Source organism: Quercus suber, unplaced genomic scaffold (genome assembly GCF_002906115.3).
Source record: "Quercus suber isolate HL8 unplaced genomic scaffold, Cork oak 2.0 scaffold_7, whole genome shotgun sequence".
Taxonomy (NCBI): Eukaryota; Viridiplantae; Streptophyta; class Magnoliopsida; order Fagales; family Fagaceae; genus Quercus; species Quercus suber.
The window spans coordinates 139,966-200,579 of record NW_027069473.1 but is presented as its reverse complement, the minus strand read 5'-3'; the positions used below and the strand labels follow the sequence as shown (position 1 = coordinate 200,579).

The 60,614-nt window shown below is 32.2% G+C and overlaps 3 protein-coding genes across 3 annotated transcripts; all 3 read left to right on the top strand.

The window, feature by feature from the left end:
- The first annotated feature begins 3,634 nt into the window (after window positions 1–3,634).
- LOC111999068 (probable disease resistance protein At4g27220) lies at window positions 3,635–13,162 on the top strand. The gene is made up of 4 exons (XM_065774741.1): window positions 3,635–3,869; window positions 9,428–12,369; window positions 12,712–13,074; window positions 13,157–13,162. Exons 2-4 carry the CDS (start codon window positions 9,433–9,435, stop codon window positions 13,160–13,162), a joined length of 3,306 nt encoding a protein of 1,101 aa, XP_065630813.1. The 5' UTR covers window positions 3,635–3,869; window positions 9,428–9,432.
- Window positions 13,163–18,534: 5,372 nt separating this feature from the next.
- LOC112012295 (disease resistance protein At4g27190) lies at window positions 18,535–26,485 on the top strand. The gene is made up of 5 exons (XM_024044678.2): window positions 18,535–21,433; window positions 21,770–22,474; window positions 25,630–25,844; window positions 25,947–26,239; window positions 26,379–26,485. Exons 1-3 carry the CDS (start codon window positions 18,647–18,649, stop codon window positions 25,639–25,641), a joined length of 3,504 nt encoding a protein of 1,167 aa, XP_023900446.2. The 5' UTR covers window positions 18,535–18,646; the 3' UTR covers window positions 25,642–25,844; window positions 25,947–26,239; window positions 26,379–26,485.
- A 14,402-nt stretch (window positions 26,486–40,887) lies between these two features.
- LOC112026960 (probable disease resistance protein At4g27220) lies at window positions 40,888–54,441 on the top strand. Its single transcript, XM_065774080.1, has 4 exons — window positions 40,888–41,071; window positions 41,215–41,276; window positions 49,795–49,907; window positions 49,989–54,441. The coding sequence occupies exon 4, from the start codon at window positions 49,994–49,996 to the stop codon at window positions 53,738–53,740; it is 3,747 nt and encodes a 1,248-aa protein (XP_065630152.1). The 5' UTR covers window positions 40,888–41,071; window positions 41,215–41,276; window positions 49,795–49,907; window positions 49,989–49,993; the 3' UTR covers window positions 53,741–54,441.
- The last annotated feature ends 6,173 nt before the right edge of the window (window positions 54,442–60,614 follow it).

Below are 60,614 nucleotides of genomic sequence, written 5' to 3'. Positions count from 1 at the left end.
ACTTGGTTTAGACTCGAAAAATTAAATTGAAAAATTGCACATAGGAGATTTAATGTCAATGCCACAAATATATTACTCACAAAGAAATTTTCTGTTGGAGATTTATTTTTTTGGGACTAATCCTTTCATCGTTATTGTTAATTTTTCCATTTTTGTCAATGCTTGATTTAGAATACAAAATTTAAATTAAAAAAAATAGAGAAGATTGAATGTTAGGGAGTGATAATATTGAGAGAGAGAGAGAGAGATTTTATTAAAAAAATACAATAAAATAATGGCAAATTTTTTTGGGTACAAATATATTGAAAAATATGTAATTTTTTTTCATTAAAGTTTATAAAGATGATAAGTTATCTTTGAATATATATATATATATATATTATGAAAAATATTTCTACAAGGCAAAAAGACTAGCATGTCAAAACGTCTAACATGTTCTGGTTGTTTGACCTTGATAGACTCGTCCAACAAGGTAAGTCAAATGAACAACTAATTAAATAGTAAAATATCAAATAGTTCTATCCCAACTCAGTATGGAAACAAAATAGAACAACCACAACTTTACAACTATTTGCTACCTTTTGCCATCTTCTGAAAATTTTAAGTAGTAGCTCCACCATCACAAAATTCTAAGTAGCTAGGTAAAGAGTGAAGTGAGAGCCTGTGAGTTGTAATGAGAAAATAGGTTAGGATTTATGTTTTTATATTAGGGAGAGGGATAAAAGAGTAATCAATAAAACACATATAATATATATTTAAAATATAGGTAGGTTGGTTGGCTTAGGCGGATTTGTGAATCTCCTGATCCAAACTCAACCCAATTAACTTGTAGCAATTTTTTTTTTTTCTCTGGCTACCTAAACCAACCCATCAACCTTTTAACAATCGACCCAAATTGGCAAGTTGGGTAAGTTTTAGCAGATTGGTGGGTAATTAGCTACACACCCCTAAATCTTGCCTTGTTGACTTAAGCATTGAAGATTCTCTCATTGAACCAAACTGACAATACTCTAGTGCTATTTCTTGCTCATTATTGGTCTTCATGGATTAAGATTTGCTAATGTGATCAACTACATCAACAATTATTGTTTTCATTATTATTGTAAATAAGTTATGCTATTTTCTACATCTTCTATAATCTTGAATTTCACATGCATGCTGCTATTTCTTAACATTCTGTCTAGAAGGGGGGAAATGAATGGAATGAGAGGAATTGTTTTAAAATATTCTTTTCATTCTCTTGTTTGGGTGTTTTAATGGAAGGAATGAAAAATTTTAAAATAGGGGCCTAATAATAATATTCCAAACAAGGCTACTTTTAAATCAATTCCATTCATTTACAAACTCCCAAACCTCAAATTTTCACTTTTCAAAAAATTGGGAGGAATCGGAGGGAATGTAATTAAATTTAATAAATTTTTTAAAGAAACTACCAAAAACCCCTAAATTTTGTCATAAAATGATCAAAAAATGTTACTTTAAATCAATTCCATTCATTTATGATATTTCTTATACATTACTTAAATTATTCATTTATGAACTCTCAAATATGCAATATTTTCATGAACCATTCGAATAGTGACTCAACAATTATTGTTTTCATTATTATCGTAAATAAGTTATGCTATTTTCTACATCTTCTATAATCTTGATTTTCATGTGTATGGACCCAAAATGAACTCCTAGCCCAAAAGGAGTATGGGCTTAAGCCCAAATAGGCCAAAACAATAAATTTGTAAAGAGCGGGCTGAAGAACTAGACTTTAGTGAATTAGACAACAAGCTAATAGATTTTAGCGATGAAGAAAAAAGAATAATAGACTTTTACTGAAGAAAATGCATCCCCGGCCAAATCATAGGAGACTGATTCTAGTATATTGCTTCCGAGATTTGATTACAAGTTTGGTTCTAGACTACTACTGTGCTTCCCTCTTTATTTTTCGATCCCCTTTCCTTCAAGGGTCTCTCACATTATATATCTCATTCCTGGTGATCTTGGCCCTCCATTTGTCAACCGTCCAAGCCACTACTTGAGTACCCGTCCCATCAGACACCCCTTCTAGCTCTCTGTGAGTTGCGATGACCAAGGAAGTACTGTTCAGGGGTCTTCTTCACATAAATGCGGTTAGAAAAGTAGTTGCAGTGCATTTATTGTGGAGGTAGCACCTTTTCCTTAGATATTTTTGAGTTCACTTCCTTCTCGTGTGTTTATGAAACATGCCTATGATACTGGTGCCTTTATTGAGGTCATTTTCGTTGCTGGAATATGCATTGGAGCAATGTTTGTCGTGGCCGAGGAGATATTCCTCCTCGGACAGCTTTCTATTCATTTCTTAGTCATGAGGCACTAAGCTAGAATCTCTCAACTATTTATCTCTTCTTGAACATTCCACGGTCTTGGATAAGGCCCAAGGCCTACTATACAGTTTTGGGCCTTGTCCCTACAATATGCATTCTGCTATTTCTTAACATTATGTCTAGAAAGGGGAAAATAAATGAAATAGAATGGAATGAGAGAAATTGTTTTAGAATATTATTTTCATTATCTTGTTTGGGCGTTTTAATGGAGAGTTAATGGAGAGTGAAAAATTTTAAAATATGGGCCTAATAATAATATTCTCAAACCTCAAATTTTCAAATTTCAAAAAATTGAAAGGAATGTAATTAAATTTAATAAATTTTTTAAAGAAACTATCAAAACCCCCTAAATTTTGTCATAAAATGATCAAACAAGGTTACTTTAAATCAATCCCATTCATTTATGATATTTCTTTTCCATTATTTTAAGCATTCATTTATGAACTATCAAATATGAGATATTTTCATTAACCGTTCGAACCAGTGACCTCCCCCTCCCTTTCAAGCTTATGTCCAACACTTTGACCACTACACTTGCTCACCATCTTGTGTCTCTTATCGATTTATTTGCGTTGAATTCATAATACATTTGTTTTACTTTTACATGATTAATAGTTTTCCATTTTATTACATCATTTCTCTCCAATAAATTATTATTTGCTAAATTTATTTGCGTTCAAGAATTATTTTATTTTACATTTGAATACAAATTTATAAATTTATAAATTATGAAAACTCGTTTAAAATGCTTTTTATTTGAAATATTACTAAATACGAAATTTTTTTAATACTTGTTTATTCTTTATTATTTTTTTATTGACTTTATAAAAATTATGAAAACTCATTTAAAATTTGATTAAATTGCTTTAAATATTTTTGTAGTAGAATTTTACAAATTTAATATATTTATTTGTATTTTAATTAATTATCAAATTAATTATGATACAGTTCATAATCCTAGTGGAATTTCGTTCCTACCCCTAAAAACTTTAAACTTTTTTATTTTTGGGGGATGTTCACAGGTTTGATTTTAAACCATACTTTTAAAAAATGACCGATAAGATGATTACCACTAGTTGGAGAAAGTGACTGATAATAAGATGAGCATAATTTCCCAAAAAAAAAAAAAAAAAAAAAAAAAGATAATAAGATGAGTACCTGTACCACTAGTTTCTCCAAAAAAACATAAAAAAAGAATGATAACCACTTCCACTAATGAGCTAGCTTTTGCAAGATCCTGAATGTGGAGACTGCGGTCTGCGAGAGTATTTTTCAGGATCATTGACTACACTTGAATGTCTTGGGTGGCTTTTTTTACTTTTCTATTTTCAGTGGCTGTTGCTGGCTGGAAAAGCTTGCATAAACTACATGCAAGTAAGCTAAACTCTCTTTGAGTTCTTTGCTTAAGCAGTTCTGATTGCAAAAATAGTAGAGATCCCCACTTCCTTGAAAACCATACGTCTCCGTCTTTCAACAACTGACTGGAGACTTTGCAGATTCCCATAACAAAAGGTATGCGAAAAGCTGCTCTACGATCTTCATTTCCACTAATTCTGGCACAGTTGTTGCTTTACGATCTTTGATCATGCTACTTAATTACTCTGCAGATTTTGTCTTGGTTTATTTCTTTTCGTTTTTTATTTTTATTTTTAATCATTCTAATATTCTATGGGAAATAAAGAAAGAAAGAAAGAAACAATTACTAGTCAAAGATGAGAAATGGAGTTTGAAGATCAAATAGTTACAAGTTCAACTGTATATCCGTATCATATTGTATATTACACCTACATATATTTTTAATTTTTGGAAAACATTTCTTGCCTCTATATTTTGACTCTGTTTTTCGAATTTGATTATCAAGTTGTCACTGCTTCCATTTGATCTTTATATTTTTAAATTTAATTATTTTGTACCTTTCATCATCTCACTTACTGTAAATTTAATATTACACCTATAGTACTAGTTTAAACTGCACTCCTAGTTTAAAAATGGTATTTTTGTAAACAGGACGGAGCTATTCTTTGGCTTAGGAGGGCAATGCCCCCAAATTTTGGGAAAACAATTAGTAGTGTATATATATATATATATAGAGTAACTGATTTTAGCAATTTTGCTAAATAAAATTACACTTGCCCTCTTAACAAAATAATTAGCCCTCTTAAACAAAAAGAAGAAGACCAAATATATATATATATATATATACTGATCTAGAATCTTAAAATACAAAGTAGCAAGTTCAAAACAATTAGCCCAACCACAAAATGACTAAGAGAAGCTAAAGAAAATTTAGCCTAATCAACCAATTTTAGACCCGGCCCTTGAAAAATTTAAACAAAACCAATCTGAACTCAATACCACAACAGATTCCCAAAACCATTCCATCAAATTCCAAAAAGAAAAGAAAAGAAAAAAAGAGAGCAAAAACCTAATCAGAGATGCTTGNAAAAGCTGCTCTACGATCTTCATTTTCTACTAATTCTGGCACAGTTGTTGCTTTACGATCTTTGATCATGCTACTTAATTACTCTGCAGATTTTGTCTTGGTTTATTTCTTTTCGTTTTTTATTTTTATTTTTAATCATTCTAATATTCTATGGGAAAAAAAGAAAGAAAGAAAGAACAATTACTAGTCAAAGATGAAGAAATGGAGTTGAAGATCAAAATAGTACAGATTAAGCTAGTAAAATATCCTATCATATTGTATATTACACCTACATATATTTTTAATTTTTGGAAAACATTTTGGCCTCCATATTTTGACTTATTTTCATTTGATTATCAAGTTGTCACTGCTTCCATTTGATCTTTATATTTTTAAATTTAATTATTTTGTTACCTTTCATCATCTCACTTACTGTAAATTTAATATTACACCTATAGTACTAGTTTAAACTGCACTCCTAGTTTAAAAATGGTATTTTTGTAAACAGGACGGAGCTATTCTTTGGCTTAGGAGGGCAATGCCCCCAAATTTTGGGAAAACAATTAGTAGTGTATATATATATATATATAGAGTAACTGATTTTAGCAATTTTGCTAAATAAAATTACACTTGCCCTCTTAACAAAATAATTAGCCCTCTTAAACAAAAAGAAGAAGACCAATATATATATATATATATATATACTGATCTAGAATCTTAAAATACAAAGTAGCAAGTTCAAAACAATTAGCCCAACCACAAAATGACTAAGAGAAGCTAAAGAAAATTTAGCCTAATCAACCAATTTTAGACCCGGCCCTTGAAAAATTTAAACAAAACCAATCTGAACTCAATACCACAACAGATTCCCAAAACCATTCCATCAAATTCCAAAAAGAAAAGAAAAGAAAAAAAGAGAGCAAAAACCTAATCAGAGATGCTTGTGAAGGCCGAGGCATGACTGTGTGTGAATAGGCAAAGTGAAAACACCAGGAACTGGTTAGAGAAAGGCAAAGTGGGTGACCATTTCAATGGTATGTTGCAACTTGTGAGCTTGCATCTCTCTCTGGTGTCTCTATTGTTGTTTTTTTACCTAAACTTTTCTTCCTCTTTTTGAAATTTGATAGCTTTTCTTACATGGGTAATGAGTGGTGGGGCTTTAAGGACTAGAGGGACTCTCAGAGTGTGTCAGTGAATATGTAGTGTTAGTGTGTGTGGTGTGTTATGGCATGTGTGTGGTGTGCGTGTGGCGTGTTACAGCGTGTGGGGTTATTTTATTTTAAGATTTTATTAACGTGTGCTCTCAGACCCACATTAATTTTTATTTTTAATTTTTTTTTTGAGAATTGAAAAAGTAATAACAATTTTTTTAATTCCTAAGAAAATATTTTCAAAAATAAAAAGTTTAACGTGTCCATTAACCAGATCCTTTATTTTATTTATTTTGTGGTAGTTATTAAAAGTAATAAATGTTAGTGAACTTTGTGTTTGGCAGAGTCCACTTGGGTTATTCGTTTTTATTTTTAACTTAATTAGTTGGTTGATTAGTTAAGAAACTTTTTGAATTGTAATGGGATCAAGTTGAAGAATGATCGACATAATTACTCAATTAGAATGTGATTTTTAATGGACTCTTTGATAATGTATATTGAAAGGGAAAGAGAGATGCAATTTTTAGTACAAAATAAATTATATCCTAGGCATGAGGATAAATTGCTTAGCCTATCAAGGGTGAAAAGTCCTGATTATCCAATAATTAGTTTTGGTGGGTGGGATCAGTTGCCCGTAGGAGTTTAATTAACAGTGATGATTGTTGTATAGTATGCTCTGCGATGTGCAACTAATTTAAGTGAAATTCTCCTATGTCATTAAAATAAAAAAATAAATGTCAAGGTCCATCATGAAGTAGATGACATAGATTGAAAACTTGTTATTTTGTATTTTCTCTTTTATTGATACTTTTTTTGGGAGTAAATTATTGATATTTCTTTATTATTGAATGGTAGCTTGGATTGTCATGAAAAAATATCTGTTAATGTTCCCCCCCCCCCCCCACCCCTATTTGTAAGTGAGATGACAACCAAAATAATTAAAAGTTGTGGAAATTTCAGGACTAAATTGAAAATAAGGCCAAATACAAGGAGCAAAAAGTTATGTTTGACTGTTGAATCATTTACTATGCATTTTATACATAAAGTTGTGTTTGACTTTTGAATCATTTACTACGTATTTGATACATATATTTTCATAGCAAAAAGTTATGAAAATAGATATATACTAGTTATCAACTCATGCGATACACGAGATAGTTAGATAAAATTTATACACATTTACTTTTATTGGTACACTCATTTGAAAATAATTCTAACTAATACCCAAATGTAAGATATGCATTGACTTACTATTTAGAGTAGCCTAATGAAAAACATGATTGACTATACAAATCTCATTGTTGTCATTATATTTGACTTTTGAATCATTTACTACACATTTGATACATATATTTTCATAGCAAAAAGTTACGAAAATATACATATATTATGATCCATAAAATTTTTTCTATGCATAATTTTTTACTACAAAAACTTATAATTTAATTAATTTATTAATCACATAGCTATTGATCTTTAATTTTTTAGAAATTTTGTAAGCATAAAAGATATAAATATACATATATTATGATCCATAAACTTTTTTCTATGCATAATTTTAGACTACAAAAACTTATAATTTAAATAATTTATTGATGACATAGCTATTGATTTTTAATTTTTTAGAAATTTTGTAAGCATGGAAGATATAAGAAGGAAATGTAATCCAATGGTGTTTGTCAAAATTCACACCCAATAAAAATATATCAAGTGAAATCGTAGCCTTAAGCTACAGCCAATTTCATAGTCAAACTTTTTTCTTATACTTATATACTTCCACTTTATGTGACTTTGATACTTTTATTTACAATCTATTTTTTTTTTTTAATTATGTCATTATATACAACAGCAAAATTATCAAAATCAATATTATTAATTCCATGTTTTACTGTATGTATTAAATATCAACATTTATATTCTTATTATACTTTTGAGTTTTTTTATCTATTAAGATTTTCCATAATTTAAATGATTAGATCTTGATTATCATAATAATATTTAGTTTTTTATCTTATGATTTTCTATAATTTGAATGATTATATCTTGATTAATATAATATATAATATGTTAAGGTAGAAAAATGAAATAATTTTAAATTATAATAATATAGGACAATATATACTTTTATTTTTATTATTATTATGTTTGGCTAAGTAAATGAGTGAAAGAATATAGATTAAATTACATGTATGGTCCTTAAAGTTCAATGTTTTAAAAAATTTATTTGTCCTTTCATGTTGGATTTAGTTTTTAGTTTGGCACTTTCAGGTTTAATTTTGTTTTCATGAAAACCCTTAACGTTTTAAAATTTTCATTTTGACCATTTATATTTGATTTATTTTTATATTTACCCATTAATGAAAATGAAAATTTTGAAATGTAAATGGCCAATTAACTAAAAACTTAATCAAACGTGAATGACTAAAATATAAACTTTTGAAATGTAAAGAGCCAATATGAAATCAACTCAAATTTAAGGGCCAAAAGTATACTTTAGTGAAAATAATATTATAATTTAGGATTAATTATTATGTAATTATTTCCCTACTCTATTGTGTATACACACATTTTTATGAAGAAAAATAAATTATTGCAAAATAATTTGAGTTTCTATATATATTTTTTATAACTTGTGAAATATAACATAATGTTCTTTTATGTTTTTTATTCGATTAAAATTCTTACTTCTTTATATTTTTTTCTATTATATTGTATTTTTATAGGTTCTAAAATAGTTGACATTGATAAATATTGGCGAAAACATTATTTTAGTCCTTACATTTTGGAGTCACAGTCAATTTAGTTCTTACATTTTAGTAGCAATTAATTTGATCATTGTTATTTTCAACATGTAGTCAATTTAGTCATACCATTAACTCATTGAGCATTTTCTATTAGTGAGTTAACGGTAAGGACTAAATTGACTACAAGTTTAAAATAGTAAGGACCAAATTGATTGCTACAAAAATATAAGGACCAAATTGACTATGATTCCAAAATGTAGGGAACAAAATGGTATTTCTATCTAAAATTTTTATTTATAATTGTGTGAATGAAATTTGATATATAACAGATATAATAGTACATATTAATTAATCAATAAGAAAACTTTATGAAAAAGAAAATGTAAGAAAAGTAATTCTCTCTTTTTCCTTGCAGTAGAAGGGCAAGCGTTGAGTTGACACATTTCCAAGCACAAAATGCTTAAGGATTTAGAAGAGAAATAGTTCAAGCTGAAAGGATTACAGAATATTAGCATATTATAACTATCTCATTAAATAAAATAAAAAAAGGCAAGCAAAATTAAAGGCAGCGTACTCCGTTCCCTGAATACTCTTCATTGTGCCATCCGTAGCAATTGTTTTGCTTATCGTTCAACTTGCATACTCTGAAGTGTGTTAGCTCGTAAACAAGGTACACTTCTGATTTCAAATTCGTCGCTTCTCCTTTCGTTCTTGTCTATCTTTAAACTTGTATAATTTATCTTTTATTTTCAGATTAGATGGAATCTGCCACCTCCATTTTATTTGAGATTGGAAAGTACACTGTAAAGCCGATAAAACGTCAAGTTAGCTATTTGTTTCATCTCAACACGATCTTCAATGATCTTAGGAAAGCAAAAGAAGAACTGGTATCGATACAAGCAATAGTGCAAGAACGAGTTGAGAGAGCCAGAATGAATACTGAAGTTACAGAAATAATTGTACAACAGTGGCTCACAAATGTGAACCAAGTAGTGGCAGACGTGCATACTTTAGAAAATAAAATAGAAGAAAACAAGAAATCCAGCAATTGTCGGTTTCCTAAATGGATTGGGCGATACAAATTAAGCAAGGAAGCCACCCAGAAGACAACGACTATAAGAAAACTCCATCTTGAGGGCAATTTTACTCAGGTTGCCCACCGTGCTCCAACTCCTGGTATAGAAATCTTTATGTCTAGTGATTTTGAAATGTTTGAATCAAGAAAAATGACTTTTCAACGAATTATGGAGGCATTATGTGACAATAATAGTTACAGTATTGGAGTATGTGGTATGGGAGGGGTTGGGAAGACAACCTTGGTGAAGGAAGTACATAAGAGAGCCAAAGAATCAAATCTTTTTAATGACATTGTGATGACTACTGTGTCCTTGACTCCAGACATTAGAAGAATTCAAGGGGAGATTGCGGACCAATTAAATCTAAAACTTGATGAGGAGAGCAGTTCAGCAAGAGCAAATCGAATATGCTTAAGAATAAAGAGTGTAGAAAAGATTCTCATAATCTTGGATGATGTCTGGAAAGATGTTGAGTTGGAAGTTATTGGAATTCCATTTCATGATGATCACAAGGGTTGCAAGATTCTTCTAACTACAAGGAATGACCATGTGTGCAATTTAATGGATTGTGGAAGGAAGATTCCCTTGAACTTCTTATCAGATAAGGAATCATTGGCTTTAATAAAGAAAATTGCATGTATAATTGATGACTATCCTCCTTTGAATGATGTGGTGATGAAAGTTGTTAAAGAGTGCAAAGGTTTGCCTATTGCAATTGTTACAGTGGGAAAGGCTCTAGCAAGAAAACCTCTCAATGATTGGAAGGTAGCCCTCAAACAACTAGAAGAGTCTAGACTTATGGATATAGAAGGTGTTGATGATGAAAAAAATGTTTATGTATGTCTTAAGTGGAGTTACGATCATTTAAAGCGCAAAACCAAGTTTTGCTTTTTGTTGTGTTCTTTATTTCCAGAAGATTATGACATTTCTATTGAAGAATTAGCTAGATATGTGATGGGGCTAGATGAATTTGGAACCATTACTTGTCTTGAAGAAGTGAGGAACGAAGTGCGTGTGATAATTAATAACCTCAAAGATTCTTATTTGCTGTTAGAAAGTAATCAAGAAACACATGTGAAAATGCATGACATGGTTCGTGATGTTGCCTTGTGGATAGTATCCAAAGGAGAAAATGAATTCATGCTAAGAGTCTGCACTTGTTTAGAGAAGAACGAAAACTTTGATAGTATGACAGCAATATCCTTGATGACTTCAAACCCTGAACATCTTCCCAATAAAATAGCATGTCCAAGACTCAAAATTTTGTTATTGGGACGAAATGAATTAGGCTTCAGTGAAGTTTCTGACACGTTGTTTGCAGAGCTGAATGTTCTCAAAGTTTTAAGTCTACGACTAAAAGTCTTGTCATCACAATCTCTTGACTTGTTTTCAAACCTTCGAAGCCTATATTTGGCACGCTGCAATTTTACCAACATCTATTCCTTGGGAAAGCTTAAAAGACTTGAGGTTTTGAGCTTTTACCATTGTCGTATGGATGCATTGCCAAATGACTTGGGTGAACTGAAGAATTTAAGACTGTTAGATTTGATGAGATGTGACCTACAAAACCAGATTCAGCCAGGTCTATTACAAAGATTATCCTTACTAGAGGAACTATACATTGTTAAGGACAGGTTCAAAGATTGGGATGATGAAGAAAGACAAGCAACAAGATGCAATGTTAAATTATCAGAGTTGAGTTCACTATCTCGCTTGATTGTGCTCTCTTTACACTTGAGATTTACCCGTGTTCCTGAAGGCTTTGTTTTTCCAAACCTGCAAAGATATGACATATCTATTAACAGTTTCTATGGGTATCACACATTTACTGGCCCTCAAATTCCAGAATATCCATACTCCAGAATCTTAAGAATCATCAATTTGGATGCTTCCTCACCTAATGCATTCAAGCTATTGTTCCGTAATGTGGAATATCTTTTAATTGATTCTTGTGGGATGGAATACCTCATTGATATAACTAGAGAAAATCATGCTGTTATGTTCTCTAATTTGGTCAAACTATCGCTTCAAAATTTGAGCTGTCTGAGAACAATATGCCAGGGACCTGACCATCAGTTAACTTTCAGCAATCTCACAGTATTAGAATTGAATTATTGCAGCTTGTTGACCAAGCTACTCTCACCCGTCGTTGCTCAAAGTCTTGGAAAGTTGGAAAATCTAAAACTCTCAAACTGCAATGCATTGAAGCAAATAATTTCCAAGGAAGACAGAATGCTATTGCATAGTCAAAATCAACATATATGCCTCCCGAAATTAAGATTTCTTGAAATAGTTGGATGCAATCAACTAGAATATATCTTTCCAATGACAGTTGCTCGAGGCTTTCCACAACTAGAAACGCTTAGAATGAGCAAACTCCCTCAATTAAAGCAAGTAATTGGCCATGAAGATGAAGGAGAAGTTGTGGATGGGAATGATGTCATACTATCGAAGTTGAGATGGTTAATCCTTGAGGACTTGCCAAATTTTGGCACTTTATATCGAGGAACTTGTTCTTCAATGTGGCCATCTTTGGAGGTGCTAAAAGTGGTGAACTGCCCTGAGATGAAGTCATCATTTGCTGCTGATCTGGAAGCTAATATGCAAGCTCTAGGAAAGGTATTTTTTCATTTACAATAAATTTACACCCACATGTCAGATTCACATAGGGTGCATGAGCCCTGTGCAAGAGATAACTTCTTCCTTTTCTCTTTCTTAGCAATCCATATTTTCAAGGGCCCTCTTCAAAATTTCCTTGAGTAGTGGCTAGCAATCACCATTGCTTGTGCAGAAATTTATTGTTATCAAACACATGTACCATATAGTTTCACTTTCGAATATCTTTAAAAAAAAAAACTCTTGCTTCACATAAATGTCATCAAACACATATCTTGTCCTTCACATAAATTAATGTACGTTTAAGTCTATTGGATTAATTAAATTTGTATGTGTATTTTTCAGAAATTAAAAGTATTGCATGTGGAAGGCAGACTGTGTGACATAGTTCTACTTCTCTTGACTCAAGGTTTGTTAAATCTGGAAGATTTGGGAATTAATAACTGTGAAGAATTAGAAGAGATGTTTAAGCCTGAAGGATTTCTTTCCCAAGGAAATCATCAAGAACAATTGTTGCTCTCAAGGTTAACAGTGTCCAGGTGTAAGCGATTAAGAAAGCTCTTCACACTAACCATTGCTCAAAGTCTACAGAAATTGAGATTTCTTAATATAGATAGGTGTGATGAATTAGAGTATTTAATTACTCAGGATGATCAGATCTTACCACAGGCTCATCTCCAGGAAACATGCTTTCCACAACTAGTTGAAGTCAGTGTCAATGAGTGCAACAAAATGACGTGTCTCTTCCCTGTGACCATTGCTGATGGTCTTCTACGGCTACGACGTGTAGAAATAAAAGGAGCCTCTCAATTTGTGGAAGTATTCGCCCAAAAGGATGGAAGAGATGGCCAAATTCGAAAAGATGTCATACTCCCTAAACTGAAGTACTTAAGATTCACACAACTACCATGCCTTGTCAACCTTTGCCCAAGGAACTACCATTTTACACTGCCATCTTTATATCGCTTAGAGTTAGACGTGCTAACTTGTCCAGACATCACTGGCTGTTTTACCCGAACTTTAGACGATGTCGTGCATGTAAATGGAGAGGTAAGTACAATTCCTGCAGTTGGTTTTGTTTCGTTTTTTTTTAAGTGCTTTCTATTTGATCCTACATAGCATAATAATAATCATCCCTAATATCCACTTTTCTCTACTTCAAAAAATATTTATATTTAAACTCAAGTACTTCTTGTAAACTAAAAATTGTTATATATGCATTTTTCTTTTATAATTAAAGAAAAAGAAAAAAGAAAGAAAGAAGCAAAGCCTCTAAACACGGCATGGTGTTTGTGATGGTAATAATAATATAGTAGCCCATCCAATAGTCCATATTCTTAATATTAATAAATCCTAATACTTCGTAACCATTTGAAAAAAATCCCTAACTTATAATGCATATACTAGGGTAATTATTAGTTTCATTTTTTATTTTTATGTTGGATGTATTTAGTTAGTTTAAGAAAATAAAAATTTTAATGAGATCTGCAATGTGTTTGGAACTTTGGAGGGAGAGAAATGATTACCCCTTCCTCTTGTTTGGATATTTTAAAATTTAAGTAGGAGAAGGGGAATAACTATCACTTCCCTTTATTTGGATACTATGAAAATTAATATGGGAGAGTGGCGGGGATGATTATATAAAATAAAAATTGACAATTATGATCATCTTTTGCTGATTTTAAAGAAATAGATATAAATGAAAATCACGAGGAAAAAAAAATTGATCATTTTATATAATAATTGGAACCTCCATCTTCTGCCCTCCAAAGTTTCCCAATTTGGGAAACTAAAAATTAGGGGTTTGGAGAGAAGGCAAGAGACAAACAATTGAGGCAAATCTAGCTCTCAGATGAGCTAGGACATGACTGGAGGCTCTTAATATGATTTCGTAACTAGTTTGTTTTGGTGATTATGCTGATTAGATAGAATCAAATGTAATCAAGTGTAATTGAATTCTAATGCAACGACAAACCAATTTCAATAAAAGTAGAGAAATAAAGTAGGATGGAAAAGATATAGAATCAATAAAAGAAGATGAGTAGAAAAACTTATTAGATATCATACCCTTGATACCCTTCAACTTATTCGATTACAAAAGACTTTATGAGTGGAGCTAATTGAAGCCTACTTGTGATGAGTTTGAATTCTATATATTGTATAAAAAAATCATATATATATTGCCTATAAAAGAATGTCATTAACGTAAACTTCGCCCATCATATCATGGAAAGACCCTGCAATATATATAAACGTAGATTTGGCCATAAACAGGACTTGCCTATTTGGCTAGTAAGGGCTAAAATATCATCGGGCTTTTGTTTTCCACTTTCTTCTTGACTTGCCCGACTTTAATCAAATTTGTGATCTTTCTCATGTTTCAATTACTAGTGCAGTCCTCCAGATAGATGAGAAAGAAGAGCTAGCCTGCAAGGCTCACAATGATTCACACAGCAAGACCCTGAACAACGACAATGCAAGTTTATAATAATTGGCCACTGCAGGCTACATCTGTTCAGGAATAACGACTGGAGTAAATTGTTATCTAATGATCTCAAGAGTCAATAACAATGCTCATAATCTAGAGGGCATGTGATGCAAGCATTCCGGGTACGTAGCTTGCTGCAGTTTTCTATTAATTAATGTTGGTTTCTCCTGAACTTGTTCTGGTTTGATTTCATATATAACAGTGACATTTATCTTCTTTGTACCCTAGGTGGTCAATGCTTGTGGTGGGATTACAAAGGTGCTACTTGTTTTCAGCTATCGCTGACGGCCTTTGTTTTGTTGTGGTGTGCCTCGTATTTTCTGTTTACTTAGAAGAATAATAAGTTCAGTTACATGTTTGAAACTATGTTGGGTTTATTAGTTATACGAGAAGAGAGAGGAAAAAAAAAAAAAAATACAAACAAAAACAAAAAGAAAACAGAGAGAGAGAGAGAGAGAGATCTAAGGGCCTCCCCCCACCATCCAGCCTCCCTCCACCATCAAACTACCAAAACTACTACTGGTAATTTTTTTTTTAAATTTTAATTTGGCCGTTAAATATGATTTAGGTTTGAGTATTTTGGCTAGATTGGTTTTGATTAAGGTATATGAGTTCCAATTTGTTTTGTTTTTAATATTTATGTTTGACTTGGTTTTGTAAGGGAAAGATTCAGAGCCAAAAAAAAACCCCTAAATCTTTGTTCATGGATGAAGAACCAGGAGATGTCACGCTTGATGAATTCATAGAAAGAGGAGGACAAGAAGCCCAATGATCAATCGTCTAATATAAAGTTTAATGTGTGAAATTAATGTTATCTTTGTGTTTCTATATGTCCGATTTTGGTAATGTATTAATTTATTTGATTTGGGGTTAGAAATGACCAAAAAAAAAAAAATTGTGAATATATCCTGTAGTACTTACAGTAACCAGTTCTCCTGCAATTTTATGTAAATTGACTTCTCCAATTTTCAACTGCTTCAGTAACAGTCATGATATCCAAGATGTGTCCTGCTTCACAGCCTCTTCTTTTTTAACTTTGAAAGCAGCACTTCCCCATTGGGAATTACCATGGCAATGTTCATAGAGTCTGAATCATTTACAGACTCAATTATATGCATCTGATTGTCTCCAAATTAATTTCATTGATGAGTGTTGTACCATAAGAAGACAAAAAAGCAAATGCAACTCTCTAAAATTTATGCCAAATTTTTCAGAAACAAAATTACATTGATTAGCATTGACTGGAAAAAACAGTATGTGGAGTAATTTATAACTTCAATGTGCTTTGCATACAACCCAGTTGTTTTAACAATAGCCATAAGCAAGTTTTTGTGAACGCCAACCATGTATTCTCTACTGCAATTGCAATTGAAACATTGAACTTGATTCCTCTATTGATGATACATAGTAGAGAAGGATTCACTTTGGCGTATTTTTGTAGTTTGGTTGGCAGGAGACCATTAACCTTGTCAGGAATGGTGCTTTTCGTAGCCTCTCATGTCATGGATTTCGTATTCTTGATTACTGGCTCTTTTCGTTGTCCATTTTGTATAACCAATTTACAAATTATCCAAAATTTGTGAAAATTTGATCAGTTGATAAAATTTTGTTAGGATGTTAGTGTGTCGGCTACGTTCGCGTCAATCCATGTAATTAAAACTTTCAATTTCGTTTGATAGCCACCTTTCAACATCTGGATAGATGTGTACTGCATTCCTTCTTGAAACCTCAACCCATTGCTTTACCTTGAGGTTTATAGCCTCTAGTTTTTCCACTTGCTTGGTAAGATTCTCAACATTGTCATTGAAATTACTGAGAGAACCAAACTGCTTATGGATACGAGCCATCGCCAGTCTTATTGAATTAAATAAATACGGATCAAGTAAGAAAAATAATTCAAGCTTTTGTTTGCTAAGAACGCTGCAGGGAAGTGATACTAGGAAGAATTAAGGGTTGTGGGAATAGGTTAATTCCTTTTTATACAATACATAAGTTGTTAATTCTTTAGGATATAGGAATAGATTATTTATTAGTTAAGTCTACTAAAACTTCCTCAAAAAAAAAAAGCTTAAGTCTACTAAAAAAATCAAAAAATCAAAATCAGGTTGTTCTCTCCAGGTCCGAGGTGGGTCGGGTCAAATTCAAATGTTTATATGTTCTTTGGATTCTAACGATACCAGAAGAATAGAGTCCTGGGTTGGGTCGAAAATCCAAACCACACACTCCCTAGCTCGCAACTTTTATTACTTAGATTTGATCCATATTTCCCAACTCAGGCCTCTCATTGGATCCCATTTAGAGTCCGTCTGAAATTTGCTTATTTTGCTAAAAGTAAAATCTTTTTGCTGAAAGTGCTGTAAATAAAGATAAACATTAGTTGAAATAGTATAGTGAGATCCATAAATAGTACCAAAAAATGTAGTGAGACTTATGAATAGTAACAAAAATAAACTAAATAGTAATAATTTTTGCCAAATGGACACTTAGGATTTGTTTGGGATCAGCTTATTTTGCTGAAACTGAAATTTTTTTGCTGAAAGTATTGTAGATAAAGATAAAAGTTAGTTAAAATAATATAGTAAAACCCCATGAATAGTGCCAAAAGGTGCAATGAGGCATATGAATATTAGCAAAAATAAGCTAAATAGTAAAATAAACTGACTTTTTAAATTTTGCTAAACACACACTTAGTCTATCTCTAACACAACCCAACTCTTGTTTAGTTCGTTTCCACGTATTGTTCTTCTTTCATACTCTTTTGGAGCAATGCCACACAAACACAAAATTCTTCATAACAAATTTGACAATGATTGAGTTGTCAAGTTGTTATTGATCTTTATCTGGACTTACCATTAATATTACTTTATTATCTAACGATTACCATTGGTGACTTACCACCTTGAAAAAAAATTCGTGAATTTAAAGTCTAAATTTATTGTGCTTTTTGGATGCCACCTTTTGTGTTCTTTTCCTAAGGGCGAAAAAGAATAAAGCTCCCATAATGGTAAAGGAAACAAACTCTCTTAGTTCTTATAAACCATCTTGAAAAACTTTCTACAATTAAAGAGATTTTGTAAATTTATCCAAGATGCCTATCGGTGGGAACTAGCTTAGGTTCAGTGCTCCTGTATATTGAACCTGTTAAGATGCTAACACGTGTCAAATATTTGTCATATGTGAACATTCGAATGGATCTAGTACCCAATCCTTACCTTGTTCAATTGAATGGTGCTTTTATGGCTCATGTGGAACAATATTTTCCATTTGGCAACTGTTCGTCTAAGTACTGAAAATTCTTGAAGGGAAATAACTTGTACCTGCTATTTTCTCCGCACAAAAAAAAAAAAATTGAAGCCAGGTCCTTCAGCTCCGGAAATCACGGCTTATAATCTGGAGTTAGTTCTTAGTTAGTTAAGAGCAGTTGATACTCTCTCTCTCTCTCTCTCTCTCTCTCTGGAATGATCAAGTCTATAATGCACTTAATCTATAAATAGTGTAGGTACTGTGTATTTTATTTTAAGCTTGACAGAATTGAAATAGCTTTCTCTGGTTTTCTCTTTCTGTTTCAATTTCTCTTTCACCTTTCCTTTGTCTCTGTTACATTGCTCATCCGCCATTGTTGAACAATTCTTTAAGCTTCAAATTTCATTAGAATCTGCCACCTCCATTTTATTTGAGATTGGAAAGTACACTGTAAAGCCGATAAAACGTCAAGTTAGCTATTTGTTTCATCTCAACACTATCTTGAATGATCTTAGGAAAGCGAAAGAAGAACTGGTATTGATACAAGCAATGGTGCAAGAACGAGTCGAGAGAGCCAGAATGAATACCGAAGTTACAGAGAAAAATGTACAAGAGTGGCTGACAAATGTGAACCAAGTAGTAGCAGACATGCATACTTTAGAAAATAAAATAGAAGAAAACAAGAAATCCTGCAATGACCAGTTTCCTAATTGGATTGGGAAATACAAATTAAGCAAGGAAGCCACCCAGGTGACAATGACTATGAGAAAGCTCCATCTTGAGGGCAATTTTACCCAGGTTGCCCACCGTGCTCCAACTCCTGGTATCGAAATCTTTTTGTCTAGTGATTTTGACATGTTTGAATCAAGAAAACTGGCTTTTCAACAAATTATGGAGGCATTATGCGACAATAATAGTTACAGGATTGGAGTGTATGGAATGGGAGGGCTTGGGAAGACAACCTTGGTGAAGGAAGTATTTAAGAAAGCTAAAGAATCAAATCTTTTTAATGACATTGTGATGGCTACTGTGTCCCTGACTCCAGACATTGGAAGAATTCAAGGTGAAATTGCAGACCAATTAAATCTGAAACTTGATGAGGAAAGCAGTTCTGCAAGAGCAAATCGAATATGCTTAAGAATAAAGAGTGTAGAAAAGATTCTCATAATCTTGGATGATGTATGGAAAGATGTTGAGTTGGAAGTTATTGGAATTCCATATCGTGATGATCACAAGGGTTGCAAGATTCTTCTAACTACAAGGAGTGACCATGTGTGCAATTTAATGGATTGTGGAAGGAAGATTCCCTTGAACTTCTTATCAGAGAAAGAATCTTTGGGTTTAATAAAAAAATTTGCATGTATAGTTGATGACTATCCTCCCTTGAATGATGTGGTGTTGAAGGTTGTTAAAGAATGCAAAGGTTTGCCTATTGCAATTGTTACTGTGGGAAAGGCTCTAGCAAGAAAACCTCTCAATGAATGGAAGGTAGCCCTCAAGCAACTAAAAGAGTCTAGACTTATGGATATAGAAGGTGTTGATGAAGAAAAAAATGTTTACGTTTGTCTTAAGTGGAGTTACAATCGTTTAAAGCGCAAAACCAGATTTTGTTTTTTGTTGTGTTCTTTATTTCCAGAAGATTATGACATTTCTATTGAAGAGTTAACTAGATATGTGATGGGGCTGGATGAATTTGGAACCATTAACTGTCTTGAAGAAGTGAGGAATGAAGTGCGCGTGACAATTAATAAGCTTATAGATTCTTGTCTGTTGTTAGAAAGTAAGCGAGAAACACATGTGAAAATGCATGACATGGTTCGTGATGTTGCCTTGTGGATAGCATCTGGAGGGGACAATGAGTTCAAGCTAAGAGTCTGCACTCGTTTAGAGAAGAATGAAAACTTTGATAATATGACAGCAATCTCCTTGATGACTTCAAACACTGAAAAACTTACCAGTAAATTGTCATGTCCAAGACTCAAAATTTTGTTATTGGGACGGAATGAATTAGGCCTCGGCGGAGTTTCTGAGACATTGTTTGCAGAGATGAATGTACTCAAAGTTTTAAGTCTACGACTAAAAGACTTGTCGCCAGAATCTTTTGACTTGTTTACAAATCTTCGAAGCCTATATTTGTCACATTGCATTTTTACTAACATCTATTCCTTGGGAAAGCTTAAAAGACTTGAGATTTTGAGCTTGTACCATTGCCGTATGGATGCATTGCCAAATGAATTGGGGGAATTGCAGAATTTAAGACTGCTAGATTTGATGAGGTGTGAGTGTGACCAACAAAAAATGATTCCGCCAGGTCTATTACAAAGATTATCCTTACTAGAACAACTATACATTGTTAAAGACAACTTCAAAGATTGGGATGATGCAAATAGATGCGAAGTTAACCTATCAGAGTTGAGTTCACTATCTCGCTTGATTGTGCTCTCTTTACACTTGAGCATGAAACGTCTTCCCGAAGGCTTTGTTTTTCCAGACTTGCAAAGATATGACATATCTATTAACAGCTTCTATGGGTATCACATATTTACTGGTCGTCAAATTCCAGAATATCCAAACTCTAGAATCTTAAGAATCATCAAATTGGATGCCTCCTCACCTAATGCGTTCAAGCTATTGTTCAGTAATGTGGAATATCTTTTAATTGATTCTTGTGGTATGGAATACCTCATTGATATAACTGGAGGAAATCATGCTGTTATGTTTTCTAATTTGGTCAAATTATCTCTTCAAAATTTGAGCTGTCTGAGAACAATATGCCAGGGACCCGACATTCAGTTAACTTTCAGCAATCTCACAGTATTAGAATTGAATTATTGCAGGTTATTGACCAAGCTACTCTCACCCGTCGTTGCTCAAAGTCTAGGAAAGTTGGAAAATCTAAAACTCTCAAACTGCAATGCATTGAAGCAAATAATATCCAAGGAGGGCAGAATGCTATTGCATAGTCAAAATCAACATATATCCCTCCCGAAATTAAGATTTCTTGAAATAGTTGGATGCAATCAACTAGAATATATCTTTCCAATCACAGTAGCTCAAAGCGTTCCACTACTAGAAACGCTTATAATGAGGAAACTTCCTAAATTAAAGCAAGTATTTGGCCATGAAGATGAAGGAGAAGTTGGGGATGGGAATGACGTCATACTATCTCAGTTGAGATGGTTAATCCTTGAGGACTTGCCAGATTTTGGCAGTTTATATCGAGGAACTTGTTCTTCAATGTGGCCATCTTTGGAGGCGCTAAAAGTGGTGAACTGCCCTGAGATGAAGTCATCATTTGCCGCTGTTCTGGAAGCTAATATGCGAGCTCTAGGAAAGGTATTTTTTTCAATAAACTTACACCCACATGTCAATCTCACATAGAGTGCATGAGCCCAGCACAGGAGATAACTTCCTTGTCTTGGTCTTAGCAATCCATATTTTTAAGGGTCTTCTTCAAAAATTTCTTTGAGTTGTGGCTAGCAATCACCATTACTTGTGCAGAAATTTAGTGTTATCAAACACATTACATATAGTTTCACTTTCAAATATCTTTTTTAAAAAACTCTTGCTTCACATAAATGTCATAAAACACATATCTTGTCCTTCTTTCCATAAATAAATATATGTTTGAGTCTGTTGGTTTAATTAAATTTGTAAATGTGTATTTTTCAGAAATTAAAAGTATTGCACGTGGAAAGCAGACTGTGTGACATAGTTCTACTTCTTTTGACTCAAGGTTTGTTAAATCTGGAAGATTTGGGAATTAATAACTGTGAAGAATTAGAAGAGATGTTTAAGCCTGAGGGATTTTTTTCCCAAGGAAATCATCAAGAACAATTGTTGCTCTCGAGGTTAACAGTGTCCAGGTGTAAGCGATTAAGACAGCTCTTCACACTAACCATTGCTAAAAGTCTACAGAAATTGACATTTCTTAATATAGATAGGTGTGATGAATTAGAGCATTTAATTACTCAGGATGATCAGATCTTACCACAGGCTCATCTCCAGCACACATGCTTTCCACAACTAGTTGAAGTCAGTGTCAATGAGTGCAACAAAATGACGTGTCTCTTCCCTGTGACCATTGCTTATGGTCTTCTACGGCTACGACGTGTAGAAATAAAAGGAGCCTCTCAATTTGTGGAAGTGTTCGCCCAAAAAGATGGAAGAGATGGCCAAATTCGAAAAGATGTCATACTCCCTAAACTGAAGTACTTAAGATTCACACAACTACCATGCCTTGTCAACCTTTGCCCAAGGAACTACCATTTTACACTGCCATCTTTATATCGCTTAGAGTTAGACGTGCTAACTTGTCCAGACATCACTGGCTGTTTTACCCGAACTTTAGACGATGTCGTGCATGTAAATGGAGAGGTAAGTACAATTCCTGCAGTTGGTTTTGTTTCGTTTTTTTTAAAGTGCTTTCTATTTGATACTACATAGCATAATAATAATCATCCCTAATATCCACTTTTCTCTACTTCAAAAAATATTTATATTTAAACTCAAGTACTTCTTGTAAACTAAAAATTGTTATATATGCATTTTTCTTTTATAATTAAAGAAAAAGAAAAAAGAAAGAAAGAAGCAAAGCCTCTAAACACGGCATGGTGTTTGTGATGGTAATAATAATATAGTAGCCCATCCAATAGTCCATATTCTTAATATTAATAAATCCTAATACTTGTAACCATTTGAAAAAAATCCCTAACTTATAATGCATATACTAGGGTAATTATTAGTTTCAATTTTTATTTTTATGTTGGATGTATTTAGTTAGTTTAAGAAAATAAAATTTTTAATGAGATCTGCAATGTGTTTGGAACTTTGGAGGGAGAGAAATGATTACCCCTTCCTCTTGTTTGGATATTTTAAAATTTAAGTAGGAGAAGGGGAATAACTATCACTTCCCTTTATTTGGATACTTTGAAAATTAATATGGGAGAGGGGTGGGGATGATCATATAAAATAAAAATTGACAATTATGATCATCTTTTGCTGATTTTAAAGAAATAGATATAAATGAACATCACGAGGAAAAAAAAAATTGATCATTTTATTTAATAATTGGAACCTCCATCTTCTGCCCTCCAAAGTTTCCCAATTTGGGAAACTAAAAATTAGGGGTTTGGAGAGAAGGCAAGAGACAAACAATTGAGGCAATATATTAGAATTGCAATATATAGAATTCAAACTCATCACAAGTAGGCTTCAATTAGCTCCACTCATAAAGTCTTTTGTGGTCGAATAAGTTGAAGGGGTATCAAGGGTATGATATCTAATAAGTTTTTCTACTCATCTTCTTTTATTGATTCTATATCTTTTCCATCCTACTTTATTTCTCTACTTTTATTGAAACTAGCCGCGAACTCGCGCGTTGCGCGTGATAATTATTTTTATGGTGATTTTATTATTATTATTATTATTTTTACAATTTAAACTAATCTAATAATGAGTAATTTATTTCATAATTATATTTTTATTTATTATAGGAACAATCATAAATGTAATATAGAAACAATCCAAACACCAAAAAAACTTAAACTTAAAAAAATTAATAAAACTTAAAAATGATTAATTGAACCAATATTAGGATAAAATTTTGTTTTTGATAATCTATTAAGGTTATTTTCTTTGTAGAAATTATAATTTTGGCCACCCAAAACATATTATCAAATAAACAATTATTAGCAAAATCTAAGAATTAAATTTCTATACATGCATTGTTATAAAAATAATAATTAAAATAAAATTGCAAAAGTTAAAATTTGTCACCTATTCAATTATTTTTGTTTGGCTAACATTTGCTTTTCTTTAAATAAATGGCATTATAGAGTACTTTGCCCACCACAAAGGATTAGAAAATAAACAAAAATTAGTAAAGTCTCATAGTTTAACATCTAAATTGAGCACTATAAAAAATCATGCTATGTAACAGAATAAATAGCAAATTATCCAAATCATGCTATGTAATAAAATAATATTATATTTTTATATGCTATATTTAATTCTTTAGAACACAATAAGATAACATTTAACAATAAAAGAGAATAAATAAATTAAAAAAATAAATAAATAAATCGCACTAACCCAAAATAGAGTTTTAAAGAATATAAAAAATTATCAACCTAAAGTAGAGATGCAAGAAAATAAAAAAAAAAATCCACCAAAAATTTAGAAAGAGAGAGAGAGAGGGCGAGAGAGGGAACCTTTTTTTTTTTTGGTGAGGGAAAACTATGCATAGAATAGAAGAGATAGTGACAAATTTATAGTAAGAGGGTGTGAATAAGAAGAGACAAAAATAAAAGAAGATGAAGGGAAAGATGAATAATGATATTAATGTAAAGGGTAGTAGGGAGATGAAAAGGTAAGGGAGGGAGAAAGACTGAAGAAGTAGTGGGTAGATGAAATCGTAAGGGAGAGAGAAAAGTTGGAGAAGTGTAATATTAAAAAAATAAATGTTAAAAAAAATTCTAAAAAATTGGAAAAAAAAATCCTAAAGCTTGAAAGGTTTCAACGTTTGTTTGTTTGGTTTTTTTTTTTTTTTTTTAAGCTAAAAATGCTCACACAAAACTTTAAAACTGAACTGAAAAGACTTTGGGTTGGGTTTGATAGTGGAACTAAATAAATAAAAGATGGTCTGGATTAATTATACAGATTTATTATAGGGTGATAGTGGAAGTAAATAAGTAAGTAGTGGGCTGGATTTATTATAGGGTGATAGTGGAAGATTTATTATAGAGTGATAGTAGAAGTAAATAAATAAGTAGTAGGCTACATTTATAAGGCTGAAAATTGTAAAAATCATTTTAAAATTGAAAGACAAATTATATTATAAAATAATAAAAAATGACGTGGCAGTTGATGTGGCGCAACGTGAGAGCAGCAGTATTAAACGCTACGCTTCAGCTTTTAGTAATATATAGATATAGATTGGTTTGTCGTTGCATTAGAATTCAATTACACTTGATTACATTTGATTCTATCCAATCGGCATAATCACCAAAACAAACTAGTTACGAAATCATATTAAGAGCCTCCAGTCATGTCCTAGCTCATCTGAGAGCTAGATTNTTTTTTTATACAATATATAGAATTCAAACTCATCACAAGTAGGCTTCAATTAGCTCCACTCATAAAGTCTTTTGTGGTCGAATAAGTTGAAGGGGTATCAAGGGTATGATATCTAATAAGTTTTTCTACTCATCTTCTTTTATTGATTCTATATCTTTTCCATCCTACTTTATTTCTCTACTTTTATTTGAATTCTATATATTGTATAAAAAAATCATATATATATATATATATATATATTGCCTATAAAATAATGTCATTAACGTAAACTTCGCCCATCATATCATGGAAAGACCCTGCAATATATATAAACGTAGATTTGGCCATAAACAGGACTTGCCTATTTGGCTAGTAAGGGCTAAAATATCATTGGGCTTTTGTTTTCCACTTTCTTCTTGACTTGCCTGACTTTAATCAAATTTGTGATCTTTCTCATGTTTCAATTACTAGTGCAGTCCTCCAGATAGATGAGAAAGAAGAGCTAGCCTGCAAGGCTCACAATGATTCACACAGCAAGACCCTGAACAACGACAATGCAAGTTTATAATAATTGGCCACTGCAGGCTACATCTGTTCAGGGAACAACGACTGGAGTAAATTGTTATCTAATGATCTCAAGAGTCAATAACAATGCTCATAATCTAGAGGGCATGTGATGCAAGCATACCGGGTACGTAGCTTGCTGCAGTTTTCTATTAATGTTGGTTTCTCCTGAACTTGTTCTGGTTTGATTTCATATATAACTGTGACATTTATCTTCTTTGTAGCCTAGGTGGTCAATGCTTGTGGTGGGATTACAAAGGTGCTACTTGTTTTCAGCTATCACTGACGGCCTTTGTTTTTGTTGTGATGTGCCTTGTATTTTCTGTTTACTTAGAAGAATAATAAGTTTAGTTACATGTTTGAAACTATGTTGGGTTTATTAGTTATACGAGAAGAGAGAGGAAAAAAAAAAAAAAAAATACAAACAAAAACAAAAACAAAACAGAGAGAGAGAGAGAGATCTAAGGGCCTCCCCCCACCATCCAGCCTCCCTCCACCATCAAACTACCAAAACTACTACTGGTAAATTTTTTTTTAAATTTTAATTTGGCCGTTAAATATGATTTAGGTTTGAGTATTTTGGCTAGATTGGTTTTGATTAAGGTATATGAGTTCCAATTTGTTTTGTTTCTAATATTTATGTTTGACTTGGTTTTGTAAGGGAAAGATTCAGAGCCAAAAAAAAACCCCTAAATCTTTGTTCATGGATGGAGAACCAGGAGATGTCACGCTTGATGAATTCATAGAAAGAGGAGGACAAGAAGCCCAATGATCAACCGTCTAATATAAAGTTTAATGTGTGAAATTAATGTTATCTTTGTGTTTCTATATGTCCGATTTTGGTAATGTATTAATTTATTTGATTTGGGGTTCGAAATGACCAAAAAAAAAAATTGTGAATATATCCTGTAGTACTTACAGTAACCAGTTCTCTGCAATTTTATGTAAATTGACTTCTCCAATTTTCAACTGCTTCAGTAACAGTCATGATATCCAAGATGTGCCCTGCTTCACAGCCTGTTCTTTTTTAACTTTGAAAGCAGCACTTCCCCATTGGGAATTACCATGGCAATGTTCATAGAGTCTGAATCATTTACAGACTCAATTATATGCATCTGATTGTCTCCAAATTAATTTCATTGATGAGTGTTGTACCATAAGAAGACAAAAAAGCAAATGCAACTCTCTAAAATTATGCCAAATTTTTCAGAAACAAAATTACATTGATTAGCATTGACTGGAAAAAACAGTATGTGGAGTAATTTATAACTTCGATATGCCATGCATACAACCCAGTTGTTTTAACAATAGCCATAAGCAAGTTTTTGTGAACACCAACCATGTATTCTCTACTGCAATTGCAATTGAAACATTGAACTTGATTCTTCTATTGATGATACATAGTAGAGAAGGATTCGCTTTGGCGTATTTTTGTAGTTTGGTTGGCAGGAGACCATTAACCTTGTCAGGAATAGTGCTTTTCGTAGCCTCTCATGTCATGGATTTCGTATTCTTGATTACTGGCTCTTTTCATTGTCCATTTTGTATAACTAATTTACAAATTATCCAAAATTTGTGAAAATTTGATCAGTTGATAAAATTTTGTTAGGATGTTAGTGTGTCGGCTACATTCGCGTCAATCCATGTAATTAAAACTTTCAATTTCGTTTGATAGCCACCTTTCAACATCTGGATAGATGTGTACTGCATTCCTTCTTGAAACCTCAACCCATTGCTTACTAGTGTAATCAAGCAATTCTGGTGGGGACAGACTAGTAATGAGAAGAAAATGGCATGGTTGAATTGGGACATGATGTGCTTGCCAAAAAACAGGGGTGACCTTGGCTTTAGAGACTTGAGAAGCTTCAATTTGGCTTAAGGGTCATCAAATAGCCCATATCCCACGGGCCGACCCAAAAACTCGGCAGCCCATCGGGCTAACGGGCAGCCTAGCCCGTTGTTATTAAGGCCCATGGGTAGCCTACTAGCCTAGTGGGTTAGGCTGTGGGCTAGTTTTTATGCCCATGGGCACCCAGTGGGCTAGCCCAGTAGCCCAGCCCGTTGGCCCAACCCGTTGCCCAGTCTAATAACTTAAAATTTTTAACAAAAATATATAGGAAGTGTATGAAGAATTGATCTTGAGATATTGTAATAGAATTTCTTAAGAAAACTTTCCCAACCACTAAGATACTTAAAGTAATTGTGCTAAACTTAGTTTACTAAATATATATTTTTCTAGTAATCTAGCAAATTTGAATTAACCATTTGATTTTTTTTTTTTTATTAAAGATAAAAATAAAAAACTATTTGAAGCCTTATATAAAAAAAAATTAAATAGATTTGACAATAAAAAAAATTATAATTAGTATTAAAGTCTTTGATCATTTCCTTTTAAAAAAACTAGATTGATTATTTCCTTATTAAAAATTGATTATTTATTTTTAAAAATAATAAAATAATATGCTAACACAATCTTATGGGTAGTCCATTAGACCCAACTTAGTAACGTAGCCCATTAAAGACAAAATAGGTATTGCCCATGGGCAGGGTCATGGGCTGAGGTTTTCTCTTTCGGCCCAGCCCGACCCGACCTGTTAACTAGTTAATAGCCCATTATGCTCAGCCCATTGTGCCCTTGGGCCAAGTAAAATGGGCCGGGCCAGCCCGACCCGGCCCATTGACGACCCTTAATGGCTCTTCTAGCCAAACAAGGCTGGCGGCTTCTAACCAATTCCAACTCTCTGTTTAGTCGTGTTTACAAAGCAAAATATTTCCCTCATTGCAGCTTCACGGTGGCGACGTTGGGCCCGAATTCATCATATGCGTGGAGAAGCTTAATGGCGGCTCAAAGAATTGTTCAAAGAGGCACACGATGGCAAGTGGGAAATGGTAACAAGATAAGGGTATGGAATGATAAATGGATACCCAGACCGTGCACGTACAAGCTGATTACAAAGGAGAAGCCAAATTCCACTAATACTCTGGTTTGTGAGCTAATAAACAGAGCAACAGGTGAATGGGATGTTGACAAGCTCAACTCGTGGTTTCTCCCTGAAGACAGAGATGCGATTTTGGCTATCCCTCTGAGTTCAAGCAACACTCAAGACAGGCTGATATGGGCTGAAAATAAGAGTGGGAAGTTTACAGTTAAGAGTGCTTACGCACTAGCGGTGGAAGAGAAGACACAAGCCAATATGGCCGACTGTTCAGACGAGTCAACTAGGAGGAAAGTTTGGAAGTCAATATGGTTCTTGAAAGTCCCACAAAAAATAAAACATTTTGCATGGAAGGCTGGGCGGGGTATATTAGCCACGAAATCCAATTTGGAGAAGAGGAAGATCACACCGGATGGAATATGTGAGCTTTGTGGTCAAGGGGAGGAAACTATCTGTCACATGCTATGGAGTTATGAACATGCCAAAGAAGTATGGAACAGCAGCAAATTCTCTTTGCCGTTTGAAATTTTGCCGCAATGGAATTTCTTGGATGTGATTGAGAACCTACAGAGGTGTGACCTTCGGCCTGGGCAAATGGAGCAATTTGTTTTTGTCTGTTGGGGCATTTGGAAGAATAGGAATGATCTACGGATGGGAGGAAAAGGAAAATCGGGTAGAACAGTGATCCGGAAGGCCTTGCATTTGGTGGAAGAATTTCGGTTTGCGAATGAAATAAAAACAGAGCACCAAGCTGAAGCTGAGTCTATGGTCTCTTGGCAACCCCCACCTCAAGGATACTATAAAGTGAATATCGACGGTGCGGTTTTCTCGGACAGAAAGCAAGCAGGAGCTGGGATTTTAATCAGGGACGGTACCGGAGAAGTGGTCGCTGCGTTAAGCAAGAAATGGAAATGGCCGTTGGGTGCAATAGAGGCTGAAGCAAAAGCTTTTGAAGTTGGTGTTGCTTTTGCAAAAGACGTTGGTATCAGAGAGGCTGTGTTTGAAAGTGACTCCTTGCTAGTGTGCAACGCCTTACAAGGTTTGAGCTCGCCCCCTGCTTCAGTAGTCACGGTGCTTGCTGGAATAATGGACCAAGTTTCACACTTTAGATGGTGGAGTTTTACTCACACAAAACGGCAGGGAAATGTCCCTGCCCATATGCTCGCTCAACACGCTAAATATGTTGAGGATTACGCTGCATGGCTAGAGGAAGTTCCTCCACTGATAGCCCATGCTTGTCTACATGACAAAATGTAACCTGTCTTCTTATTTTAATAAAGTTGAAGTATTTTCCATCAAAAAAAAAAAAAAGAAACCTCAACCCATTGCTTTACCTTGAGGTTCATAGCCTCTAGTTTTTCCACTTGCTTGGTAAGATTCTCAACATTGTCATTGAAGTTACTGAGAGAACCAAACTGCTTATGGATACAAGCCATCGCTAGTCTTACTGAATTAAATAAATACGGATCAAGTAAGGAAAATAATTCAAGCTTTTGTTTGCTAAGAACGCTGCAGGGAAGTGATACTAGGAAGAATTAAGGGTTGTGGGAATAGGTTAATTCCTTTTTATACAATACATAAGTTGTTAATTCTTTAGGATATAGGAATAGATTATTTATTAGTTAAGTCTACTAAAACTTCCTCAAAAAAAAAAAAAAGAAGGTTAAGTCTACTAAAAAATCAAAAAATCAAAATCAGGTTGTTCTCTCTAGGTCCGAGGTGGGTCGGGTCAAATTCAAATGTTTATATGTTCTTTGGATTCTAACGATACCAGAAGAATAGAGTCCTGGGTTGGGTCGAAAATCCAAACCACACACTCCCTAGCTCGCAACTTTTATTACTTAGATTTGATCCATATTTCCCAACTCAGGCCTCTCATTGGATCCCATTTAGTGTTCGTCTGAAATTCGCTTATTTTGCTAAAAGTAAAATCTTTTTGCTGAAAGTACTATAAATAAAGGTAAACATTAGTTGAAATAGTATAGTGAGATCCATAAATAGTACCAAAAAATGTAGTGGGACTTATAAATAGTAACAAAAATAAACTAAATAGTAATAATCTTTGCCAAATAGACACTTAGGGTTTGTTTGGGATTAGCTTATTTTGCTGAAACTGAAAATTTTTTGCTGAAAGTATTGTAGATAAAGATAAAAGTTAGCTAAAATAATATAGTAAGACCCATGAATAGTGCCAAAAGGTGCAATGAGGCATATGAATATTAGCAAAAATAAGTTAAATAGTAAAATAAACTGACTTTTTAAATTTTGCTAAACACACACTTAGTCTATCTCTAACACAACCCAACTCTTGTTTAGTTCGTTTCCACGTATTATTCTTCTTTCATACTCTTTTGGAGCAATGCCACACAAACACAAAATTCTTCATAACAAATTTGACAATGATTGAGTTGTCAAGTTGTTATTGATCTTTATCTGGACCCACCATTAATACTACTTTATTATCTAACGATTACCATTGGTGACTTACCGCCTTGAAAAAAATTTTGTGAATTTAAAGTCTAAATTTATTGTGCTTTTTGGATGCCACCTTTTGTGTTCTTTTCCTAAGGGCGAAAAAGAATAAAGCTCCCATAATGGTAAAGGAAACAAACTCTCTTAGTTCTTATAAACCATCTTGAAAAACTTTCCACAATTAAAGAAATTTTGTAAATTTATCCAAAATGCCTGTCGGTGGGAACTAGCTTAGGTTTAGTGCTCCTGTATATTGAACCTGTTAAGATGCTGACACGTGTCAAATATTTGTCATATGTGAACATTCGAATGGATCTAGTACCCAATCCTTACCTTGTTCAATTGAATGGTGCTTTTATGGCTCATGTGGAACAATATTTTCCATTTGGCAAGTGTTCGTCTAATAGTAAGTACTGAAAATTCTTGAAGGGAAATAACTTGTACCTGCTATTTTCTCCGCACAAAAAAAAAAAAAAAAATGGTGGACAAACGGCAAGTAAAAATTTACCTACTTTGACTATGTATAATGCACTTTGTAGGGGATTTTTTTCAAGTCCCCCACCCCCTCTGTGTTCCACATAAGCCTATTCTACTTTTCCATCAGATTATTTGTTTATTCATTATTGTTTCCGAGACAAAGATTTCGCAATATGTTCTCTCTTGCGAAGGTTCCAGGTGGTTTCACACTTTCACTCGGCATCTTCAACATTTTACATTGGTGGCAAAAGAATCTATAAAAGGGGCGAAAATGGCCCACTACCACTATTTAGCAAAAAAAATTAGCAATTTACTACTGTTTTAGAAATATGTAGTGATTTACCGCTTTTTTGAAATTCGAGTTTGTGAAACTCGAGTTTACCATGAAACTCAAGTTCTAAAAACTCGAATTCTTTAAAAAAATATACTTCAAATTTGCTGGAACTCGAGTACCATAAAAATTTTTTAAAATTTTTCCATGGTACTTAAGTTCTATAAACTTGAGTACTATAGAAAGCTCGATTTTGCCAAACTTGATTACCTAAAAAGTGGTAGATCTCTATATATTTTCGAAACAATGATAGATTGATATATATTTCGATAAGCGGTGCTATTGTGCCATTTTGGCCCTATAAAAGGTATGGTTCAATAATGGAATCGTGTGGGGGTACGATGTGTGGAAAGTTGGAAAAGAAAGTGGAAAATGATGTCACCATTTCCTCAAAATATTATCAGGACCCTAACATTTCAATTCAAACCCTACAATACTAATTATTATTAGGGGCAAGACTTAGGTACAGTATTTAAGTGTTGTTCCTTAGGTTCCCCTCTTAAAATTTAGTCATATGGATTTTTTCTCATGTGATGAAAGTGTATTTTTTAGTCAAGTTGCCACATGATTGAATCTTAAGAGGAGAACCTAAATAACAACACTTAAGGTACTGTACCTAAATTTTGTCTTTATTATTATTGTTGATGTAAAAAAGTCAACTTTTCTACATCTTCTCTAAATTTTGTTTATTTATTTACTGGAATGGATGGGAGAAATTAAAGAAATCATAGAACTAATAATCTTTCACTGAAGATTAGTTTATCATGTATAGGCCATAAAGAAGAATATATTTGATGGATTAATAAGCTCAGTTTCAACTTAATTATTGTAAAAAGTCAAAGAACTCTTTCTCTCTCTCTAAATAAACTCAATTCTGTTATTGATGATGAAAGAGTACAATTGATTGAGTATAGATACAAGGCTAAGGCTGTTTATATAGAGTCTAAGAAGAAGAAAAAAGGAAAACCTAATCTGAAACTAATTCCCAATTAAGCAGGAAAGTTTGTTACACTAACTACCTATAAGAAGAAGAACATATGCTAATTACAGTTAATTGTAAATACTGTAAACATGTGTTTTCACAATACGTTTTAAACTACATATTTCACATCATTTTAAATAATGATGTTAGAAATCTCCCATCAAACGGCCTAAATGATAGCTTGTCGTTTCCATAAAACAGTTGCTATATATATATATTGCAAGGTATTGATCAGATTCATTAACTCCTTGTTTAAGTCATACGATTGCGTTTCACTCTCAGTATAAATGACCGCGTTTCATGCTCTAGCTCTTCTTTGTCTTCAACAATTATATATTTTGTATTTGCATCGTTTTTTGCTTTGTTTTTTAAATTTCTATATTAATTAATGACAACATATGTAAGAGTTCCTTTTATAGATAACCGACAAGACGAGCTCCACCATGTGGCTGGCAATGGAAAAGTTTAGTACCATATAATTTTTCACAAATTCTTGTCACAATTGTGACGTAGCAGAGTGTGATTGGTAAAAACAAAATAGTGGGTCTATATATAAGAGATAGTTAATCACTCATAATATATCACGTCAGAGTTGTGGCAAAAAATTGTAGAATAATTTGTGGTCCTAGAACTACTAGGCTGACAATACACTATGAAGAATGAGGCCATCAATCCCAAAGATTAATACCATATTATTATTATTATTATTATTGATGAACCAAAAATTTATAGTCATTATACAAAGGTTGTCATTCACCCCGAGAAGATGTTATGCATTTATTACGATCATTGATGACAAAACCTAACTGACGGACCAATGGTCACAGAATGAGCTGTGGCCTCCAGGCAAAGATTTTGTAACGCACTAGCCGTTGAGCATAAATACAACACATCATTGCCAATTAATGAGGCATACAACTATAAAAGAAAAGATAACAAAAGCCAAAGGTACACACAAATACTCTATGAAAGCATTCTCTACTCATTTTTCTCTCTAGAATCTTTCTCCCTTACTGACTTAAGTATCGGAGGCAGTTTGGCTGATGCCACACCGGCATATTACTCTTCCACCCAATTCATTTTGCAGGTTTCTCATCTACAAAGACGACCCCATTCACAGAGTTGTCCATTTGGTATGACGAGGAGCTCAACTGTTGATTTTTTGCATCATCAATTATTATTATTATTATTATTATTATTATTATTATGGAATACTATATATTATTGATAAAGCATCATTTCGCTTTTGCTTTAGGAAAATAGGCTATATAAAAAGATTAATTTATTGGAAAATTCCGAAAGTAGAAGATAAAGGTATTCCTTAAGCTTTTCTTTTTCAAAAAATTTTATTTACAAAATTGAATGTACTCTTAAGCTACAATCTTACCCTATCTTTTTATTGGAGTTGAATTTTGACAAATTTCCTATTAGATTACATTTTCTTTTTATATCCTTCATGCTTGCTGTGAGGAGGAGGATCCCGAGTTTGATTTAAATGGGTGGCCAAGGTTATTTCCGAGGATACACCTTGGACCTCGGGGATGAGCACTAACTATGTAAGGTGCATGAAGTTAAAACATCTAAAAGGAAAGAAGGTAGACTTGGCATAGAATATGAGAAGGATGAAGGAAGAAGGGTGTAGAAGTCATCCCCTTTGCATTAAATACAAGACAATCACTCCCCTGTCCGCATTAATGAGGAAATGATTATGAGCAGTGGTGGTATAGCTAAGATTGTGATATGAAGTGTAATTAGGAGAATTGTACTAATTGTAATTAGAGGATGAGTAGTGACAGTTAGTTAGTTGCTGTGTTAGTTACTGTGTGTTGTCAATTGCTGTTGTGTTGATGTCATGGTAGTTAGTTAGCTGAGCTGGGAGTTAGTTAAACTACAATAGTATAAAAGGAGAGGAACAGAAGGACTGTACTCAGTTTTGGAATGCATAATCAGAATTACATTCTCATTTCTATCTTCTCTATCTCATCTTTAATTCTCATCTATCTCTACTATCTTCTCCACTTCCCTCCTCTAATATTCTAATTCTCTTCTCTGTTACTCTATTCAATTCATTCTAAGATCTTATCAGATTGTAGGTTAAAAGCTTACTAGTATGTTCCAGATGATACAGAGGTCTTAGGAATGTAATCTCAGCCCTCAAAGTGTAAGGTTAAGATGATTTGTGTTTAAATATAAAAGGAAAATTAAGATCCATATATGGGGCATCGGAGAAAAGAAAGAGAGGATGACTTTGTAACCAGGAACTGAGATATTTGTATAAGCGAGAAAGACACACATATATAAAATAGACATTCCTCGGGCCTGATTGGGGAGACTTTTTTGTTCATAATTTGTTGCCTTAGTCATTTCGTTTGCTTCTTATCTCATTGTGGTTAACCTTTAACTTATTGAGTGTTCAATATCCAACCCACTCTCTAACAAATCTATTGTGGTTGGCTTATTGGGCCATTGTCTGAGTCATTTTTGGGCCATGGATCAAATTGAGCCCTTACACTTGCAAAATTTCTGGAAAATTAAAGATCAATAGTTATGTCATCAATAAATTGTTTTAATTACAAATTTTTGTAGTTTAAAGTTATGCATAAAATATAAGTTTATAGATCATATTGTAAATAATATCCGATTGAAACAAAATTTGACATGTGTATTAAGAGTATAAAGAACATGTAATCTAACAATTAGATTTTTAAAATATGTAGTAATATTTATTTTATTAAGTAAGGTTGTAGCCTTAAATTACAACTAATTTTGTAACTAAATTTTGTCCTTTCTTTTTTAGCAATGCCACAAACACAAGATTTTTCTTAGCAAATTTAATAACGGTTGAGTTGCCAAGTTGTTATTGATTCTCATCTAAATCCATCACTACCATCACTTAATTGTCTATCATTTACAACTCACCAACTTAAAAAAAAAAAAAAAAATTCCACTTCCCTCCTCTAATATTCTAATTCTCTTCTCTGTTACTCTATTCAATTCATTCTAAGATCTTATCAGATTGTAGGTTAAAAGCTTACTAGTATGTTCCAGATGATACAGAGGTCTTAGGAATGTAATCTCAGCCCTCAAAGTGTAAGGTTAAGATGATTTGTGTTTAAATATAAAAGGAAAATTAAGATCCATATATGGGGCATCGGAGAAAAGAAAGAGAGGATGACTTTGTAACCAGGAACTGAGATATTTGTATAAGCGAGAAAGACACACATATATAAAATAGACATTCCTCGGGCCTGATTGGGGAGACTTTTTTGTTCATAATTTGTTGCCTTAGTCATTTCGTTTGCTTCTTATCTCATTGTGGTTAACCTTTAACTTATTGAGTGTTCAATATCCAACCCACTCTCTAACAAATCTATTGTGGTTGGCTTATTGGGCCATTGTCTGAGTCATTTTTGGGCCATGGATCAAATTGAGCCCTTACACTTGCAAAATTTCTGGAAAATTAAAGATCAATAGTTATGTCATCAATAAATTGTTTTAATTACAAATTTTTGTAGTTTAAAGTTATGCATAAAATATAAGTTTATAGATCATATTGTAAATAATATCCGATTGAAACAAAATTTGACATGTGTATTAAGAGTATAAAGAACATGTAATCTAACAATTAGATTTTTAAAATATGTAGTAATATTTATTTTATTAAGTAAGGTTGTAGCCTTAAATTACAACTAATTTTGTAACTAAATTTTGTCCTTTCTTTTTTAGCAATGCCACAAACACAAGATTTTTCTTAGCAAATTTAATAACGGTTGAGTTGCCAAGTTGTTATTGATTCTCATCTAAATCCATCACTACCATCACTTAATTGTCTATCATTTACAACTCACCAACTTAAAAAAAAAAAAAAAAATTGTGCTCTAAACTTATTCAGTGTTATTTGGATGCCACCTTTGGAGAGGAAGGGAACACAAAAGGTAGCAAGCAAAAAACACTGAATAAGTTTTTCAAGTCCTAAATGTATAGGAAACAATCCTATCTTATAACTATATAAAGAAACTTTCCACTATCAAAGAGATCTTGAAATTTTTCCAACGTAAAGTCACTGGAATGCCACATATTGCCATGCTTTCTAAGACCTAGCTATTTTTAATATTCTTTGCAGAATTGGGCTATGGTGATATTTAATTTGGAAAAAATTGACTTTTACCCTTTTTTTTTAAAAACAATCCAACATTTTTCCCTCTTTCTCAAACTAATTAGGAAAATACCCATCTTTTGAAACTCGATTTATGATAAATCGAGTTATTAAAAAAAAAAAATTCTGGAGCCCTATAGCGGTGTTTTTAAGGACTTATAGTAACATTTTAAGGACCTATAGTGGCGTTTTATAACCCGACCTCCATGAAATCGAGTTATAGGCAATTTTTATTTATTTATTTATTTTACCTATAACTCGATTTCATATAGGTCAAGTTACAAAATGTCACTATAGGTCCTGAAAACGTTATTATAGGCTCTTTAAAAATGCCGCTATAGGGCCTAACTCGATTTATCACAAGTCAAGTTTCAAAACATGGGCATTTTCCTAATTCGTTTGAAAAAATGGGCAAAAAGCTGTCATTTTTGCCCAAAAAGGGCAGTTGGCAATTTTTTCCTATTTAATTTACCATTCACTTTTAGTCCCATGTTGAATAGTGTTTTTATGGCCATGTCGAACAATACTCACCATACAACAAGCAGTGTTAATTAGATTAAAATCTTGTTTAGAAAACACAGTGGCAGCTCTAGAATTGTTTTGTAGGGGCGTCATTAAAAAACTTAAATTAATAATAATTTAGTAAAAAGAGAATTTAAAATTTTCAAATTATCAACCGAAAAAAATGCAACTACTTGAAGTTATTTTTTTTTATAGAAGAAATATATATATAAAGTTTTACAATTTTCTTTTAAGAGTTTTCATATTATGAAATAGTTACATGATAATTCATTATTAATTGTCATTATATATTATCAATGTGGATAGGTGTGGCTATTTTATTTTATTAAATTTGTATAACATTTTTATTTTTATTCAGTGTTCCTATTTGTCATTGTTTTTATAAAAAATATTTCATTGTTTTTATAAAATAAATATTTTAAACTAAATGACTAAAATAAACCCCTTGGAATTGTGTTAATTATTGACCCATATAGGCACATTCATTTATACATAAATAATATACTAAGTGTCTACTTAACCAATTAAATACTTGAAACATCATTTACTTTTTTTAACAATATACACACATATAAAAAAACTCTTTGTATTTTCTAATTATTAAATTATATAAAGTTATATTATATTTATAATATACATATACACATTCACACACATCATAATTCACACAAATAATATTATGAAAAAATAAATAAATAACACGCATACAGTCAGTATCACACACATGCATAATATAAATTTATAATAAAGAGAGATACTGATTTAGATAGTTTAAAAAAAAAAAAAAAAGATGAGATGAGATTCATAAGATTGAGATTAGAAATCAAATCAAAGAGAGATAATGAGAGTATTCTGTGCTGTTTTTGGTTTTGAGATTGGTTGATCTGTGTTGTTATTTGGTTTTAGATTGGGTTGTGATTAGGGAGTGCAAAAATACTTTTAAGTGTAAATCAAACTAATAAAAAAAATTATATATATATATATAATAATATTTTTTAATTTCCAAGTTTGGGGATTCATTTGAACCCCCTGAAGAGTGAAGATAACGTACATCGGCCATTGAGAAAACATGAATTCAATCATGTTTTATTTTATAATTTTAAATAAAACTGTGTTTTTCAAAACATGATCCAGAGGGAGTATATACAAAGTATACAATAATGGATGTGTAATAGAATTTTCCCACAACATAAGTCATTTTTATTTTTTTGTTAAGATTATTTGTTTATTCATTATTGTTTCGAGGGCGAAGATTTTGTAACATGTTCTCTTTTAGAGCATTCTCATCTTATTTTGCACAATAAATTTATATAACTTAAAAGTCACTTTATTTATTTTAAATCATCGCTTTAACAATATAACTTACACCCCATTCATTATTTTACAACTCAACCTATTAAAATAAACTTACTTTATCAAAATCAATAAATAAATAAATAATGCCTAAAAGAACCCACACCATACTCACTAGACCAAAGGAGAGAGAATAAAATAGTCTAAGTTTAATTTTGCATTATGCTATAGTAACATAAAAATAGATATTATTGAGCTAGTACTCAAAATATATATATATATATATAGATATATATATTACTATAGTATTACTTATTGCTTTCAACTGGATAAAATATTATTTTGATCTCTAACTTTATTTAAAATTTATTTTTCACCCTAAACCTTTAAAAATATTATTTAAAATATTTATTTGTTCTTAAACTTCACCAAAAGTTTTGATTTTTTGTCCCTAAATTATTAAAAAAAGTTTTTTTTTTTTTCATTTCTATTTTTTCCTCTAAACTATTAAAAAACCTTGTTACAAAGTTTAAGGATTAAAAAAGAACTTTTTAAAACTTGGAAACTAAAAACAAACTTTAATAATTTTAGAGACCAAAATAGTATTTTATCATTTTTCAAACACATGGATGAAGTTGCATTTTTTGTGTTTTTTAGTGGCAGGGTATTTTGCATTTTCCAATGGAGTATTCACATCAATTTGTGCAAAAATTTATGTCAATTTTAGCATAAAAACTTACTTTTTCTATTGTTTGGTAAATTGTTCTCTTTTTTCATACACAGCAACATAATCCACTCTCTTCTTTCATCATCGTAAAGAAATAATAAAAAACTAAATGCAAAATAAATAGTGTCAATGCAAATCTATACGATTATTGTAGCAAACTTATAAATTTATACAATTATACACTAACTGATGTAGGTAATATTTAGACAAAACCATGTAAATTTTATACATTTTTCTATTATACATCCACTAATACGAGCGGTGTCATTATCGATTCTAGGAAGGTGCTAGGTAGTTTTGCTGGGCCACTTGGCAAAAGAATCCTATAAAGTAGTGTTGAATAATGGAACCATGTGCAGTGTGGCGTAGCTATTAAGGGACTGAGGGGGGCCTCTACCCCCCCACCCCCCCCCCCCCCAAAAAAAGGAAAAAATTAAAAAAAAATAAAATATCTTATTAAATAACCTTATCATTTTGCCCCCATACCTAATAATATATAAACATTTTCTATTCTTAAAAAAAGATTTGTGACCACCCTAAGTTTTTTTATGTCCAATAAGATTAAACTTTGGTCCATAATTTGGTCCACTTAACAATATATTAGGGCATTTCAAGCAAAAAGAAAAAGCCAAAAAAAAAAAAAATTTGCACTTCTATATTTACATTTCATACAAAAAAAAAAAAAAAAACATATGTATGGCCCTCCCTAAGATAAATTTCTGGCTCCGCCACTGACTGTGTGAGATAATAAGGTTTCAAAAGTTGGAAAAGAAAGTGGAAAATAATGTCACCATTTCCTCAAGTGTCTTGCTTATTATTGTCAGGACCCTAACATTAATTTCCTGGTTGTTAATTTTAAAAAATGCAACTCTTCTACATCTTATCTAAAATTTATTTATTTTTGGAATGGATAGGAGAAATTATAGAAATCATAAGCTAGTAATATTTCACTAAAGATTAGTTTATCATGTATAGGCCAGAAAGAAGAATACTTATTTGATGGATTTATAAGTTTAGCTTCAACTTAATTATATATTTTGTATTTGCATCGTTTTGCTTTGTTTTATAAATTCTATATTAATTAATGACAACATATGTAAGAGTTCTTTTTGTAGATAACCGACAAGACGAGCCCACAGCGTGGGCTGGCAATCCACTATGAAGAGTCGGGGCCACCAATTTTTGCTTTTGCTTTAGAAAAAATAGGCTTACACAAAAATAAAGGCATTCCCTAAAAGCCTTTTGTTTGCTGAATATTTCCTAAAGCATTAATCCACCTGGCATTTTGGTTTCTTTCCTGAGAAGTTTGAAGGCTGAAGTAGTGAAAAGTTTTCTTCTTCCGCTTGTGTAAGTATTTTTAGTTGAACAATTGTCGCTGTGACTGAGTTTACTGCTAGTATATCCATCTTTCAAAGTGGTTGGAGAATATGCAAGATTCTGAATAGGTAAAAGGCTAAGGTATGCTAAATATCAACTAATTTTGACACAGTTATTCTACTTTCTTTAATCATGTTACTTAATTTCTCTGGTGCCATGGCCCTGAATTAACTCGATCGTATGTTGTACTCCACACTCATTTCATTTTATTTTTGTCTATACAGAAAGAAAAAGAAAAACAAATTACGAGTAAAACAAGAGAAGGGGACATTGAAGATCAAATAAGGTAATTATTGGAATTATATTCATCCAATTTATTTATTTTTTGACGTAAAGAAAAGGTAAGACATATTCAGCCATGTTAACATCACAGAAAGTAGAATGAAAGTAACAGATCTAAGCCATCTCGTTGCTCTTGGGAAAACGATAATAATATGCCTTCTCTAAGTTATTATACTTGTCAATTTAATTTAATTCAAGAAGGCGCATCAAATTATTTATTTATTCTCGTGAAACAATAAATTTTGATTATGCGTAGTTAGAGATATCCTATCCAGACTTGGACCCGGCCGAATCGTTCATCTTGGTGGAATTTGAATTGAAGTTGTTCGATCCGATCACTTGGTCTATCGTGAATAAATGTTGGGTTTCTCATCTGAAATCCAACTTCAATTTTGACTCCAACTCCAACTTGCCAAAATAGTGCCATTCTTAGCATATATGTGAGAACTTTTTGCCAAATTGGTGAGATCATAGCCAATTTAGCAAATCTTAGCCCAATCTAGCAGAGTCTCCATCAAATATGGCAGATTTGCCATGATTAGTCCATGCCACCAAGTTTGAACCAATTTGAACGGATCAATTGTCAGAACACATAAGTTGTAACAGTTGATGACTCATATACTTGCCGTTAACACCAACTGGATAAATCTAAACTTGCCATGAATGGGTCAATTGTTTGGTTGACCCTAAAACCAACTTCAATTGACCCATGGAGAGCCCTATGCATAATAAAGTCATACACTCAACCCTATATTGGAGTTTAGTTTGTGAAAGATTTTATCCATGGAATCACATCCTAAGTGTATAAGAATATGAGATTATCACATTTGGTTTGTTACTCATATTGGCAATGCTTGGGTCTAGTGCATTGGGTTACTAGACTCAAACCATGTCCTACTCATATGATGTTGGAATCTTTGACAAAAATATCTATAAACCATTAAATTGACCAAAATAACCATGTGACCACAAAACTGATCAAAACAACTCGATCTCCAAAATGATAATAAATCCTCTTAAAATCTTTAAATGACACAAATACTCCAAAACTTCCAAATTGAACAAAATATCTATGAAATTTCCTAAATGATCAAAATTCTCCCCCTTAACTACCTCCCAAATCTGCAAAATAACAAAAACCCTTGCGAAATAACCATAATATTCATGAAGTATCCAAATAGCCAAAATATCCCCTAAATACCAAAATCTCTAAAATGACTTAAATATCCCCTAAGATCTCCAAAAATACTCCCACAAACCTTTAAAATTACCAAAATATCTTCAAACCTCCAAGATACCCCTAAAACCACTAAAATGATAAAAATAACTCTGAGATACCCAAAATACCTCTCCTCAAAAGATTCAAAATGCCAAAAGTACCCCTAAAATTTTTTAAATAACCAAATTTTATATAAATACACCTTATACAAAAACAACAAATGCTTTAAACATTTATAAATTATTTTTATTCTCTAACAATATAGGATATATGTACAAGATACATTTTAGATCTATAAATTGCCATGTGTGAAGCTCATAAAAACCAAAAAAAAAATAAAAACTGCCATGTGAGGTCAAAGATTCCAACTTCTTAAAGCCCTTCATTTAGTTTTCTAGGATTCTTTACTTCATAAAAAATGTATTAGGGTGAAGGTGATGGTGCATTTGGAACTATTGATAACTTGAGAGAACTTGGATTCTCTCAACACAATACACACACACACACACACATACACACACGCTAGCCTCATCACACACACTTTACGTGTGCGATGAGTTTTTTTTTTTTTTGGTCTTGTGTTATAATTTTCCCTTAAAAAAAAGGATAAATTTTTTTTGAAGACATGGATTAGTAGGAGAGTATCCTATTTTATAGGCATTTTAAGTGGAGTTGGGGATATATTTTTACCAGGTTGTCCTCAAGTTTTTTTTTTTTTTCCTGTTAAACGTAAGGTTTGAGAGTATTTTTGAACCACATAAAAGTTCAGTTCAAAGAGGGGAATCCTCTTATATATAGTATAGATTCAACTTCTATGATGGATTCCCTATTTGGGTTTCAACATTTTGCGTACTAAAATAACATGATTCCCTATTTGGGTGTCAACATTTATACTATTAACAATAAGATTATCTGTTTGAATTTCAATATTTTGCGTACTAAAATAATAGGATTTATAATGTTGAAGCCCTTCATTTATTTATACTATTAATAACAGGATTCCCTGTTTAGGTTTTAACATTTTGCGTACTAAAATACCCTTACACAAATTCTTTAACTCTCTAAAATATCCCCTATCATTTAATTAAATAATTTTAAATTAAAAAACATAAACTGGTTAAAAGAGTAATTTAGTGTTCCTAAAGTTTAGGCTTTTTACTTTATTTTCTTCATTCAGTCTAAAACTTAGGATATTATCTCTATCTCATTAAATTAAAAAACACAAAAGCAAAAAAATAAAAAAGAGCATTGTTGCATGCGCAAAGTGCATGTGACAAGTCTAGTGTGTGTGTGTGTGTAACACACACACACACTAGCCTCTAAGCATGTGCGTTGCAAGTGCTCAGAGGCTCTTATATATATATATATATATATATTTGGGTAAAAGTTAATAATTTGCATCTATTATAATTTAGAAAAATATATATTTTTTTTTCAATCAAATAAAAATGATAAGCTTTAGAGATAAGAAAAAATAAGATGAATGTAAGGGGAAAGAAAGCTAAATTTTAGTAGTTCTCTTAATTTTTTATTTTCTTTATTTTTTATATTGAGGTTTTTTACTTTTATTTGGATGAAAAAGGAATAAAAATGCTAAATTTTAGGGAATAAAAAGATGAACATGAAGGGAAAAAAACATCATAAATTTTAGGAGTTTCCTTTTTAAATTCAAAATGAAATTTGTTATTTGACATTTATGACCCTATTTTTAAAAGAGAAGTTACCATTTATTAATGAAGGTATTTTTAAACTATATAAAAGTCTAGTTCAAAGAAGAGAATCCTCTTATATATAGTATAGATATATTCAACTTCTACGATAGTCACTAGCCTCTAAGCATGTGCGTTGCAAGTGCTCAGAGGCTCTTATATATATATATATATATATATTTGGGTAAAAGTTAATAATTTGCATCTATTATAATTTAGAAAAATATTTTTTTTTTTTTCAATCAAATAAAAATGATAAGCTTTAGAGATAAGAAAAAATAAGATGAATGTAAGGGGAAAGAAAGCTAAATTTTAGTAGTTCTCTTAATTTTTTATTTTCTTTATTTTTTATATTGAGGTTTTTTACTTTTATTTGGATGAAAAAGGAATAAAAATGCTAAATTTTAGGGAATAAAAAGATGAACATGAAGGGAAAAAAACATCATAATTTTTAGGAGTTTGCTTTTTAAATTCAAAATGAAATTTGTTATTTGACATTTATGACCCTATTTTTAAAAGAGAAGTTACCATTTATTAATGAATGTATTTTTGAACTATATAAAAGTCTAGTTCAAAGAAGAGAATCCTCTTATATATAGTATAGATATATTCAACTTCTACGATAGAGAATGGATAATTTGAGGCATTGTTCTATTGAAGCATTAAATAACTTCTCTTTATTTACAAGACCACAATTCTTATCTTGCACTGCTAAGCAAGGTCATTTTAATCCGGAAAGGTACAACCATTTTGTAACCAAAAGCAAAATATGAAGGAAATGGGGCATGTTGGTCCCTAATTGAAAACTATTTACACCGAATGTTCTGATCCACCATGTTTTAATCCTGGTTTTGATCCACCATGCTTTGCTACATATAAAAGTATAAAACCAATAAATAGGCATCAAACATGTTTTGCCTGTTGATGCCTGATGGTCTACATATATTTATAGACCTCTTAACTTTAGGGCTCTGCTTGTGGATGTAGTTGCCTTCTGTATATTTGCACATAAGTCGTTATTGGCATTATCATTTTTCCTTGGTATATAGAGTATAGCCTAGAGTAGAAAATTAAGGGAAATAACACCAATCTCTATAAAAACATTATGGCATTAATCTCAAAATTTTAGGAAATGAGAGTCTCACCCGGCCCCTAAACTCTGTGATAAGTATTATTAACATATTTGATCAAAACAGTGGGGGCTCCACTTGTATGTGAGGGTAGTCCCAGGACCACCCTCACTTGCCAAATTTGTTTTTTATACTTAGCATAAAAAAAATTATATAAATAATTAGTTCAAACTAATCTGTTCTGTGACCACCCTGACTTGAAAAAAATATACACACACACTTACAAAAAAAATATTATACACTAAATTAACCTATTTTGAGTAACCTAATAAAAATGTTAAACACCCTGATCTGAGAATCATAAGAATTTGAGTTCAACAAAAATAAGAGTAATGCTACATCTATAATATTTTCACAATAAATATTATGTGGTAAGCTGTTACTAATTATTTTAATTTGGGCTCAACATTGACATGTTTTACCTACCAATAATAGTTTGTTGCATAAGATTTGTTGTGAAAATATTGTGATTATTTTATTGTTCTCATTTCAGCATTTTCAATTTTCAATTTCCACTTTATTTCTTATTAGTCTTTTTTTTTTCTTTAACTTTGTTAGTACAAATTTTTTTTAATATTTCATGTATTTGTGTGGTTTTTTTTTTGTGATGTTGATATATTCAAGTTATCTCTTTATTAGATTTTGTATAATTTAAATTTCTTAGTGACACCCTAAAAAAAATTCCTAGAGCCGCCACTGGATCAAAATCTATGATTTGTCTTTGGCTTATCCTATTTTTGTTGACTACTTTTTCTTTGTTAATTAATAATGTTTTTAATTTGTCTTTGACTTATTGACAAAATAATTATTCATCCCTAGGTTACTTGATTTTTCCAAAAAATTAGAAAGAGTTGATTCAAATAGGATAATCCAAGGGTGAAAAAGAGATTTTATAATATACGTTATATTTATTATAGAGCTCAAGGAGATAATTTGAGGATCGATATTTCTTTTTACCTCAAGAGAGGGAGAAATTTGCCATTTAGAATTATTTTGGCAACTATTTTGTTAGTTGGCATGTTTTTGAAACATTTTAGCAAACTAGTATCTTGAGCCTTAGGTGCTCAGATTCCTCGAAGGAATTCGAGTTTTTAAGACTTGAGTTCTAAGTGTGGCAAAACTGAGGTGAACATAAAAATCCATGTGTACTGCTTTCTTCTTCCTCCAACTTTCTTCTTTCTTCTTTCTCCCAATCTCTTCTTCTCCTTCTTCAATATGCTTTCTTTTTTCTCCAGTTCTTCTTCTTCTCCTTTCTCAAACATCCAAACCCATTTCTCAAACACCCAAACCCTAAAATTAGAGAAATACTCATTTCTATAGATCCAAATCAAAACATAACCCCATGGTATGGAACGACAGACCTCTTTTTGAGGTTTCAATCTCGGCACTAGAGCGGTGGCAAGCAACGTTGATGTAGGTAGCTTGGGTTTGTTTTTGGTCCGACTCTTTTCTCTTTCTCTTAGCTTGGACTTGTTTTTGGTTTTACAGTTTAGGATGAAATGCAGTGTTGTGCTTTAGGAAACTCAAGTTTCATGTGGATAATTTTCCACATCATCTCTTACTAGCACATGGAACTTGAGCCTTAAAGGCTCGAGTTTGATAAGCAATCTCAAGTTCCACAAATTCGAGATTCTAGTTTACAAATATGTTTCATAAACATGCTAACTAACGAAATTATTCCAAAAATCATGTTAAATAGCAAAAAAATTCCTCTAGAGAGATTGATGAAATTTTCTTAAGAGGGATTTTTTTGTTGAAGAGTAGCATTTATTGTTGTTACATTTCTATTGAACCACATTAGCAGTCACATTATCCACTTATTTTCAACCTCTTCTTTTCTCTTTTTAAACTTTTCTTCTCCCTGTTTAAAAAAAAAATCTATCTTTTTCTTGTTAGTCCACACCTACTATTAGACTTCCTTCAATATTTCTTCTCCATCTTTGTCTCTTTATCTCCCAACTACTTTCTACTTTACCATTACACTTCATCATATTCTTTTTTTTTTTTTTTTTGAACACTTCATCATATTCTCTTTCTTATATTTTAACACTCCTTCTCCCCATTTTATTTTGTATAAATTTGATTCAAATTTTTCCCGCACAAAACTGTGAGTACCCCCCTCTCTCTCTCTCTCTCTCTCTCTCTCTCTCTCTCGCGGCAGATTTTTGTTCTTTCTTATAACTCTAATTAAGTTTGATAGTTTTTTTTATTTTTATTTTATAAATATGTGTTTTGGTATTGTGTTTTTAAAATTTTCCATCTCAAAATCTTTTCTCTCCGTTTTATAGTTTTGGTTGAATTTTGTTTTGGGTTAATACTTAGTATTTTTTTGGAAATAAAAATTTGAGCTTATATCAAAACACAATCTATATGGCTATGAAATTGAATATACCTACCAATTGTTTGAGCAATAAATTATTATGAAGTCTATCTTTTATTTCTTTGGTTTCATTTTTAATTTTGGTTAAAATAATACTGTAATTTTGTGATGAGTTTTGACTATTATGATAATTTCCTCATTCCTTAAGAAATGATAAATTTGAAAAATATAAAATTTAGTTGTATATTAGGCAAATATAATACACTACAACAGAAATGAGAAGAATACGGTTCACCTTAAAAACCATTTAACCAAACAAACAAAAAGTAATAGAATGATATATTTGTAAAGATAGAAAATACTTCTAGAAATCTTTTTTTTTTTTTTTTAAATAAACAATAATTGAAGTAATTGTTCATTTAATATTGAAAGTTCAAAATGGGTATGAAACACCCTTGAACGTTTAGACCCCAAATTACAAATTATCAATTTAAGCTTATAATCAAACAATTAATGTGCGGAACATGAACATAAGCCAACCATAGAATTGATATCTAATCTAAGCCAAATATAAACACATCCACAGCAGTAAATATTAGGCAAATATAAAGGGAAGGAAGATGCAAACACACGAACAACACAAGCAGAAACTGAAGTCCTCGGCGTAAAACCTCTCCGCCGCTCTCCAAGCGGTGAAATAATCCACTAAAGAATGTAGTTGGGATACATGAACAGCAGAAAACCCTTTATGCCTAATCTACCCAAGTACCTAAGCCCTCCAAGCTTCTTGTTCCAATGAGGTTGCACCGAACCTATTTCTTCTTTAGTTTCTTGGATTCCGCTACTAGACCATAGCATCAACCAATGTATATTGGTTCCTTCCTAACTGCTTCCCAAAAGTACCAAATAAACCTTCTCACAAACGTGGGTATGGTGAGATAAAGATTTGGTAAAGAACCTCTCAAGGGTATGACAATGGAGAGGAAGAGAGTAGAGGAATTTGAGGAGTTTCTTATTGAAGATTAGGGATGAGGCAATCTTGTTTTTCTCTAGGGTTTCTTTCTCAATTTTTTTCTTTGGAAGCTCTCTTAATTTAGTGGGTATAAGGGTCTATATATAGTGATGTGTGTTTGGAATACGAAGAGTCAGTTTTTGCCAAACAGGGTTAGTTGGCGGCTTGGCCTCGCGGCTTGTCCAAGTTGCGAATTCAAGTCGCGACATAACGGCTTGGCCAACCTGGGACTTTTGTCCTGTAGTGCGACAGCTGGCGCGACCCTTCAGCTCCCCTGTGTACTTCTCACGTGCCTGCAGTTGGCGGCTTGTCAGTCACGAGTCCTAGCCGCAAAACTCTGCTTCTTTGCACAAACATGAGATTTTCTTCACACTCTCTTCACACTCTCTTCACACACTACCCTTACATGAATCCCACTTAAATACATGGTTACTAAGTGCTAAATTACAAGCAAATTGGCACGGAATAAACTCAACAAGATGGTTGATAAATTTCAACCTTACAAATATATTATACCCCATTAAATAACATTTATATACTGCAGCTAGTTTTTTTTTTTTTTTTTTGGAGGAAAAAGACAGTGTAGCTTGATTAATTAAAATTGGCTAGTTGCGTGAGTTTCAGTTAGCTCAACTGGTAAAGTCTCTGATGGTTGAATAAGAGATCTGGGGTTCAATTCTCGCCTATACCAAAAACTGATTGGTGTCTTGGTCTGATGATAAAGAGCGTTCATTAAAAGCGGACGCCATAAGTTAAAACTCTCTTAAAAAAAAACGTAAAAGTTTATCTCCTCAAAAAAAAAAAAAAAAAAAAAAAAAAAAAGGGCTAGTTTCAATTAAATTAAGGAAACTTTTTTTTAAGAGATAAAATAAGGAAACGAATTGAGCTTGTGTTGTATCATTTAAGCCTTACCACTGATGGACTCCGCTTATTGAGGAAAGTAGTGTCCATGTAAAGAGAAGCATTATAGACTTATAGTAATAATCTTTTCATTCTTACGTTACATTTGAGTAATCTTGATACCAATTGCTAAAGTTGATGATTCAATTCCTTTTATATATATATATAAAAATAAAATTAAAAAATTAAAAAAGGAGAAAGAATCTCTTACCATCCTTTTTCATCTTGACAGGTGAATAGCAAGGAGAATTGGAAGCAAGTGCAATTAATTCCTCAATTTACTTTATTGCGCAGTTGGTGGCAAGTTTTTTCCTTGTCACTTGTACCCACTAGTGTGTCAACGAGGTATACCTTGACTTTTGAAATTTTCACGTTATCTTTAATCTTGTTCCCTGTTTAAGAAGTATAACAGTCTTTTATTTTCAGATAGGATGGACATATTGACGCGATGCACGGGCTCCATTGCAGCTGAAGTTGTAAAATGCACAGCAAAGCCCGTCATACGTCATGTTGGTTATTTGTTCCGTTTCAAGAAAACTGTTGATGATCTTACCAAAGCAAAAACAGACCTGCAAGTAGAGCAGCAAAATGTGAAAGAGGCTATCGAGCGAGCTGCAATGAACAATGAGATTGCTAAGAAGGATGTAGAAAGGTGGTTGACAAATGTGAATCAACTCATGGAAGAAGTACAGGATTTGGAAAATAAAGTACAAGTAAACTTGAGGTTCTGTAACGGCTGGTGTCCTTATTGGATTCGGCAATACAAGTTATGTAAGGAAGCCATACAGAAGACAAATGTTGTCAAAGAGCTCCAAGATAAGGGCAAATTTTCTGAATTGACCCATCGTGCTCCGACTCCTGGCATAGAGATCTTTTCGTCCAGTGATTTCGAGGTGTTTGAATCGAGAAAATTGGCTTTCCAACAAATTATGGAGGCCTTGCATGATGATAACAGTAAAAGGATTGGACTGCATGGAATAGGGGGGGTTGGAAAAACAACACTGGTGAAGGAATTGCACAAGAAAACCAAAGAACTAAATATTTTCGATGAAATTGTGATGACTGTTGTGTCGTTGACTCCAAACGTTAGTAGAATTCAAGGTGAAATTGCAGGCTTTTTAAATTTGAAACTTGATAATGAGAGCGATATGCCAAGAGCAAGTCAAATATGCTTAAGAATAAAGAGTGTAGAGAGGATCCTCATAATCCTTGATGATGTTTGGAAAGAGGTCCCCTTAGAAGCTATTGGAATTCCATCTTGTGATGATCACAGTGGTTGCAAGTTGCTTTTGACTACACGAAGTGTGCATGTATGCAATTTAATGCGTTGTCAAAGTAAAATTCCATTAAATTTCTTAGTGGAGGAAGAATCATTGGCTTTGATGAAAAAAACCGCTATAGTTGATGATTGCCCAGGCTTGAATGATGTGGTACTAGAAGTTGTTAAAGAATGCAAAGGTTTGCCTATAGCAATCATTACAGTGGGAAAGGCTCTTACAGGAAAATCTCTCAATGATTGGAATGTGGCAATGCATCAACTAAGAAAGTCTAGACTTGTTGATATTGAAGGTGTTGATGAAGATAAAAATGCTTATGCATGTCTTAAGTGGAGTTTTGATCAATTAAAACGCAAAACCAAGTTATGCTTTTTGTTGTGTTCTTTATTTCCAGAAGATTATAATATTGCTATTGAAGAATTGACTAGATATGTCATGGGATTAGAGGAAGATGAAGATTTTCACTTACTTGAAGACGCAAGGTGCCAAGTGCGTGCAGCAATCAATAGCCTCAAAGATTCTTCTTTACTACTAGAAGGTTATAGCAAAGAATTTGTGAAGATGCATGACATGGTTCGCGATATTGGCTTATGGATAACATCAAAAGGGGAAAATGAATTTGAGATAAGAGCCTGTACTCGTTTAGAGAGAAACACAAACTTTGAAAGAGCCACAGCAATCTCCTTGATTGATTTCAACACCAAACAACTTCCTGATAAATTGGTATGTCCAAGACTCAACATTTTGTTATTGGGTGGAATTCAAAGTTCCAAAAATATCCCTAACGCATTGTTTGAAGGGATGAATTGTCTCAAGGTTTTAGCACTACATTACATAATCTTATCATCACAATCACTCGAATTATTGACAAACCTTCGGGCCTTATATTTGGAAAACTGCAATTTCAGTGATGACCTCTCTTCATTGGGAAAGTTAAAGAAACTTGAGACTTTAAGCTTTTGCAGATGTGGAATAAATGCATTGCCAAGTGAGTTAGGGGGAATGGCGAGTTTAAAAATGATATATTTGACGTTTTGTGATCAACTGCGACAGATTCCACCAAATGTGATACGAAGCTTATCCCAATTAGAAGAACTAATCATTGATGATGCTTTCCTGAATTGGGATGTTGAAGGGACAACCTCAGAAATAAGCAACGCTAACTTATCAGAGTTGAACTCATTACCCCGCTTCGTTATTCTCTCTCTAAAGTTGCACTCGAATCATTTACCTAAAGGCTTTGTTTTCCCGGACTTGCATAGATATTTCATATCAATTAACTGGCCGCCATGGACTCATGTGACACTTCACGACAATGGTAGTTCAAGATGTATTGACTCAAGAACTTTAGAAATCAATGATTTGAATGCCTCCTCAATGAACGCATTGAAGCCATTGTTCCGTACCGTGGAATATCTTTGGATTAAGTCTTGTGAGATGGAATGCATTGTTGATACAATTGGGGGAAATCATACCGTTACATCCCGTAATTTGGTCAAACTATATCTAAAGGAAATGAGCTGTCTGAGAACAATATGTGAGGGGCCCAACCAGTATGAAATCTTCAGCAATCTTACAGATTTTGAAGCATCTGGATGCCCGAGATTGATCAGTCTCTTCTCGCCGTCCCTTGCTCAAAGTCTAAAAAAGCTGAAACGACTCTCTCTTGACGGATGCGATGAGATGAAGCAAATAATTTCAGAGCAGGGAATGATATTGGAGAGTCACGGTCAACCAATATGTCTCCCAAAATTAGAGACTCTTGTGGTAGAGAATTGCGAAAATCTGGAATATATCTTTCCTATCTCAGTTGCTCGAGGTCTTCAGCAACTAGAAAGTCTAAAATTACTAGATCTTCGTCGATTAAAGAAAGTATTCGGCCAGAACAGAGAAGGAGAAGTTGGGGATTGTGAAATAGAGAGTCACCATCAACCTACAGGCTTCCCAAAATTAAAGACTGTTCAGGTATTGAATTGCGAAAATCTGGAATATATACTTCCGATCTCAATTGCTCAAGATCTTCCCCAACTAGAAAGTCTAGAATTACAACGTCTTCCTCAATTAAAGAAAGTATTCGGCCAGAACAGAGAAGGAGAAGTTGGGGATTGCGAAATAGAGAGTCACGGTCAACCTACAGGCTTTCCAAAATTAAAAACTATTTGGGTATGGAAATGCGAAAATCTGGAATATATCTTTCCTATCTCAGTTGCTCGAGGTCTTCAGCAACTAGAAAGTCTAAAATTACTAGATCTTCGTCGATTAAAGAAAGTATTCGGCCAGAATAGAGAAGGAGAAGTTGGGGATTGTGAAATAGAGAGTCACCATCAACCTACAGGCTTCCCAAAATTAGAGATGATTCTGGTACGGAGATGCAAAAATCTGGAATATATATTTCCGATCTCAATTGCTCGAGGTCTTCCCCAACTAGAAAGTCTAGACTTAGGAGATCTTCCTCAATTAAAGAAAGTATTCGGCCAGAACAGAGAAAGAGAAGTTGGGGATTGCGAAATAGAGAGTCACGGTCAACCAATATGTCTCCCAAAATTAGAGACTCTTGAGGTAGAGAATTGCGAAAATCTGGAATATATCTTTCCTATCTCAGTTGCTCAAGGTCTTCAGCAACTAGAAAGTCTAACATTAGTAGGTCTTCTTCAATTAAAGAAAGTATTCGGCCATGAAGAAGGAGGAGATGATGGGGATGGAAACAACAACGTGCTATCTAAGTTGAGAAAGTTAAGATTAGAGAACTTACCAGAGCTTGACAGTCTGGGTGGAGGAAATAGCTCTTCGGTTTGGCGATCATCGGAGAGGCTATACATGGTGAACTGTCCTAAAGTGAAGTCGTCATTTTTTGCTAACGTGGAAGAGAATGTGCCAGCTCCGCAAAAGGTAATTTCCTAATTCTGTTTATTCTACTGTTTCTTGGGTTTTGCACTTTTTTTTTTTTTGGACAAAAACTAGTGCCCCGGTGTTTGAATTCCATTTTTGTTAGATGGTCATGAGATGAAAATAGTAAACAAACCAAAATAAATAAATCGGAATACTAAAAGATTTTCAACTAGTGTACTGTTGCTCAGGAGTTGGGACTTGCGCGTATTTAAATTAAAAAAAAAAAAAAAACTGTTATACTTTTAATTGAAGCCATGTCACATACTCACATGTAATAATAATGATAATATTAATAATAACATTTGTAATGGGCATGACAAATTTAGAATTTTCCACTAACAATCTATTTGTTTTAAGGAAAAATCTTATGTAAATATAGTTTTTTTTATCCTTTATATTTTCATATGCTTGGTAACATCAAAACAAAATTGGGTTAAGGAAAACTGTCTCTTAATTTATCCTAGCTTAACATGAGATAAAGTTGTTTTTCGCTAAAAAATTTTTAAAAACAACTTTATCTCACACAAAGTTAAAAAGAGAAATAAAAAAAATATTTTCTTAAATTATTTTAATATCATTACCAAATCAATATATATATATATAAGTAGAGACCTCATATACGAGAGCATGAGGTTCTGCCAAATGGCGTATTGTATGACATTTTTTTCATTTGGGCTTTCACCTTATCTAAATTTAGCATTTATATCAAACTATTAAGTAATGATATATGCATTTATTTTGATGTATTAATAAAATTCAAAGAATTTGTATACATTTATTATTTGAAATGCTTTGGATAGATATGGATGGATCTAAAAAAATCATGAGAAAGATAGGAATTAAGAAAACTTCTCAATTTTATGCATAAGACTAACTCCAATGCAAAATTGCAAGAGTCAAATTCAACAAATATTGAGTAATATGATCATTTGTCTCAACATTTGTCAAATATAAATCCCCATTTCCTTTGGACTTAAAAATCAAACTTCCATAATTTCTCTCACAATATCTTTGATTCCCTTTCTGAGAGGTACGTTAACTTTCAAAATATTATGTCCGTCTTTAGTATTTTGTTTAGATTTTATGCATTTGTTTTTATTGATGTAGCATTGTAATGTGGTTAGGATGGTTTTTTGTATGATGCATATACTTGGTAATGATTTGGAGTATATTTAGTGTTTTGGCTGCTTTTATTTCAATTAAAATTTGGAGGTTAAATTGTGATATTATTGCGTCATTATGGCATTATTGTTTCTGTTGTTGTATTCTAGCAATTTTTATAGCTAATCAATTAAGATATCATTCTTTCAACTTTCACCCTATTATAATTAAGGTCTTAGAAAATCAAACTTTTCTTTAATTAAAATATTAATGGGCCTTAATTTTATCTCATTTCAATTCTGAAACTAAAGAAAAGTTACTTTCACTAACATAAAAATTATAGGTGTTGATATAGTGGGGATAGAGACTTTAGTGGCATAAGAAATATAGAAATTAACACTATAAAATCTATATATAAAGCATAAATCATACAAGAAAGACACCTAAGAACTACCAGCTTTGTAGGTGCTATTGTGAGCATAATATGGTGACATTTGTTGGTTGCATGACTTACAAGAATTTCCCCCCAATTTATTTAGTTTCAATTTTGTTTTACTAGAAAACTTTATAGTTGAATTATGACAAACAATAATAGTATTCATGAAATCAATGGATCATAAATAATTTTTTACTAAATTTATCAAAATGCACCGCGCATCACGTGGGATATCCCCTAGTATAAGAAAATTGTGAGTCCAACACACGCGGCTAGCCCAAAGGATGAGCTTGCCATCCAAGATTAGGGATTCCAATCTCTAATAGTAATAGGAATAGAAAAAGTCAAATATACACATGTAAGACAAAATTCAGAGTTACAGCAAAAAATAAATAACATAAACATGCCTCTAGCCATAGTTGTCTAAGTCTTTGAAGAAAAGAAGACTCATTATATGATGATAGTGTATATAAAAGAGTCTTTTAGTCTATGGCCTTTACCTCACACATTTCCTTTTGATGGAGACAGGCTATATATATATATATATATATATATGTATATATATATATATATATATAGTAACTAGTGCACCGGTGTTTGAATTCCATTTTTTGTTTGAGGTGAAAATAGTAAACAAACCAAAATAAATAAATCGGAATACTAAAAGATTTTCAACTAGTGTACTGTTGCTTAGGAGCTAGGACTAGCACGTATTGAAATGAAAAAAAGAAAAAGAAAAAAGAAACTTGTTATACTTTTTTAGGTAAGATTATTATTTTTTTAAATCATAAAACCAAAAATAAATGCAAAAGAATAACGGGACCATAAAAATTAATTAATTTGTGTTGTGTTCATATATTTTATACCATGAAATAAAGGTATATCCAATTCTCTCATTGTCTTCTACTCATCAATAGTGCGATATTAAGACATAGTGTAGGCAAGTGTGTATGCATATGTTTTATAGATGATTTAAAATTAAACTATGGTAGAATATGGCTTTACATTATGCACCAAATATTCTCTCTACTTATATACCCAAAACAAAAACTAACTAACTAAATTACCTAAACCTAAATCATATTTTTACCCCTAATTTAAAAAGAAAAAAAAAATACCCATAGGGGTTTCAGCGTCTTGATGGTGGTGGGAGGCTAGTATAACAGAGTTAGTGACCCCTCAGATTTCTATTTCTTTCTCTTTCAAATGTTTTATTAGTCTCAGGTCTTTTATTTTGGTAATATATAGGGCAATAGTGTGTTTTATTTAACAATCCACAACATTTTTGTGCCTCTCTATTTCTCTCTAGAGCCTTATCTCGTTAGTTAGTATTATTAGTCCTTACTTTTTTTTTCTTTCTTTTTTTTCTTTTTTTTAAATACTAAAACAATGAGTATGCTAAAAGACATGAAAAATAGTGGAAGGTGTGGTGTAAGCTTAGACAATTAATGAGATATTAATGAGATAACAGTAAAATAAAGAGGTAAAAAAATTAGAGTAAAATTAGAGTACCACTTGGCAGGACCTCATGCACTCTCACATGAAGTCTCTGCTTTTATATATACTAGTCACAGACGCAAGCGTTGCGCATGATAATTTTTTAGATAAAATACTATTTTAGTCCCTAGACTTTATAAAGAGTTTTTTTTTTTTTTTTTTTTAAGTCATGGTGTATGAAGATTATGATTATATATATATATATATATATAATTTCCCTAGTTAGAGTTTGATTAGTTTTAAGTTTAAATTTTGTATTATTATATTTATTTGTTGATTTTATTGTACTATAAATTTTTTAATGTCCTCCGTATAGCCGCCTCTATTTTATTTCTTACTCCTCTTTACCACTTTTTTATTTTCCAAATAACAGTTATTAATTAACGTTTGATTTCATTTTTTTTTTTCTTCCTTCATTTATTCTTTATTACTTTGTATGTTCCCTTCCTAGTTGTAAATTTTATGGTTATTAATAAGAAATAGATATCATGGATGGCTTAAATAGTTATAGATGTAGTTATGTTAGTGGTATGTCAAAGGGTTTTTTTTTTTTAATTTTTTTTATGGGGGATGTGGTTGAATTTAAATGTTAAATAAAATTATATGAGAAAAAAAATACATAACAATAAACACTAACTAATCCAAATAATTCTATGTAATATAATAATAGTACATTCTTATATACTATTTTTAATTATTTATAATGCAATATGATAATATTTAACAATCAAAGTTATAAAAAAATAAAATAAAAAATAAAAGAACTTAAAACACAAAATTAAATCCCATCAACCAAAATAAAGTTCTAAAGAATACAAAACTTTATCAAGCTAAAATAGAGATGCAAGAAAAATAAAAATAAAAATCCACCAAAAAATTGAGGGAGAAAGAGTGGGAAATAACCACTTTTTTGTGAGAGAAAATTATGTAAAGAATGGAAGAGAAAATGACAAATTTATACTAAGAGGATGATAATAAAAAGAAACAAAATAAAGGAAGATAAAAGGAAAGATGAAAAGTGATATCAAGGTAGAATGTTTGGGGAGACGAAAAGGTAAAGAGAAGGAGAAAAGTTGGAGAAAGTGTAAATGTTAAAAAAAAAAAAAAATGAGTACAATTTGATGAGCATAATAAAAAATTATATTTTTAATTTTTTAAAACAAAAAGAGAGAGAGAGAGAGAGAGAAAATATAAATAATTTAATGATAAAGAGGATGCGGTTAAATTTCAGCATTGAGTAAAATAGAAGAGAAGAAAAAAATAAGAAAAATTAAAAGACATAACAATAAACACTAAATTATCCAAATTATGGTATGTAATGGAATACTATTATATTTTTATCTACTGTATTTAATTTTTTATAATGTAATCAAATAAAATTTAACAATCAAAGAGCAAAATAATAATAATAATAATAATAACTTAAAACAAAGAACTAAATCATATCAACCTAAAATAGAGTTCTTAAAAACACAAAAATTTATCAACCTAAAGCGGAGATGTAATAAAAAATAAAAATCCACCAAAACATTAAGAGAGAGAGAGAGAGAGAGAATTATGCAAAGAATGGAAAAGAGTGACAAATTTATAATAAGAGGGAAGGGATAAGAAGAGACAAATAAAGGAAGATAAACAGAAAGATGAATAGCAATATTAAAGTAGAGGGTAGAGTGGAGATGAAAATGTAAAGTTGTTATATACAATTATGTATTTTGTTGGCTTTTATTCCGTGCCAAATTTGATTGTAATTATTATCAATCGTTTATACCCTGTATCTATTGTGGGATTTGTTGTAAGGGATGTGTGATAGAGAGAGGGTGTGAAGACTCAAGCGTTTGAAGGCTGAAGAATTCTCGCGGGTATGTCGCGACCTAGCTTCCCGTGAAGTGAATCATGTGCCATGCACATGCTGGAATGCGAAGAGTCAGGCTAGGTGGAGACAGCTGTGTCTCGCAAGTATCTCGCGGGTAAGGCCTTCCCGCGAGACACCCACGAGGCAATCTGTTCTGCCAGCCTGTACTGAATGACTCACACTTTCTGTACCTATGCTATATATACCCTCATTACCTACAAATGTTGAGGAATGCTTCAAAGAGAAAAACCCTAGCCAAACACATTGAGAATTAGAGGTTGTCATCCCCACCTTTCTCTATACACTTGCTTGTGGTATCTCCTCAACTCTTCCCTCTCCATTTCCATACCATTGAGAGGTTGATAGCCCAAACACTTACCACACCCTTTGAGAGCGTTGTGTGACGTTTTGGTGCTCCTAGGAAGCATTGGAAGAAGCCTGGAATGGTAGATGCAACATGAAGCTTGTTGCGGGATCCGGAGAGCTAGACAAGACACAGTTCCGAGAAATCTTATTGGAGTAGGAGCTTAGAGAGCTTAGGTACATCGGGTAGATTAGGCTTGGAGGGTCTCTTGCTAACCCATGTATCCCAACTGATTGTCTAGTGGATCGATTTCCGCTTGGAGGGCGGCGAAGAGGTTTTTCGCCGAGTTCTTCGGTTTCCTCTTCGAAAACACGTCTCAGTGTTTTTTGTGTTTACATCTTTCTTCCCTACTCTTTTATATTCCATTATACTGCTGTGTTGCTTAGTTTATGGATTAAAGTAGCTTATTTGTTCATCCGCTCGCATTTACACTATTCCGCACTTAGTATTAAGTTAGTGTAAAATCGATCGAGTCGTAACTTTAATTGGAGGGTTTAAATTGCTTTTGTGTTTTCAACACATTTCCGAGCTTTCAGAAAAGGTAAGGGAAGAAGAAAGGTTGAAGAAAGTATAAATATCTAAAAAAATAAGTGAATGTAAAAAAAAAAAAAAAAAAATTATAGGAAAATTGGAAATAAAAAAGAGATATATATATATATATATATATATATATGTTAAAATCGACGAAGATGAATATGTAAAGTCAATAATCTATTTATAGATATATTTTTTTGTAAAAAAAAATAGGAATAAATAATAAATAATAATTATGAGGCTATGAGGTGGCACAACAGGAACTCAGCAACAATAAATGTCATGCTTCAGCTTTTAGTAATAACTAGTAGCAGACCCGCGCAATGCGCGGGATAATTTTGATGTCATATTATTTTTTGTTAAGTAAAGAATGAGAATAATATTTGAGATTTATAATTAATGGTCCCAAACTCATCTCACAATAATGTGATTACATTGTAATATATATAATAAATTTTATGTAAGTAAAGAAGTCTTTATCTTGATTTTGTGTGTGTGTGTGTGTGTGTATATATTTTTAGCAAAGAAACATGTTGCACTTTACTTTCAATTATTATATATAACAAAATATTTTGTAATACGTTAGAATAGTGTGAGATATGTATCAAAACACAACACAAATAAAAACTGGAAAATGTATAATTTTTATTAGAACGTGAATATGAATCTTGTTGGTTTCATATGAAAGCTAACATTATTTTGCATTTTTGGAGAAATTACTGAGCAATTTATCCAAACTTTGTTTCCATTTTATCACATAAGAACTATTAAAAAAAAATTATAATAGTTTCTATTTTGATAATCACTAAACTCATGTATGAGAATCAACTATTACAAAAAAATTTCTCCCCAAAACATATATTGATTTCTATTATTCCTTTCCATACAATTTAAAAAATGTGAACAACTAAGGAAGCTAAATGTGTAGTTGATCGTTTCTGCAAAAAATAAAAATGTGTAGTTGATCTTAGTCAATCAATAAATAGCATAAAAGGGGTAGGGGAAAGCAAATGTAATCACGGTATAATTGTTTATATATGTCCATATTTGTTTTTGTATAATAATACTCTTGCTTTCTAAAATATTCATGGTGCAACTGTAT

Bases quoted from the DNA above. Each gene is read 5' to 3' on its own strand.
- LOC111999068 (XM_065774741.1), top strand. From the start codon at position 9,433: ATGGAATCTGCCACCTCCATTTTATTTGAGATTGGAAAGTACACTGTA. The intron at 12,370-12,711 runs GTATTTTTTCAT...TGTATTTTTCAG, and splicing joins ATATGCAAGCTCTAGGAAAG to AAATTAAAAGTATTGCATGT.
- LOC112012295 (XM_024044678.2), top strand. From the start codon at position 18,647: ATGGTGCAAGAACGAGTCGAGAGAGCCAGAATGAATACCGAAGTTACA. The intron at 21,434-21,769 runs GTATTTTTTTCA...TGTATTTTTCAG, and splicing joins ATATGCGAGCTCTAGGAAAG to AAATTAAAAGTATTGCACGT.
- LOC112026960 (XM_065774080.1), top strand. From the start codon at position 49,994: ATGGACATATTGACGCGATGCACGGGCTCCATTGCAGCTGAAGTTGTA.